The sequence below is a fragment of the Lotus japonicus genome, chromosome 4, assembly GCF_012489685.1.
Source record: "Lotus japonicus ecotype B-129 chromosome 4, LjGifu_v1.2".
NCBI lineage: Eukaryota > Viridiplantae > Streptophyta > Magnoliopsida > Fabales > Fabaceae > Lotus > Lotus japonicus.
The window spans coordinates 80,485,194-80,555,356 of NC_080044.1; the positions used below are offsets into that span (position 1 = coordinate 80,485,194).

General features: G+C 35.9%; 8 protein-coding genes across 10 annotated transcripts in view; 4 read left to right on the forward strand and 4 right to left on the reverse strand.

The window, feature by feature from the left end:
- The first annotated feature begins 11,127 nt into the window (after nucleotides 1-11,127).
- On the forward strand, nucleotides 11,128-18,723 carry LOC130716127 (respiratory burst oxidase homolog protein A-like). Its single transcript, XM_057566326.1, has 14 exons — nucleotides 11,128-12,038; nucleotides 12,178-12,337; nucleotides 12,603-12,651; nucleotides 13,220-13,333; nucleotides 14,609-15,031; nucleotides 15,272-15,658; nucleotides 15,756-15,851; nucleotides 16,006-16,121; nucleotides 16,477-16,644; nucleotides 16,759-16,918; nucleotides 17,050-17,247; nucleotides 17,388-17,516; nucleotides 17,675-17,753; nucleotides 17,957-18,723. Exons 1-14 carry the CDS (start codon nucleotides 11,381-11,383, stop codon nucleotides 18,064-18,066), a joined length of 2,847 nt encoding a protein of 948 aa, XP_057422309.1. The 5' UTR covers nucleotides 11,128-11,380; the 3' UTR covers nucleotides 18,067-18,723.
- Nucleotides 18,724-20,302: 1,579 nt separating this feature from the next.
- LOC130716128 (uncharacterized) lies at nucleotides 20,303-21,240 on the forward strand. Its single transcript, XM_057566327.1, has one exon. It carries the CDS (start codon nucleotides 20,370-20,372, stop codon nucleotides 21,057-21,059), a length of 690 nt encoding a protein of 229 aa, XP_057422310.1. The 5' UTR covers nucleotides 20,303-20,369; the 3' UTR covers nucleotides 21,060-21,240.
- Nucleotides 21,241-27,649: 6,409 nt separating this feature from the next.
- Nucleotides 27,650-29,366, reverse strand: LOC130712547 (probable membrane-associated kinase regulator 2). Its single transcript, XM_057562376.1, has 2 exons — nucleotides 28,110-29,366; nucleotides 27,650-27,974 (listed from the first exon to the last, which is right to left on the reverse strand). Exons 1-2 carry the CDS (start codon nucleotides 29,164-29,166, stop codon nucleotides 27,895-27,897), a joined length of 1,137 nt encoding a protein of 378 aa, XP_057418359.1. The 5' UTR covers nucleotides 29,167-29,366; the 3' UTR covers nucleotides 27,650-27,894.
- Nucleotides 29,367-31,220: 1,854 nt separating this feature from the next.
- Nucleotides 31,221-35,842, forward strand: LOC130714126 (uncharacterized). 2 transcript variants are annotated; one of them, XM_057564018.1, is made up of 2 exons: nucleotides 31,221-32,666; nucleotides 32,765-35,842. In XM_057564018.1, exons 1-2 carry the CDS (start codon nucleotides 32,270-32,272, stop codon nucleotides 34,066-34,068), a joined length of 1,701 nt encoding a protein of 566 aa, XP_057420001.1. In that variant the 5' UTR covers nucleotides 31,221-32,269; the 3' UTR covers nucleotides 34,069-35,842. Both variants share the same exon structure in this region, with proteins under 2 accessions (XP_057420001.1, XP_057420002.1).
- Nucleotides 35,843-41,403: 5,561 nt separating this feature from the next.
- LOC130714127 (reticulon-like protein B2) lies at nucleotides 41,404-43,508 on the forward strand. Its single transcript, XM_057564020.1, has 5 exons — nucleotides 41,404-41,750; nucleotides 42,216-42,396; nucleotides 42,491-42,632; nucleotides 42,934-43,003; nucleotides 43,105-43,508. The coding sequence occupies exons 1-5, from the start codon at nucleotides 41,531-41,533 to the stop codon at nucleotides 43,272-43,274; spliced, it is 783 nt and encodes a 260-aa protein (XP_057420003.1). The 5' UTR covers nucleotides 41,404-41,530; the 3' UTR covers nucleotides 43,275-43,508.
- Nucleotides 43,509-45,373: 1,865 nt separating this feature from the next.
- LOC130714125 (uncharacterized) lies at nucleotides 45,374-51,966 on the reverse strand. Its single transcript, XM_057564017.1, has 16 exons — nucleotides 51,469-51,966; nucleotides 50,518-50,639; nucleotides 50,313-50,401; nucleotides 50,186-50,224; nucleotides 49,964-50,057; nucleotides 49,591-49,633; nucleotides 49,390-49,490; nucleotides 49,132-49,196; nucleotides 48,523-49,019; nucleotides 48,326-48,425; nucleotides 48,091-48,228; nucleotides 47,126-47,694; nucleotides 46,617-46,755; nucleotides 46,426-46,494; nucleotides 46,161-46,337; nucleotides 45,374-45,701 (listed from the first exon to the last, which is right to left on the reverse strand). Exons 1-16 carry the CDS (start codon nucleotides 51,684-51,686, stop codon nucleotides 45,588-45,590), a joined length of 2,574 nt encoding a protein of 857 aa, XP_057420000.1. The 5' UTR covers nucleotides 51,687-51,966; the 3' UTR covers nucleotides 45,374-45,587.
- Nucleotides 51,967-54,289: 2,323 nt separating this feature from the next.
- Nucleotides 54,290-59,446, reverse strand: LOC130713613 (uncharacterized). 2 transcript variants are annotated; one of them, XM_057563391.1, is made up of 4 exons: nucleotides 59,012-59,446; nucleotides 58,573-58,722; nucleotides 55,552-55,623; nucleotides 54,290-55,345 (listed from the first exon to the last, which is right to left on the reverse strand). In XM_057563391.1, the coding sequence occupies exons 1-4, from the start codon at nucleotides 59,150-59,152 to the stop codon at nucleotides 54,677-54,679; spliced, it is 1,032 nt and encodes a 343-aa protein (XP_057419374.1). In that variant the 5' UTR covers nucleotides 59,153-59,446; the 3' UTR covers nucleotides 54,290-54,676. The 2 variants fall into 2 exon arrangements, with proteins under 2 accessions (XP_057419374.1, XP_057419373.1); XM_057563390.1 differs by having other exon boundaries at nucleotides 58,573-58,725; nucleotides 59,012-59,444.
- A 9,070-nt stretch (nucleotides 59,447-68,516) lies between these two features.
- Nucleotides 68,517-70,163, reverse strand: part of LOC130715508 (potassium transporter 3) — a 5,586-nt gene continuing 3,939 nt past the window's right edge. Inside the window, exon 9 of the mRNA XM_057565615.1 lies at nucleotides 68,517-69,976. Within this exon, the coding sequence (XP_057421598.1) occupies nucleotides 68,874-69,976 (1,103 nt within the window). The 3' untranslated portion in view covers nucleotides 68,517-68,873. The remainder of the gene's footprint in view (nucleotides 69,977-70,163) is intronic.

Consider the following 70,163-nt stretch of genomic DNA (forward strand, 5'->3'; position numbering starts at 1 on the left):
TGCTATTATCTCATGTTATACTACTCAGGAGCAACTATGAAATCATCAATTTCATGCTCAAAGTCCTAAAAACAATTATAATTAATTCTAACATATGTTGTAATACTATTCTTTAAATCAATTAGTTGTGGGTATACCCCAAAAGTCAAATAAACACTTCTCTTTCCTCATAGCACAAACCCTAAGTCCCAATGTTTATCTCAAAAGCCCTTTCACTTGAACATCACAATTTTCCTTCACGAGAGTATGGTTTTTGTAATAGGATTTGGTGTGGGTTCTACTGTGTAGAAAAAGAAAAGGGTAAAATAGAGAAGAGGATGAAGGTTGCAGTCGAAAAGGCACAGAAAGGGAATTCACGAGAGAGAGAGAAAGAAGTTATATGGATTTGACAAAATAAGGTAATGTGTGGGGTTGGTGCCGTGTGGGTTTATATTTGCTAGGTTATTTTTAGTTTTTTTTTATTGTTTTGCTTCTTAGTTACTATATATATAAAATATATCAGGATGTTTCAGCCATGGCCTCTTGAAAGTAGACAGATATCTACCTTGTTCCGTGTCTTTCAGATCAGTCGGTTTCTCCTCTCACAACGACTTCTGCAATCCTTGTTGACCTCCCTTCGCAGCGAAATATATCAGCTGTCACTATGGTTACTAACCATCGGCTCCTCCGCAAAAGTTACCCGGTCATTACCATGGTTACTAACCATCGGCCCCTCTGCGGAAGTTGTCCAGCCGTTACCATGGTCCCACGAACCATCAGCTCTGATACCACTTGTAGGGGATTCAAGCACCTCGATTGCACGAAGTAGCAGAGCGAGAAATCACAGATAAAGCACACAACATCTTTGCCAAATTGCCTACCTCTGCGGCTATAGAGTAGCTATAGCTCATTTGTATTACTTGTGGCATGAAGCATGTGGTACCAAGTACAACTTTTAAGGTTACATTGTTATCCTATTTATAGTGGATTCGATTGATCTCTATTTTACAATAAAATCCTAATAAATCCTATAACAATCCCTTAAAACCTTTTACAATCCACATTAAATCAAATCTTAGTAAACTAAAGATTTTAGCCCAAAATATAATGAGCCAAATCTCAACAGTTTCTCAACACTATATAAGTTGGCTCAAAGTGTTATATATGTTATAAGCAACTAGTTAAAATTTCGCTTTAATCTCGAGTTTTTAACTTGAGTTCTGCCTATTCAAAAAAAAAAAAAACTTGAGTTCTGCACTATTTCTGTGGTCTCGCCAACATCATATTATTTATACTTTTTATTTTCATAAAACCATAAAACAAAACTCATAAATTAATATTGCAATCTAGATGAGAAAACAAAAATTATCCTAAGAATTTATAAAGCAAAGTTGTTTAGCCAATAACTAGTTCTTAAATTTAAGAACTGAGAACTTTACATCAAGACTCTGAATAACTAAGAACTTAGTTCTTAATTGTCTACCTACTAACTCACCTTTAAAAATCAGAGATAATCGCTCTAAGACCAAACAAGTTAAAGAGTTAAATAGAGGGAAACAAAAGCGGAAGAAGAAGGAAAAGAATGACAATAGAGGTTAAATAGGAACTTTAAACAGCTAAAACTAATATGAAATTCATACGAACACCTATATATTTATTTGATTAGGATTGTCACGTGGATTGATGATAGAGTAAAAATATTTAAAAATGTTTTATAACATGACGGTTAATTATTTAAATTAAACAAAAAAATTCATAGATAAAAAGAGGAATATTTTCATGGAGATCATTTTATATTCTAATGTATAAGTCAAAGACAAAAAAACATAGGGTAAATAGCCAACTTGGTCTCTGAAAGTGTCAACCACCTTCAATTTCGTCCCTAAACTTTCAAAATGACGTTCGTGGTCCCTGAATGTGCAAAATCTCCCTCATCGGCAGTCCCTGGGTTACAAAAAGGTAACCTGTTAACGAAAGTGTGACATGGAATTTTTTTTTGTCAAAGTTGTAGCTTTTGTGGCATTTGACTGGTGGGAAAGTTTTAAAAACTTCAATTTAGTCCCTGAATATGAAAAAAATTCTTTCTATCCCCCATCTTCCTCTACCTCTCCCCACCACCATCACCCTCTCTCCATCTCCATCTTCTTCATCCTTCTTTTTCTACTTTCCACCCTCATCTCCTCCCTCTCACGCTCTCTGATGCTCTCCCTCACCTAAACCCCTTTTCCCTTCCAAAAACCAAAATTGTTCAACCCAAAATCACAAAACCAATAAACCCACAAACCAACATGGGTGGTAATAAAGATTTGCAAAATTTAATCTTAGTCTTCGGTTTAAATACTATTGAATCCCTGTGACCTTGTGAAAATTGGGGTTTGGTTTAAGATGATATAGAAGTACAGAAGCTTGGCTATTTACCCACAAACCAACATGGGTGCTGAATCAAACTTTTATCTGAGCTAGCAAGTAGTAGTCATTCAACATGACTCATGTAAAGTGCAATATTGAAACAGGGTGTGCAGGATCTGAAAAAACAGAGCTAGAGTCCTCAAATTCTAAACCTGGGTTTACGGATGATTGATGCTTTATATACGAGCAAGAGTTTTGCTTTGCTTTAAATGCATATTATTTATTGAAGCAATTGTTTGTACAATTGATAGATTAAGAGGTTGTGTTGTTCTGCCTATTTTTTTCAACTATTGAAATCTCATTTTCAAATGTGAACAACAAAGAGTTTATGTTTAATAATAATTTATTTTCATTTTAGTTTAATGAAATTTTGAATTAATAGTATGCACTTAGAGAGTTGGGGTTCGGTTTAGTTGGTTTGTGGATTTTTTTGTTTTGTGATTTTGGGTAGAACGATTTTGGTTTTTGGAAGGGAAAAAGGGTTGAGGTGAGGGAGAGCATCAGAGAGCGTGAGAGGGAGGAGATGAGGGTGGAAAGTAGAAAAAGAAGGATGAAGAAGATGGAGATGGAGAGAGGGTGATGGTGGTGGGGAGAGGTAGAGGAAGATGAGGGATAGAAAGAATTTTTTCAGATTCAGGGACTAAATTGAAGCTTTTAAAACTTTCTCACTAGTCAAATGCCACAAAAGCTTTAATTTTGACAAAAAAAAATTTAAAGTCACACTTATGTTAACGACGTCAGCTTTTTGTAACCCAGGGACTGCCGATGAAGGAGATTTGGCACATTCAGGGACCACGGGTGTCATTTTGAAATTTTAGGGACGAAGTTGAAGACGGTTGACACTTTCACTCTTTCAGGGACCAAGTTGACTATTTACCCAAAAAAACATATTTCAAACACCTGTTAATAAAATGGTTAAATGTCATATTAGTCCCTGTGTTTGTAAAAGTGTTTGATTTTGATCCCTTTGTCAAAAAATGACGATTAGTGGCGATTTTTTTTACAGTTAGTGGCGGTTTATAATACAGTTATTGGCGGTTTTTTGACTGAGTGACCAAAATCAAACGCTTTTACAAACACAGGGACTAATATGACCCTTAACCCTTAATAAAATGCTATCATGAAGGCTCATCATGCATTAATTTCTAGAAAAAAGAAGAAGAAGAAGAAGAACAAACCCACTGCTCTTGACTTTAGGCCTGCATTTTTTTTTCTGTCCACAAGCCTGGTTTGCTCTTTGTGGACTTTTTCGCCCAATAAAAATTTCAGGAAGAGTTGTACAGGCCTTGTCATTCACTTATCCGAATCCAAGCGAAAAGAAGGCACGTTACTATTTTAAAAGTATGTAACTAATTTAAAAAGGCTTTTTTGGACGAGAAAGTACATGACTAGTTATGTTGCGAACAAACTATTTCAAAAATATAATGTTGGATGTTGAAAAGAAAAAAAATTGTTACATACTTTTATCGTTTGGGTGAAAACATATGAATAATTTTATCGTTTGGGAAAACAGCTCAATTAAGTGTTTATGGTCATAAGCAGTCATAAGCGCTTATGACATAAACACTTATTCATAAGCTATTTTAAAAAATTTATTACAAAAAATTGAAAATAAGCTATATATAGAAGTATAAACTCTTTTTTCATAGGCTACCATGCTCAAAATAGCTTATGATAGGCTATAAATTGTTTGCATAAGTTCTTCCTAACACTTATACAAACGCTTATGCTATCGGATAAACTCAAATAAGATCTCCCAAACATGACCATATTATATTTTAATTCTAACATGTTTCATCAAGCAATAATATATTGCACAATCAAAGTGTAATTTGGTTTTTCGTTGGAGAACCACATAAATCAGTTTTCATTGAATGAAACCACCAATTTTGGATGACAATAAAATTGTTAGGGAGTCACCTTATAATAGAATTAATTTCAATTCCGAAATCAATTATGCTAGAAGTTAGAGATAGTAACTGAATCTTTATTGTATCCATTTTGAGATTTCATTGCAAAATCACTTTTGAATGACAAAAATCTGAATTTGACAACATTATCCCATTTTTGTCCATAAATATAAATTACATCATTTTTAACTCACTTTTATCATAGATAATTGTGAAAATGTTGTTCCAAACACACATAATTCAAGTTTCATCGACTGATCCTCAATTGACCTATGAAAAGAATTTTTCTATTTTAAAAAATCTTACTAAAGTTGAATATTGAGATGAGTCTACAAATTGATCATGAAACGTTTAGCATTTATTGGTTACTTTTCTAGAAGGAACAAAGTAGTACTAGTTTTAGTTGCAGGTGGTGCCAAAAGAATACTGTACTGCATAGACAAAAAGGAAGGCATGGGAAAATGATAGAGGGCCAATAAAAATGCGTATAGTCTAAGTTGGTGCCAAACTGCCAATGCAATGCAAAGTTGCAAACCACTTCAGCAATAGCTTTACAGCACATCAATGGATGCATATTGATTTGCAGACAAATAATATTACACGAGTAAATGTAAAGCTTGTAATGTTAGAGGGATATTAAAATAGCAACAACGAAATCTAATACAAATATACAATCAACAACATTATTAATTAGTTTCTTTATTTCTACCAACAAACCACCATTCTTCTGTAAGGATAGGAGTTGGTGAGTGTTTGACTTGGAGTTTTATGGTGGACCCCTGTATTCTCTGGGCTTCAGACGTAATGATATTCTACAAGCCTACATATTCACGGATCATTCGTGAACTAACCAATCTTTTCAAAGGTAAAAAAAAAATACAAGCATTGACCATATACACCAATTTTTTTACACCAACAATACATCTAATTTGTGGTAGTTTCTAACTGCATAATCTACGTTTATCGATTAGTGATTGACATTGTACTTGGTCCGGAACATCATTTTCATTTTCCTTGTTCCTATTAGGGGTGTATAATACCCGGCCCTATCCGCCAACCTGTCCCGGTCCAAGCCTTTAGGGCCGGGTTGAACCCGGCCCGATCATTAAAAGAGACCGGGTTCGGGTTGATCTTTGAGTTACCCAACTTCGGGTCGGGGTCGGGTTGACACTCGGGTCACCCGGCCCGTCCCACATATATATTTTATAAAATTTTAATTTGTTATAATGATTAAAATGTGATACATGGTGCTCAAATTTATCTTACCATGTAGATGAAATTAAAATGTTTAACATTTACCTTATGAATTAAATAAACGTTGGTCAAACTATTGACACTTTCATGCTCTAACAAGAGAAAATCATGTGTGTATTATGCATATGTGAGACAAGTGAAGAAATGATCAAACAAAATGTAAACCTCTCACGTGCAATAGATTATGAAAGAATTGGATTCTTTCAAGTTATTTCTTCTAAAAAATAGTTCCAACTTATAACTCTTTTAGATTATCTTTAAATTTTACAATTAGTATCAAATAATCTTAAACTTATTGTCCCTCGGGGCAACCCGGTCCCGTCCTACATAGACCCGTCCTAAATTGGACCCGCACAATGTCGGGTTGCTTCGGGTCTAGGGACGGGTTATGGTCTATAAATTGACCCGATCAATATTTAGGGCCGGATTAGGGTTAACCAAAACTCGTCCCAACCCGTCCCTTATACCCCTAGTTCCTATGTTATGTTTATAATATTATTGATTGATTATGTAGTATATATAATATTTCAAGGGAAGTTGAAACTTATAGGCTCTGCTCTGCATAATTTGAAAGCAACATTCGTAGGCAAATGATGTCATGCCATCGATCCCATTTGAGGTTCAACGCAAAAGACCAAGTCAATGTATGTGGAGCCAAACACGTAAACCCATAGTTCACAATTTCACACAGCACTACCAAACCCAATTACATTATAATGAGTGGTGTTTAAAACTTTATTTTCTTTTTCTAAGAAAAAGTAAGCGTAAAAAAGAAAAAGAAAACTGAAGAGCTAGAGAATATTATGCGAACGACGAAATATTGTGTATCATCTACGTAGCTTGCAAGTAAATTAAATATCTTGATTTAATGAAGTAGACTAATGAGATTGATTTAGTTGTGTTATTAGTACATCTTTGCTGCTTTAGAGAGAAAAATACGAATCAAAATTCAGCAGGTTGGTGAGCTTCCTGAAGTGATAGTACAATTGTGCAAGTTCCCCCAACCAAGAACTTGACATTCCAAATTCTATTTGGAAAATAACTCGTGTAACCCGTGGTGTCAAAAGGACAACGTTTCAAGTTGAATAAAATACGTTTTTTTTAAATGAATAAAATATGTTTTAAATCCTAGTAAAAGATGAGTGAATTAGATTCAATCAAGTAATCTAAAAGAATTTCATAACTTTTAATCAATAATCATAAATATTAATAAAATGGGTGAAGTTAAGCTCTATCGTTTATTTTTTAACCTTTTTGTGGAATGGTAGCAATTTTTAATTACCACAAAAATAATTTGTGGAGGTTTAATTTAAATCACCACAAAATTGTCCACAGTAACTATTTTCGCATATTTCATTTAAAGACTAAAAAATATGAATTTTGTTAAAGGACTATAAATTTAATTTACCCTTATTTTATTGAAATTGAAAATATATTTAACCGTTATAACATTTATTTGTTAAATATTTGATTGATTTGAAGGTGAAGTGGTTGGTGAATGGTATTTGTCAAATGAGAGCTTCCTTTTTCTTCTTTTCATCTCCCATTTGTCTTTTTCGCCCATATGAAACACAGGTTTGGTTTGTTTCAGTGCCCAGGATAGCTTGCGGTACAAGTTAGAAACATTAGACATAGATTTGATTGTTTCGTATTAAATTCAAAAGTCAACTTGGAATAAATCCAGTGGCCGGAACTTTGTACATTTGTCAATTCGTATTTATTTTGCAAAATATACTGACAAATATTTATTTAACCTTAACTTTAAATCTAATATTAACTACAAATGGTGGTAAATAATAAATTCAGTCGCATATTGTGTTGTGAACCAATGACCAATCTATATCAGCTCATTTATTAATGATATTAGGCTAATGTGAACGAAACTAGAATCTAAATGTGGATATCAACCTTTATGAATATTTGATACTCCCTCCGTCCCTAATTATAAGCTAAAGTTGTAAAAATCACACTTATTAAGAAAGCCTTAATTGATGCATTGGTTTTCAAAAAAAATGTAGAACTTTCTATGTTTACCCCTATTTATGATAACACTTTTTCATCATTGTACTATTAATGGTGGTGCTCCACTACCAATAAATGCAAGGGTGAATATGGAAAGAAATATTAACTTTTGCAAGGTTAGCTTATATTTAGTGACACAAAAAAAGTCTCAATGTTAGCTTATAATTAGGGACGGAGGGAGTATTATTTAAACTTTTGATGATCAAATTCAAAGTATTTTTTTACATTTGAAAGCATTTAAATTTCTCTTTCCAATGATTGTCCCAAATTTTCCCCTCCCAAACTTATATGTCTTCAGTTCTTATCACTTAAGTTATTATTCGGAGATAAATTCAAAGAATTTAACTCATGAATAAAAATATCATGAATTAACATGACAGTTAAAGACAGAAAACATGATTTGAAATTCAGATCACAATAACAAACTATGATAAAAATTAAAAGTAGGAATTGGAGTGACTCATAAAAGGCTAAAATTAAAGATAATTTATCTCATTTAATTTTAGATAATTTCAATTTAAATAATCCATCATCAATTTTGTACTATGTATTTATTGAAGCATTCCTATATTTAACATTTAGCCAAAAAGAAATCCACCGGTTCAATCCATCAGTGATAGAATTAGAAATTTTTTCATTTGCAGTATATTTTTTTTTCTAGAGATATATCTTCTTTTAGAAACATTGAATGGGTAGTAATGTAGTATAGCATGTACAATTACGCTTTGATTACCATTCATTTATGATTAGTTACGCTTTAATTACCACTCTTTTGGAAGCATTGAAAGGGTACGTAGCCTCCATTGTATCAAACAAATAACTTTTTATAACTTCTTAAATATGAATTTCAAATCACAATATTTAACCAATATTAATGGCATAATTCCCTAAATTTCTAAATAAAGAACTCAGCTCAATTTGTATTTTACCTAATTTAATCTTACAACATGCTAACATTAAATTAGTTTTATTATAATGTGTTGCTTACGGGGAAATAGTGTTATCATTGATGATCTCCCTTGGTCTGTCTTGTGGAGTATGTGTTGCAACGAATTGTGGGTATGGCGGAGGATGTGATGCTTTCTAGGACAGCGGGTTGATCTCCAAGATAGAGCTGCAAGCTTATTGTGGAGGTGTCCAAATACGCGTCATGTGAAACTTAATACGGATAGAAGTTTTAAGAGAACACTCTCCCCATGTACGTTGGGGGTTCCTTCAAAAGTCTGCGAATAGAGTTGTCGGTCTTTCAGAGGGTCCAATTCTTGCATGTTTAGTTGTTGGCGATTAAGCATGAACTTCTTTTGGCTTGGGATCTAGGGTTTCATAAAATCTTTTGTGTGATTGCACTTGCTGGACAAAATCAAATTACTATAAGCTAATGTAACGCCTCCTCCTTTGGGTTCGCTCCTAGAAGAAATCTTCTTTAATTTATTTCTTCTCGCTCTTGGAGTATCTCCTTTAATTAGGCATATGTTTGTAGGGAGGCTAATTAATTCCTGCTAAGATTGGCTAGTGGCTATGGTTTGTGAATGTAGTTTCCCTTAAGATGTTGTATGTTCCCCCTCAAGAGTCTTGTTCCGCTTCTTGTGTCATATAAGAGGTGTCGTGTCGTCTCATAGTAGTCTTTGTGTTTTAGTTTCATTGTAAAAAAAAAGTTTCATTATAAAGTGCGGTGTTTAACATTAATTTGTAGTCATAGGCGTATCCAAGATTTTTTTTGTTGGGGGCGAAATAAACTACTAGAACTTTTTTTTACCAATGAATAGTATCAAATCATAAAAAAATTATTTAAATTGAACTCTTCATTTTTTCATGGTACACAATTTATCTATAATTGTATCAACATTGATCTTTTCAGCAATTTCCCTCTCAATGTATACAACTAATAAATTTCTGAAAAGGTCATCTTCAATCTTGTTGTGAATCTGAGTCTTAACAACTTTTATTGTATAAAAAGCTCGCTCTGTAGATGCTTTTGAAACAGGATGCGTTAATACAAGACGTATCAATCTATCAACAAGTGGAAACATTGTTGCTTTTCCAGTTTCAACTAATTTATGGTAAAACTCTGATAAACTGTACAATTTTCCTAAATTAGAATTTTCGAAAACATCTAAATGATAATATCTTAGTTGAAACAGAAAATTCCTTTTTTCCAGATTGGAAAAATCGTCTGATTTTGATCGATGGACAAATCTTTTTTTGGGGGGGGGGGGGGGGGATTAAAGATAAGAAAAAGTATTGCAAAAACTATATATGGTCGACACAATTTTTGAAATTACTGGGGGCGTTCGCCCCTGCTGGACACGCTCATGTTTGTAGTTGGATACTGCAACTTGAACAAACTTTGGATCCAACTCCTCCAAAGTGTTTGACGCACTTTAGTGATGACTTACTTTACGATCTAAAACCTATTTATAATAACATTAGTCTTATGTTCAAAAAGATTGAGAAATAATCATAATTTTTGGGTCATTTGATCTTTGAAGAATTTACCGGTCTCATACATTATTACTCATCGGGACCCTAGCTGTTACGATGAAGATTAGTGTGCATGAATTCATTATTGTGCCTCATCAATCCCTCACAATAATTAGTCTGCGTGTGTTTATATTTTGGTCAGCGCATATATATTTTAAGATAATTTAAATGTGCTTTTGATAAATTCATATATCTTTTATTACTAGATTGAATGTGTTTTTAACCAACTAATTAAACATAAATACAAATACATAGAAATGCAATGTGGTTTGACAGCTTCTAAGTAAAGTTAAAACAGACACCTCTGCTGAGCCTGAGACCGCAAATTCAACTCTTATATATTCCTACAATAATATTCCCGCAGTAACCAAACCAAGTTTTTCATGCACTTTTATAATATCATTGAACAAATATCATGTTCATTTTTTGAACATTGTAACTAACGCCTATCTTTGCTTGTGGTGGTGTATCAAAGTCAAAACTCAAAAGGTTAAATTATGATGCGATCGTTTGTTAAGAGGGAACCATGTATGATTTAGTAAATACGTTAATTGGATGTAAAAAAATGTGAGGTTCAACAATTTGTTGTTCCTTGAGAAAGCTAGCAAACTATCGGTGCCGTCGACTCAAACTCAGAAATCAACGGTCCCTCCCACTGGCGTAAAACTGAGATTCCCTCTCCTTTTCTAACCCGCCATTCCCACACACCACACCACACCACACCACACAACACACTCTATGTCCCTCTCTGCCTCCACTACTCCATAAGACAAACCCAAACCACTTTAACCGCGTCACGCCACAAACCATAAACAAATTGGAATATACACACACAACAAAATTAAACAAAAAAGTAAACTCCAACATCTTCTAGCGGTCACGCCCCCTTCTTCTTTTTCTCTGTTCTAATTCAACTCCACACCAACATTTGGCCACAAAATCTCACATCCACCTTATAATTTTCTTCTATATATTACTAATTAATTAACAATTCTAGTACTATTATATTCTTTAATAACCATTCCATGAATTTTTGTTCTTCTCCCTTAATTACTACTATTATATAGCTCCCCCATTATCAATTACCCTTGGCTTCATTTCATCAACGCGTTCTACCTCTAGTACTAGTTCTACCCCTCTCTCTCTCTCACACACACACCTTTTCAAAAATCAATTGTGCTTAAATCAAATGTTCCTCTTAACGTTGCTCAACTCAACTACTTAGCCACGCATGCCAAAAGCATTGCATAACAAAACCATTTTACATTCCTTTTTGAAAAAAAATTCAGAAAATTAGAAAGAGATATTGTTATTGTGTGTGATCAATGAATGGCAATTCCAAACACCAGCGCCGATGGGCGTCTGACTCCGTTCCCGGAAAATCAACCGTCAGCGCCGGGACTTCTCCGGGGAGTGACTCCACTTTCGCCGGCGACGAGTTTGTCGAGGTCACTCTTGATCTTCGAGACGACGACACAATCGTGCTTCGGAGTGTCGAGCCGGCGTCTGTTATCAACGTCATCGACGACGGCGGCGCGTCTAGCAGCGGATGTGAAACTCCGGCGGCAGTTTCTCGGTCGCCGACGATCCGGAGAACCTCGTCCAGAGGCTTGCGGCACTTCTCCCAAGAACTGAAGGCTGAGGCGGTTGCCAAGGCCAGGCAATTCTCGCAGGAGCTCAAAGCGGAGCTGCGGCGATTCTCATGGAGCCACGGCCACGGTTCGCGCGCTTCGTCTTCCTCTGCTCCGAACGGCACCGGAGGTGCCGGCGGCGCCGTTGAAACGGCGCTGGCTGCAAGAGCTCTACGGAAGCAGCGCGCTCAGCTTGATCGCACTCGCTGCGGTGCTCACAAAGCGCTCCGTGGTCTCAGATTCATCAGCAGTAAATCCAACGGCGTTGATCCGTGGATCGAAGTGCAGAGGAACTTCGATACGCTTAGCAGTGACGGTTATCTCTATCGCGACGAGTTCGGTCAATGCATAGGTCCATTCCGTTTCCGAATCTCTCTTGCATTGTTTGATTAATTCGTTTTTTGATATTTTGTGAATTTCATTCATAATGAACTGAAAATTGTTTAGATCTTTTGCATATTGATTCAATTGGTACTGTTTGTTTTGTGCAGGGATGAAAGATTCGAAGGAATTCGCACTGGAATTGTTTGATGCGCTGGGACGTAAACGGAGAATGAAGGTTGACAAGATCAGCAGGGATGAACTGTACGATTTCTGGTCACAAGTTACCGATCAGAGTTTTGATTCGCGGCTTCAGATCTTCTTCGACATGTAATCATTCAATCATTGTGTTGTTAATTTAATTAATCATCACAAGTAATCAATCTTCATTCAGTGGTTTACTTTCCTTTCATTCATAAACTAAGCTTTCGATCGCCACTACCTAATAGCAAATTAAATAAAGTTGTATTAAATAATGCCACCGTATTTGGCTTTAGTTATTTAAATACCAGTCAAGGATTTGATGCTTTCTTTTCTTGTAATTCAATTATGATCATTGCGTGTTGATATAAATCTTAATTATATATGTTGGCAGGGTGGACAAGAACGAAGATGGAAGAATCGGTGAAGAAGAAGTAAAAGAGGTATAGAAGACTTTAATTTTATATTCATAATTCGTACATATAATCGAAGCTTTACCTCTCTTATCTTGTTTGAAACTTTGATGTATTCGTTGTATCGTGGAAATTTAACCATGGTGTTTAATTAATCAACGTTAGGCCGGGCTAGGGTGGAAATTGAATCCGATAGTAGTAGTTAGTAGTATTTAATAAACTACTACTACTTGTTCTACTTCTAGTGTTGAGTGTTTCAACTCAATGTTTTTCGTGGTTGTTCTAGAACACAATCACATTCACAATATATAGTTGGTATATATTCAATAGTTAGTGAACTGTGTCTTACTTTTTCGGCTCTGGTCATGCTGATGGCGCTTTCAATTTTCTGATTTTACCAAATTCTTGGAATTTTTCATGAAGACGTTTTCAGGGGAGTTGGTGGGGGCGTGGTCGTCAATTTAAGCTAGATATTTTGTTTGTCCTAGGAGAAATGTTTTCTTAAATACGTAGTTATACTTAGCTACTAATTAAATTTTTTTCATTCAATTTTTCATTAACCAATTGTTAATTTGTTATTGTGTATCCTGTTTACCAGATCATCATGTTAAGTGCTTCTGCAAATAAGTTATCAAGATTGAAAGAGCAGGCTGAAGAATATGCAGCTCTTATCATGGAAGAGTTAGACCCCGAAAGACTTGGCTACATCGAGGTGGGAAATCTTCCTCTGTCCGTAAAACATGCCCAGTTTATTAAAATATACATATATTATTTTTTTTTTTTTTCGTTCCATCGGAAAACTCAATATACATATATTATACCAATGAGCAACATCAAAATTACGTTAATAAAAAAACATAAAAATTAATTAAGGAGTACTAGCATTTACCTAAAATAAATAGTGTGCTATGCTCTTAAATAACTTATTATTATTATCTCCGTTCTAACTTTTTATTATTCTTTTTCTTTCCTTTCAAAACTTCTTTTTTAAAAATGTATGTGGGTTAGTTGTCAGATGTTAGACAAAAATAAATAAATATAAATGAGGGTGTTTTAATCAAGATATTATAATATTTCACATAAAGTAAAGAATTTTTAATGTGTCTGTAAACTGAAACAATTTTTTTTTGTTAAGTTGATGGAGTAATTATTAAAGGTTTTAGTTTCTGGTTGACATTGTTTCATATAATTTCCACTAGACAAAAAAAAGTATATTTTCCACTAGTGAATTTGTTTAGCCATCCTATTTAGTAGTTTTTTTTATGTCCAGTCCACCCTGTTTAGGTTTATTATATGTACCTTAATTTTGTCAGGGCCGGGTCAGAGTAGGGCCGCATTTTGCTTTAGTCTACAGTTGGGCCCAGATTGTATAATTGAGAAAATCACACAATATTTCCAATGTTGTTCAAACGTACTGAAAAAAGGGAAAGACAATTTATGCAAAGCTGAAGTTTTAATAAATAAAAAATGATCGCGTTCTAATATCATCATTATATTATTATTATTTATTAGTAAAGGTGTCTCTTCAATATACAAAAAAAATTTCTTCATCCGTTTTACTAAGTCAACAAGTTTTTTTTATGAAACTTACTAAGTCAACAAGTTTAACTTAATATAAATTATGTATTACAGTTAGACACATTATTTCTTTGGCCAATATAACATTTTCTATTAAAGATTTATGTTTTAATTTTTTTAACCATACTTTTTTTGGTGTAAAAAATCTCTATACTTCAAAGATAACAGTAAATGTGGACATTTATGGTGGTAGAATCTATAAAGGAATCATTGCAGTCATTGCATGATGAACTTGCTGGAGTGTTGTTGATCAATCAATTTCAAATTCCTCAACATGTATCCACGCGTGATGCATTCTGCTGCTTTTCTTTTGCTAGTAATGCACATAATTGACCCACTGAAATAACTTTTACACGATTCAACCTCTGATAGTTTTGCGGCATTTTGGATGGTCATTATGTCATCGCAGCTATGGCAATTGGAAACGCTTCTTTTACAAAAGGACACATATCTCAACTACAGCCAAGCTCTCAGCTACACTAGTCAAGCTTTGAGCCAGAACCTACACGGGCTAAGGAATAAAAGTCCTATACGTAGGGTAAGCCGCAGGTTGATATACTATTTGCAAGAGCATTGGAGGAGACTTTGGCTTTTAACATTGTGGGTTTGCATAATGATTGGGCTGTTCACTTGGAAGTTTCTTCAGTATAGGCAAAAAGATGCCTTTCATATCATGGGTTACTGTCTTCCCACAGCCAAAGGTGCTGCTGAGACTCTGAAGTTCAACATGGCACTTATACTCTTCCCAGTCTGCAGAAACACCATAACTTGGCTCAGGTCTACCAAGCTGTCTTACATTATACCTTTTGATGACAACATCAACTTTCACAAGGTACACATTAGTACCACCCGAAAATTCATTCTGGTCTTGTACATTTCGTCATATTATATTTGTTCTTTTCCAATTTGTAGATTTAAAACATGTGATACTAATGGGAAGATAATTTTTAAATTTATAAACTTAATTGCATGATAAAACCCTTACTCTGTCAAAAAATTTAAAGATAACAGAAACATATGATTTCTAATAGCCATGTATATGATTTCCAGTTTTACTTAATGATTGTTACAGACAATTGCTGGAGCCATCGTGATTGGTGTTATACTTCATGCTGGGGATCACCTTGCTTGTGATTTTCCAAGACTTGTAAGTACGTCTGAAGCCAAGTATCAGACTTATTTGAAAGATGTATTTGGTAAACATAAACCCAGTTACATAGACATAGTCAAAGGGATCGAGGGTGTGACTGGAATTTTGATGGTGGTTTTTATGGCAATAGCATTTACGCTTGCAACCAAATGGTTCAGGAGAAATCTCATCAAGCTACCTAAACCATTTAGTAGGCTAACTGGCTTCAATGCCTTCTGGTATTCACATCATCTGTTTGTCATTGTATATGTCCTGCTCGTCATCCACGGAGAAAAACTGTACATCGTGCACAAATGGCACTTGAAAACGGTATACAACTTCGTATTTAATTTCAATTCTGTAACATATTCATAAAATGCATTGATTGTTGGTCATAGTTACTTGAGGCATTGATTTCTGTTTTCAGACATGGATGTATCTTGCAGTTCCAGTTTTACTTTATGCGTCAGAAAGAATACTCAGATTATTTCGTTCTGGTTTATACACAGTCCGTCTTATAAAGGTGAGCAGCGAAAGTGAAACTCTCATTGGTAGGCTCTTAAAATAGTTTTCAACATCATTATGAATATGATTTCTTTAGATAATAAATCAAGTGGTCTTGTGAACTGAACTTATGATAACTCTTCTTTTTTCTTTTTACTATGCAAAATATTTAGGTGGCCATATATCCTGGAAATGTTCTCACATTACAAATGTCTAAGCCTCCTCAATTTCGGTACAAGAGCGGACAATACATGTTTGTACAATGTCCTGCTGTTTCTCCTTTTGAGTGGTGAGTTGTTTCTACTGTTTTTTACATTATTTTGCAATAGCTATGGTAACTTTGTTGTTACATATAGTGGTGTTTCAATTATGCTTCATATAAACATTTAGATTTTTAGTAGATTGGAAGAAGTAAAAAGACCAAAGCTTTTAAGGAATTAACCATCCTCTGCTTATACATAAATCAGAGATCACATACGCTGTACTTTATGCCCCTCTGCCATACTGAACAAAAAAAAGAGTGGGAATGTGAAGTAATATGTCATTTTATGAGCAATGAGGAGTCTCTATTTTGTTCAGAGCAAAAGTTTGGCATATTTGCCAAATTTAGTGGTGACATCTAATAGTAACTTGGGACATGACAGGCATCCGTTTTCAATTACCTCAGCCCCTGGAGATGATTACCTGAGTGTTCACATTCGGCAACTGGGCGACTGGACTCAGGAGCTTAAAAGAGTGTTCTCTGAAGCCTGTGAGCCTCCTGTGTCCGGTAAGAGTGGACTTCTCAGGGCTGATGAAACCACAAAGAAAAGGTGTGCACACAGACTCATAGACAGACACTTATTATTTTAATTGTTTGGTCCTCAGGGTTTCAGGACAAATAATTTATACTTAAAAGCCTTGTTTCTTCATAACCATTGACACAGTTTGCCGAAGCTAAAGATAGATGGTCCTTATGGTGCACCAGCACAAGATTACAAAAAATATGATGTTTTGTTGCTTGTTGGTCTCGGAATAGGAGCAACACCTTTCATCAGCATTCTAAAAGATCTTATCAACAACATTATCAAAATGGAGGAGCTGGCGGTGAGTACTTGCACTACAGTATTAAATACAAATCACATAATACTTCGATTACTTTCTCATTCAATGAAGAATACAGCTTCTTTCTCTTTCTTGCATTGTTCATTCTGATCAATTTCATTACATCCATTCAGGATTCAATCTCTGATATAAGCAGAGGTTCAGACCTTAGTGTTGGGAGCACCGAGTCACCTTCTCCTAATAAAGTTGCTCCAAAACGGAAGAAAACACTAAAGACCACTAACGCATATTTCTACTGGGTTACAAGAGAGCAGGGCTCTTTTGATTGGTTCAAAGGAGTCATGAATGAAGTAGCTGAGCTTGATCAAAGGGTATGAGTTATTGCCGATTTATTTATGTTTATGAATTATGATACTTCCTCTTGAAGAATTTATTATTCCTTTTCCTTGCTGCTTGATGAATAAGAATTACTTTCAATGGCTAATGTTGAACATCACATCATGAACTTCAGGGTGTCATTGAGATGCACAACTACTTGACTAGTGTATACGAGGAAGGCGATGCTAGATCTGCTCTCATTACCATGGTTCAAGCACTCAACCATGCCAAAAACGGAGTTGACATTGTTTCTGGGACTAGTGTAATCCTTCAATTTTTGTTATTTATTACTGTGATATAAGATTTTTGTTATTGTTTGTTGTTGCAATGTCCACTAACCTTGATGCTTTTTTTTAATTTGCAAATAGGGAGTGAGTAAATTTATAACCTCTGTTTGATTCTTTGAATTTCTATTTCTAGGTGCGAACTCATTTTGCCAGGCCTAACTGGAAGAAGGTTTTCTCTAAAATGTGTTCAAAGCACTACAATGGACGAATAGGTAAGTCTCAACTTCAAACCTATTTTGGTTCTTGGGTTAAGATAAGAAAACACAAGCGGTAGTTATACCTCATTATCCCCATGATTTCGGTCAAATAACAGTTAGCATTGCCGCATCAGCATCCATTGCATTTCTTACAATTTTCCTTGGTAACATATTACATTGTTATTTATTGACATTCTGGTTATCTTAATTGGAATCAGGGGTATTCTATTGTGGTGCACCAGTTTTGGCCAAAGAACTTAGCAAGCTTTGCTTCGAGTTCAATGAAAAAGGTCCAACAAAATTTGAGTTTCACAAGGAGCATTTCTAAGTAATTTGGACGATCTCTGCCGTCTGTAATTAGTATTAACACAGTCACATCACGTATTAATTCGGTCAATTTGACAAGTTGGCGTGGCCAGATTACATGATTATGTTGGCCAGATTATATGATTATGTTCAATAAGCCAAAGCATTTTTCTATAGAATGTGAAGCATTGTACATACGGGACAGCAAAATTGCTTGGCATTTCATCAAACATGTGACTGCAGAGCAAAAGAGACAAGCGCAGCTTATTTGCTACCACATAGAGTGCGATACAGCTACGTCGGAGACGATGATCAGATTGGGAGCCACAGCTGTTATTGGCAGATAGGTCCATTGTGAATAGGATATGGACAATTTTGATAAAAGTGACTGGTGAATGGGATTGGGGGGGCTTTTTGGAGAGTAACTTCTTCATTTTTCTTGTAGTGAATTATAGGATATTGAGTAACCATATCATTATACTTGTTTTTTACTCTCTACTAAACATAAGAGAGTAAACATCAAATGGTCAGTTTCAGACTCACTCCTGTCATATGCCTAATTAGGGTTAGGGAAAACCAGTGGTGATTGGTGAACGCGAATCAAACAAATGGGCTGATGAAATGTTGATATCATAATATGCTATACTGAAATTTATTACATGAACTTGCTTATTTCTCACGATTGGGGTCACAAAGTGCTTTCAACATAGAAACAAAGGAAGACTGTAAAATTCAAGATAATGTGTTAGTGACTTAGTGGCTCATGAAACATTTTACATTCTAGAGACGAGGAGTAAAGGAGGAGCATTTATATGGCAATAAAGCTAGACATGAGCAAAGCAGAGCGAGTACAAATGGCCATGAGTTGTATAACCACTATTTTGTACAAATTCAAAGTTAATGGTTCATTCAGCAACACAATCACTCCCTATAGATGGCTTAGACAAGGGGAGTCCCCTTATATGTCTAATTTGGCTGCAGAAACATTATCCCACTCTTACAGAAGCTTAAATTAAAGGGAGCTGCTTATTAGGGTTGAAGCTGTCTGAAGAAAAACCAATCATTATGGTGTTCATAGACAACATTAACTATACTGCTGTAGTCCTGAAGTATTGATTCTATCTATTTAATTTTGTAATCTAGGGTTGAGTTAGAGAATTCTTATTGTTATAGCTTTTGCCTAAAAAGAGTGATTTTGATATTTTAAAAGAAACATCAGTGCAATGCAAAGTAGGAGAAACTTTATGGTAACTGCTAAGTAACTAACATTAGAATTGCGTTAGTTGAATTTAGTCAACTGAATTTTTAAGTCCTCTTCTCTTCCCCAACATAGGGTTAACAATAACTTTTTCCAATTAAATGCCAAGCTAGGTCTTCCATGACCAAGTCAGAAAGACATTTATTTGTCTGCTTCATAACCAGCAACCAAACTTCAACAAGACTTTGATGATGGAACTTTGCCTATTCAATTTTATCATATCCTACTTTGCTGATATCTTATTTTACTATGCGAGTCTGCGTGTCTAATGAAGCCAGAGGGTATATTTTCTAGAAGGGCCATGTCTTGAACACTTCCAATTGCAATCAATTTCTTATCTCCATGCCTCATCATTCCATTCTCTTTAATTTAAGCAATGCTGCCCAATTTTGTCAATAGTCCAAGCCGTGCAATTCGCGTAAACGCGTGGAGGAAAACATCAACCATAGACTTACTCCCTGTTTCCTCCAATATTTTATCAGGTCAACTCCATTATATTCCTGAGCTGTCACATTCATCCACATAGAAGCAACCATTTGAAACCGTTCACATATGTTGTGAATGAATGGATAAATAGCTTATAACACAAATAATGTCTCATTTCCTATTACACCAATAAAATTCGGAGAATATCAATTTAATAAAATATAAGTATATATAGCGGTTACAAATTTACATGTTGTTTTTTACTTAACATGACAAAACACCATTTGCAAGATAGAAAATACAATACCATTTAATGATATAAGATTTTCATTCCATCTGAATTTTTTGTTGTTTAAACACATGTATTCCCTAGTAAGACAATTCTTTTTTATTCAGACCTCTATAGGCGTCAAAATACTCTCTAATGGGTGGTTTGGTTCCTCGTGTCATTTTCATATACCCTTCGTGTCATTTATCTACATGATTGATGGGTGGTTTGGTTCCATGTGAATAGATGCAAGTGTATTACGTAGCCATTGACTTAATAAATGATCCACTTGTATATTAGTATATTAGTATACCAAAAAGACCACAACACTAGATCACACTGATCAATTCTCTGCAACAAGCACAAAGCAAGCATGTCTCAGAATCGAAGCCCAAGCGAGTTCAAGCCTCTAGCTCCATCCATAGTAGCATATCCTTACTTTGGAAGCCCCTTTAGAAGCCCAGAAGATCCACAACACCCCATCATATCAGAAACACAAATTTCTCGATTGAAAAAGTGCGTCCTCTTCTGCGGATGCATCACCGCACTTCTTGTGATCTTCTTCGTCATCCTCATAGTCCTCGCCTTCACTGTCTACAATGTCAAAGACCTAAAGGTAAAGATTAACAGAGTTACCCTTGTCAACGGAACTCTCACAAACGGAGCCACCGAAAACCTCACCGTGCTCAACGATGTCTCTGTGAAGAACACGAATTATTTCACCTACAAATACAGTAACTCGACCACCACTTTCTTCTACGACGGCGTGGCGATCGGAGAAGGTGTTACGCCGGCGGGGAAGGCGAAAGCGAGAAGGACGATGCGGCTGAACGTGACGTCGGTGGTTGTGACGAAGAAACTAGTGGGGATTCCGAATTGGGCGATTGATATTAGAGATGATGTTTTCAATATCAGCAGCTATACGAGGATTGATGGGAAGGTGAAAGTGCTGGGAATGTTTAATAGGAAGGTTGTGGTTGAGATGAATTGCACGAGTCAGTACAACAGAAACACTGGTTTGATCACGCGTGGTAACAATTGCTTGGGAAATATTGATATTTAGCTTGTTTTTATCATGTAATTATAGGGATTCTTCACTTCTTGCAATTTTTTCTCTTTTTCTTTTTTGGGGAAAACTAGTAGTGTAACCAAAATTTGTAACATATAGCAAAACATCAAGGTGTATGTAGGTTGTTTCCTTGAAGAGTTTTTTTTCTTTCTAAATCATACTTAAACTTGGTTTCGATGAGTTATCTCAACAATAATAGTGATGTGGTAAAATTACCAAAGTTATTTGATGAATATCATGGAAGATGGAAGAGTAGTAGAGTTAGTATCTTTATGTTTCGTTAGGTGAAACATGATCAATCACTCATAAAAGTGTAATTTTGGAAAAACTAATGGTGATGATTGATTCACGGTGGTTTTGGACTTCACTTTGTTCAAGGCAACCTCTATGTCAAAGTGTTTGGCTCTTGCCACTAGTACTTGTAAGGGCATTTCAACGATCGAGGTATTAAGGAAAAAAGAAGAATAGAGAATTCAAACTTAGATGAAAACACACATGGTAGGGTTTAGTTTAATCCTTTAAGTAGGTCAAGGTTGAAGAGTCTCTATGTTTAGTCGACATGGTTTGTTGTCTCGACCGCAGTGTGTTTTACAGCAGGCCCTCGGATTGCCATGGTGGCAGAGCCATGAATATTAGGATTCATTAAGCTTCAATGTTAGGGCCGAGGGGTTTAAGGTGGAGTCGATGTCGCGGTCACTGCGTGGTGCATTCTACCTTTTGATGTCCTGTGTTTGTCCATGTGTTATGGAAGATGGGAGGTGTAGATTACCCATATCTTGTGCCAACTAATCCTCAAGCGCAACGAATGGGCTAAAGCATCATATTGTTTTACTTTATTTGGACGAAAATTGTTTTGAAGAGATTGTAGTTTCTGTCTTTTACTCGTGCTTTGGTTTGAGGTTTTTGTTAAGTGATTCAATTTGCAAAGTATAACTATATAGCGATGTGGTGCTTTATCACGTGTGGCTCCATCTGTTGTCCTTTTTAGCAAGGAAATGTCGACTTTGGAAAGGATATCTTAGCCAAGCTCACTACTGAGTTGGTTGGAATGAGTGACTTGACTGAGGTAATTGTTGAGTCGATTTGGAAAGGATGTCTCGACTAAACTTGTTGTTGAGTTAGCTTGGAAATGATGTCTCGACCAAGCTCATTGTTGAGTCGGTTGAAATAAGCTTCTTGGGCAAGGTAATTGTTGAATGGCAATTTGGAAAGAATGTCTCGGCTAGACTCATTGTTGAGTCGGCTTAGAAAGGATGCCTCGACCAAGTTAATTGTTGAGTCATTTGGAATGTGTATCTCGCCTAAGCTCATGGTTGAGTCGACTTCGAAAGGATGCCTCGACCAAGTTAATTGTTGAGTTGTTTGGAATGTGTATCTCGCCTAAGCTCATGGTTGAGTCGGCTTCGAAAGGATATCTCAACTAGACTCATTATTGGTCGGTGCGCCTTATATGGAGCTTTGCATGTATCAGAGACCTTTGAAATGTTATGTAACATCCCGATCTCACGATTGGCCTCATGCTAACAACACGAGTCTTTTCAGTGCGCTTTGTCATCACTTACGCGCTTCCCGGAAAAACTTCTCAGGAGGTCACACATCTCAATATTGCTCCAAGGCAAGCACACTTAACCATGAAGTTTTTATGAGTTGGGCTCCCAAAAAGAAGATGCATTTTGTTGTTATGAGTAGTACCAATCAAATCATTTATGCCCTCCTCAACAGTATAGTCACATACCTATACAGTCTCGGAAATACCTCTTGTTCGGGTGCGAGATCGGTTCATTCATGTGTCCCTCCGCCTAGAAGCCTGCCAGGAGCCGCTCCTTGAAAATGTTACAAATTACCGCCCTCGTCGGCCCCGGGTGTCACATGTTAGTCCCCTAGTTGTGACCAACGTGACGACGTTGGTCGAAGCTATGTAAGGTTGTCGAGGTAAAAGTGTCTGATATATCCGAAACTAACTGTAATTTGTAACATTTTCAAGTCACCCATGAGAAAATATCATTGTTCCTACAAAATTTAGAGTCAATACCATGAGAAAGTTGCAAAAAGAGTTATGATTTATTTACATTTTTATTTCATTTACACTTTATTTTGTATTTATTTTTTTATTTTTTTTTCAATTATATCACTTATCACATTTTTTATTTTATTTTATTTTATCTCTTTTATCTCCCCTCCATTTACGCTTTTAATGGAAGTGTAACAAAACTTTATCCTTGAAAAAAAAAATGGGCTGAGTCACTTCTAGAGAAACCAGAGGTCCACTTATTTTTGTCCATGATAAGAAATTAAATCTAAATGCGCACCCGAACAAGTCTCATTCCAGACCAGTGTAATAGTGTGAATTCCTTTTTCCTGATCATTACATATTTGGCATGTTGCAGCTGGTGCATTCTGGAGTAGTAGCGTACAAAGACTGGCAATTATGTAAGGCTGTGTGGATGATAAGCCATCTAAGCAACTTGATTTTTTCTGTGCATCTAAGTTTCCAAATCCAAAGTCAGTGGAAGTCAATGGAGTATTACTACTACTATTTGCACCAGATAAAAATTCCGAAATTAATTTCTCAAGAGATTTTTTGCTTCCATAAAAGTTAACTTCCCCTATGAACTAGATATTACTACCCGTGCAACGCACGGGTTTATTTACAATATTTTTACATTACATAAAATTATTATAGTTTAAAAAATAAATATACACTAAAAAGCATTTTAATTATAAGATATAAAAATAAAAAAATAATTGTGTTAAGACATTTCAATATATAGTATTAGTGTTCTCTTTATGAAATAAGTAGTATTAACCAAATTTAACAATTAACATTGAAGTAATTTTAAAATTTAACAATATGATAAATTTTTAAGTTAATTTGAAATATTTTAGATTAAGTCATAAATATTTAATATCATTAAATTAGTTGTAATTAATAACATTTTTTTATTGTTTACCGAGAAAATTATTTGTTTGGAGAGACAATAATAATATCCTAAATAGGTGCACCCCTGTCAAGACCAACAACATAATTTAGAACAAATAAGAAACAAAACCTAAACCATTCGTAATGAAAACCAACTAAATAACAATCAAATACATTAAGTAAATAGTTATACATCAAGGAAAGAAGAGAATTTGAAGTTCTACATAAGCTAAGAGATAAGATGCATAAACATACGAAATTCCTAATGTATGCTTAATTTATGTAAATTAAAATTACATAGCAAAATTTAGATCTATGAATATATACCTTGAAATCCCACAGAGAGACCCCAAAATGACGCCGAACCTCATAAGTCATCTTAGATCAAATTGTTAGAGCATAGAGAGCTATTTAAGATCAACATATGGAAAAATGAAAAGATAGACGAATTAGAGAACTACCCAGTGCTCTAATTTTCTCAAGGTTCCATTTGATGGAACATGAATTGTTTTTTCATCTTCAATAGCTTGTTAGCATATAGAAACGTAATTCTATTTATAGTCCAACCCTAGCAAACCTCTTATGCAAATAAAAAGTAAATCTCAATTAGGAGAAAATGGAGTAGGAAAGAAAAAAAAAAGGAATTATCATTTTTTTCCAAACCAAACAATTTAGCATGTCATTGTTTCTGAATCTGGTACTAATCGGATCGGATAACATCGTATGCCAAGATCCAACTTATCACTCAAAAGCTCCAATCACATGAATAATAGTCCAAGATGTTTAATCAAATCGTTAATTTCAAAATATGAATGAAATTTAAAATTGAAAAGAAAAAATTGAGCAATGCAAGAGATCAAATGATTTTAACATCGTATGATAAACCAATCAAGTTTTGATACATTCAGCTCATATCGGTTGTTAACATGTTCAGAGTACTTTGGATAGACAATGTCCGTAAAAAGCTAGAATTTTGAAGAATTTAGAGGGGAACAAAAAGAACTTAAAGAATAGGTATGAACTATGAAATCGTGCGTTTAAATAATGATTGAATAGGAATTATAAAAGGAGAGAGGACTCACCCAATAATTCATCCATAACGCAGATAGGCCCAATGCTATTCAACCGTTTTTATGAGTAATATAGAGGTAGTGGAGTTAGAATGAAGCTGCACACCCCTTGAAATTAGTAAACTTACGTTTAAAAAATTGCAAATTGCAAATTTTAGCAAGTGAAGTGACAATTGTTAAGGCCCCAAAACTAAAACTGACGGAATTATAGAGTGGAATATTAACGGTGGAAATGACAAATAAAGGACCATTTATATTAAAGTAACCGAATGAAATTACTTGTGCCATTATATCAACCTGCGTTGGAGATGAAAGGTTGATTTGTTTTTTTTTTTTTTAATTTCATCTTAAAGCAGGTGATGAAGATAAAGGTGGGGAATTTGATAATCTCATTAATGCTATTTTTCCAAGTCTTTTGTATTTAATACTTAGTTTAAGTGAGCTTTCTTTTCAAAAAAAAAAATACTTAGCTCAAGTGAGCTTTACTAATATATATAGATAGATGCGGGTAACGGTCTGAACACGGAAAAGGGGACTCACTTGTGTCCTATCAACTCTTTGGACCAACAGCCCAGCTAAGCTAAGAAGGAAGGATACGTTCTTGACAAATGGGCCTCCAAAACCCAACAATGACTTAGCTGGGTCGTAGCCCGTATGGGTATCTTGATTTGCTAAAAACAATACTTTTTTTTTGGGGAATATACAAGTCATGCTACGATCAATTTTTCATGTGCATGCATTTAATAAATTGAAAACCAAGAGGTCAGTGCTTAATATGTGCACATGCAAAGTCGACTTTCTCACAATGATTCCTGCTGAACAATTCCTACTAGTGAAGGTGTTATATGATCACATCTACAATTTTTTTTATGTTGGGTTTGAAACAACCCTACGTATATGTATGTGATGAGGAGACGTATTTTAAGACCATCTCCAATGGTTTCAACATTCAACACGCTCAACACTCCACTTTTTCTCTTCCCAACACTCCACATCACATTCTCTCTCCAGTTCAACACTTCATTCAACTTTTACCCACTCCAATGGTTTTTCATTCAACACCCTACCCCACCACTTTTTTTATTTCATATATTGATTTAATTTTATATTTTTCTTTTTATGATTTTATAAAATTAAAATTTTTGATAAAAATTAAATTAAATAAACTATTATCGATTTAATTTAATTTAATGTTTTTTTTATTTTTTTAAATTAAATTAAATTAACGTAATATTTTTTTAACACAAAAGGGATAATAGAAAGATAATAAGATGAATCAGATGATGGAAAACTTGTTTTTTTTTTTTCTGTGTCCAAATCAAACGAACCAAGTCTCTATTTGTAGAGAAAAAAAATCATGAATTTTGGTAAAAAAATTATATTTTAAAAATTTTTTTTTGAATGAAATAATTGAGTTGGAAAAATTAGGATAAACGAAAATCGCCCGGACCAATCAAACGGAGCCACGTGTTGATCTGCAGCTCCTCTCTCTCCACTGGGTCCCACACGCAAGTTTCAACTATGTTTAATTTTTTCAACTCCTCTCTCCCCCTTTCAACTTTCAATACTTCATTTAAACACCATTACACACCCCTTTCAACATTAAACACCCTCAATTCAACACCATTGGAGATGGTCTAAGGGAAGTTTAGGCCAGTCACAAAGGAGAGCCAAGACTTAAGAGTGTAGATAGCAAGAAGTTAAAATCACCCGCTCGCTCTAGGCATCCACTCAATTGCCTCAAAAGGGCGTTATGCCTCATACACCCCACTAACGGCTAACCTGTCTAGGTTTTAGGATTTTTTCATAAGGTTATGCATGCTAAGTTTGCAAACATCTTCATGCCAACAAAGCCTTGAGTAGTTAGCTACATGATACAAGATTATATAAGGGATGTTGCATAAATCTTCGAGATGCGATTAAGAACCTTTATCTAAATGGCGCAATCGAGTCAATACAACCTTGGCGACCATAATGCGCGGGCAGGAGAAATCGAAATTTCCAATTAGGCAATTACATTAAAAGCGTGTTAGAAATATGTTTAAAAAAGTTTATTGCTACCCTTATTGTTACATAAACGTGCACTAGTTCTTTTCTCTTTTCTCTATTTCTTTTATCTCACACTCTCTTTCCTTTTTAAGCTTTACCAAACACATTGTAAATGCTCCCAAAACAGACAAAGCTTTGCCAATTCCTATACCTGATAGCCATTAGACACACTAGAGCCAAACCGCACACATGGAACGGAAAAAGAGATGGCTCTTCCACCTTTCCCTGTTCCAACCCTTCTCTTGTTGCCTTGGTCAAGACACTTTTCCTCCCTTTACTCCATAAAAAATCTCACTTTCACTGCTCATGTCCCTTTCTTTCCCCCTTCTCTGACCACATTTCCCGTAGTCTCGAGTTACTATATGATACTCCAATTAATCAAAAGCTTCAAACTTCCAAATCTACACCCGTCATTATTAATTCAAGCACCACATACTTTTGATTATTTTCTCTTTTTGATCACCAAAGCACAACAGAACAAGGCACACATCACAACACAAGCAAGAAAAGTAGAAAACATTGAGAAAACCAATTATTTAGACAAGAATAAACCCATTTAATTTCACTAATAATGCAGTTACTAATTAATAATTATTTACATAAGGATCACAGAAGTTGTTGGTTCAAAGATGGTGCTACCCAGATACATAGACAGAAAGATCTGAATTTTCTTTCACTTTCTCAGAAAGGAGAGCTTTTTACAGTATACACAGTTACACACCCTTTCAAAATGTAGCATGCTCCTACACTGAGTCGAAATAGTAAAATTTCCCTTTGCACATAAAACAACTCATTTGCCTTCATTGGTAGATTTTCTTGATAAAGCAGGAGATACCTCATGCAATGGATCGCTCAGAGAAGATTCACATTCTGTATCAACAATTGAATTGAAGTTAATCTTCTTCAACAACCATCATTTACTCAATTACTAAAAAATCTTCTACAGAAATAATAACAAAAAAACAAAAGCAAAATGGTCCCCATTTATGGAAAGCGACAATTTACCTCTGGAAGCATTGAAGGACCTCTTACAATGCAAAATGGCACTCTGAATCCCGTCGTGCTGCTGCAGCAGTGAATCATCTCGCCGCTGTGAAGAGGCTGCATCAGCCGCCGGAGCAGGTGCTGTTGCCGAAGCAGAACGGCTCTTTCCCAGATGCTTGTAGACAACTCGCAGCCCTGCATGCAGAGGCAGAGTCCCCTGTTTCTGACTCTTCACGCAGTTCCCTCCCTTTTCAGAGGCCTCTGCTTCCGTCTTCTTCTCCGGCGGAGGCGGCGGCACGTTGAGCTGCCCGGAAAATCTTAGCTTCTCCGCGTACTTCCGAGAAACCCTTATGTAGAGAGGCTTAACCATTTTCAAATACTTCTGCATCGCTTCCTTTGAAAAACGTTTCTCATCGGAAACAGAGGAAGGTGATGATTCTTCCGCGTTCTGCTTCTTCTGCTTCTGGGAAGCCTTGTTAACTTTGGAACTGTTATCTCTGGTGAAGAGAGACACAATGGGAGCTTCATCAACCTTGAACTTCACCGTGAAGAGCTTCCTCTGTTTATGCTCTGTTTCCGGGTGCTTCGAAATTCGAGGAACAGGGTCGGAAGCAGCAAGATTTGGCTTGGATTTCTTGAAAACCCGGAACTTAGTGGCGGATTTCAACAATGAGGCGGTGAAGTGAGGTTTGGAGCTTGGTTCGGAAGCGTTGTTGAGAGGCTCCAGCTGAACAAGCTTTCCTTTGAAGAAGAGATCGTCGGAAGGTGAGAGGAGAAGGTTGGGGTTTTCAGTGCAGTCATTGCTTGAAGGAGAAAGTGTGAGGTTGAAGTCGCTCTCGCTCTCTGATTCATCATCGTTGGGATTCTCATTCTCAGGAGCATCTTCTTCAGAATCTTGTTCTTCTTCAAACTCTAAGTCAAAGAAGGGTCCATCATCGCCGTCGTCGTCGGTTGTTTCGTAATCATTTTGAGCTGCGGCGGCGAGGATGGCGGTGGTGGTGTCTGCAGTGACGGAAGAAGGTGTGGGAGCCAGAGCACTAGCTCCTTTCCAGTACTTGAGCAAGCTGAAAGCTTCCATGGTTGGGAGAGCCAGTAGTCAATTGAAGGTGGGAGAGTGATAGAGAAGAAGTAACAGAGAGTGAGAGTGAAGGGATGAGTAAGGAGTTGTATTTTACTATAATTCTGTCAGTTTGCCACTGTGCTGTGCTTTGTTTGCAGCAGGTTTGTCATGTGTGAGACACGACATATTAAAACAAGCTGAGCCAAACAGAGTAATTTAACTTTTAATACAAATTTGTCTACCACTTTTTTTACGCTCAAACCTATGAAAAAAATGAGATATAAATATGGATTACATCTCAACCATATTTAGCTAATTCTTAACTCTTAAATTGCAGAATTAATTATGGAGTACATATGCCATACACAAAATACAAACAGAGGCACAACTCCTTTTAGTTGTTGCCTAATGAGTACAGGTGTAGAAAATTGGCACCTTAAAATCAAGTTGTACTAAGAACATAGTTATTTATGTTGTTTTCACTGTTTCACAAGTCAGTTTTGCAAGTAATAAGTGGTATGATTATAAATAAGTTAAATAGTTATCAGAGAAAAATAGTGAGAAGTGTGTGGTGTATTCTATGTGTTATGCTGTTAATTGGTTCATTATGGGGTTAAATTTAGTTTACTTGAAATTGTTTTCATAGATTTCCATGGCTAGGTAAGGATGAGTGGTTTAATGGATTAAGGTCCAACTATAGTAAAATTTTGATTTTCATCATCATTTACAATGACAAGATAAAATATAGTGTGTTTCTGATATGCATCATATTTACTTCCCTCAACTATATCATTACATTTTTTATTTTAAATCAAATATATAGATTAAGTTTTAGTCAAAACTCCTGTTTTCAAAATCAATAGTGTCTCTATTCTTGAATTTTGATTATAAATATATGGCAGCAGATATTACTTTCCTCCACAAAATATGGTTTTTTCATATCTCCACATTGAATGCTTTGTACCATACCTATCTAACTACAGCTACATGAACACTAAAATATAATAATACTGACAGCTCTAGGCTACCTCTATCCCTATTCGTTTGCTCATACACTTCAATATATATAGAGTTGTTATTCTTCCTCCTTTGCACCCTCATCCATCAAACTGAGTAGCAGGTTGTTTGTTCACCACTGCTGCTTCGACTTCTCTCTTTTCAGCAGCCAGTTTTCTCATCATTACAAGAACCCATGCTATGTCTTCAATATTGAGTGGTATGTTGCGCTGACTTAGTTCAGATTATACTCATCAATTCGTTCTATAGATGTAGAATTCGTATACTTTGTTGTGCCTTAGTCTACCAGACATCAAATTTATTATGTTCTTTTGTATACAGATGTTACTAATCAATTAGATCACTCTTCAAGGCATTTATCGAGCAAGAAGCCAGGTGAGATTACGCTGTGTGATAAATAGAAAATTTGCATATCTTTTTATATCCACTTTGTTATTATTTTCAGCAGGAAGAGAAACAAAGAGACCTCGAGTAAGACATCAATCATCCAACTCTGGTTCAGCTCGGTCACGTAGAAGAGTTGATTATAGTACGTTACCTTCTTATCCTCACACAAATAGACTTGTATGTTTTTCCAATAACTACATTTGTCTATTTAAATTGCAGTGGTACCATGGAATCTAACTGTGGAAAGCTCAACACTAACCGCACCTGAATCCATTCCAAATACATCGTCAGGTATTTTTCTAACACAGGTTTCCATGATTAATCATATACTTAGGTGGCCCTTATTTACAGTTATTGTCTTTGATCAATATGTAGTGCTTGCTCTGTTCATCATTTTTATAATTTCGATGGATGTCTTAAGTGAAGTTCATTTGCAACCATACAATGAACATATTTTAATTTTTTGTCTACATAGTTTGCTGGATTCTGTTTCAGGAATTCAAATAGTATTATAATTTCAACTAATTATTTACTATTTATTGGTTGTATACTTAATATATTTTAGTGCATGTTTAGGTGGTTCTAATTTACATTTAGTTGCTTAATTCAATGACACAACTCATTTGCCTACTTATGGGAAAACAGATTATACTGATTTTGGTGAGATGAATCATGTTTGCCAATATTGTGGTGCTTATTTTTGGTATGCTGAAAGAGCTGGCAAATCTAGGAATGCGGCTGAACCAAAGTTCTCAGTTTGCTGCCTTAAGGGCAAGATATCCCTGCCTCATTTCCAAACACCCCCGGAATTACTGCAAGATCTATTTTCAGGTGTTGACGAACGGAGTTGTCATTTCCTTGATCATTTACGTACATACAATAGCATGTTTTCATTTACGTCACTTGGGGGGAAAATTGATGCGAATCTAAATGACGGTGGAGGTCCTCCGCAGTTTGTTATTAGTGGTCAAAATTATCACCGCATAGGTAGTTTGATTCCTAATGAAGGTGACAAACCTAAATTTGCCCAGCTATACATATATGATACGAAGAATGAAGTCGTTAATAGAATGGCTCCTTTCGGGTAACTTTTCACTTAACTAGATGAATTCTGAAATAAATTATATATTGTCCCAAATATTTCCACAATTAGGTCTAATCTTTTTTAATCTTTGTGTCCTCTTAGTGATAAAGCTGGTTCATGTAGCATTGATCCAACCTTAGTTATTGATCTGATAAAGATGGTTGATGAGTCGAATAAATTGGCTAAATCTTTTAGAAGAGTCCGAGATCACATTGAAGAAGGCGGTGGTGAAAATGTTTCTCTACGGCTATTTAGAAACCGTAAGCAAAATCCAAACACATATAATCTCCCAAGTGTGGATGAGGTTGCAGCTTTGATCGTTGGAGATTTTGATAGTTCAGATTGCGGTCGTGACATTATCATACGCACACAAAGTGGCTTCTTGCAGCGAATCCCTGAATATCATGCAGCGTTTCTACCGCTCCAATACCCTATTCTTTTTCCATATGGCACAAATGGGTTGCTGATGGAATTAAATTTTCCCGAAATCCTGATAATGTTCGTGGATGGAAACGCAAACGTATATCTCTAAGGGAATGGGTTGCTTATAGGCTGCAAGAGAGGGAAAGCGAGTTTAATGGATTATTGTTGAGTAGAAGACTATTCCAACAATTTGTAGTTGATTGTTATTCTATGATTGAATCAGCCAGGTTGCTATATGTTCGTAGAAATCAGCACATTATCCGTAAAGAAATCCTATCTGGTATTCAAGAGGCTGTTGATCGTGGAGACACAAATTCGTCTACCGTTGGTTCGAGGATTGTTCTACCTTCTTCATTCACAGGTGGTAGGCGTTACATGTTCAATAACTGTCAGGATGCAATGGCTATTTGTAGAAGTTTTGGTTACCCAGATTTGTTTGTGACAATGACGTGTAATCCGAAGTGGCCTGAGATTGTTCGCCAAACAGCCAAACATGGGTTGTTAGCCTACGATCGACCAGATGTTGCTTGCAGAGTTTTTCGAGCGAAGCTTAATCAGCTTATGTCTGATTTCAAAAAGGGAGAATTTTTCGGAAAAGTAATTGCAGGTACTATCACTGACTATTGATGATTTTTTTTTGGGTCTAATTGGATTTAATCTTAATGTTATAATTACTCAACAGTGTCACATTTCCATTAATTGTAGCGATGTACACAATTGAGTTTCAAAAGAGGGGTCTTCCACATGCACATATTCTTCTTTGGCTCCATGCAAGTTGTAAACTCAGAACTCCTGATATGATTGATGCTGTAATATGTGCTGAACTTCCAAATCCTGAGAGCCATCCTATACTTTTCCAGGCAGTTTCTAACTACATGGTTCATGGTCCATGTGGATTAAGTAACAAGCAATCGCCTTGCATGAAGGATGGACATTGTTCCAAATACTTTCCCAAAGAATTCACAGATCATACATCATTTGATAGTGATGGATTTCCGATTTATAGAAGGAGAAATTCTGGGATCACAACAACTAGAAGAGATGTGCCTTTGCATAATGGGTATGTTGTTCCATATAATCCGAAGTTGTTGTTGAAATATCAAGCACACATTAACATTGAATATTGCAACAAGTCAAACTCGATCAAGTATTTGTTTAAATACATTAATAAGGGTGTCGATCGGGTTACAATGTCAATGTCTGTGGGTGAAAATGTCAATGAGGTTGATGAGATCAAACAATATTATGATTGTAGATATATTTCACCGTGTGAAGCTGTGTGGAGAATTTTTAAGTTTGAGATACACCATAAATGGCCACCTGTTAAGAGATTGCGATTTCACTTGCCCAACAAACATGTTGTTATCTTTAAAAATGATGTTGCAGTGAATGGTGTACTAAAGCGGTCAAGAGAAAAACTTACAATGTTCACGGCATGGATGGTAGCAAATGCAAAATATGACATTGGTAAGGATTTAACCTATGCTGACTTCCCTTCTATGTTTGTTTATGACCGTTCTAAGTGCGAGTGGAGACCTCGGAAGCAAGGTTTCTCAATTGGACGAATGAACTTCATGCCTCCGGGAACTGGTGAGTTATTCTATATGAGGCTATTGCTTAATGTGCAACGTGGATGTAGCAGCTTTGAAGAGTTGAGGACTGTGAAAAATCACACACATGATACATTTCAAGAAGCTTGTGATGCATTGGGTTTGTTGACCGATGATCGACAATTTATTGATGCCATCCATGAGGCTTCTGAGCTAGGATCCGGTTTTTACCTTAGATCATTGTTTGTTAGATTGTTGTTATCCAATACAATGGCAAATCCTCGGAACGTGTGGGAAAAATCATTTATTCATCTAGCTGATGGAATAGTTCATGAACGACGGAGGTTACTCAACAAACCAGGTGACATTCTACAAATTATTACTAAATCAAGTTGTATCATCAAATTATTTACTAAACATTGTCTTAATCATTGTTGTGTGTATTGCATATTTTGGTAACTAAAATGCAGGGCTTACAATGGATGAGGAAAGTTTACAGAAACTTTGTTTGTTAGAGATTGAGAAAATTTTGTTGGTTAATGGAAGATCATTGAAAGACTTCAATGGCATGCCCTGTGTTGATCCGAACTTACTTGCGGAGTATGGAAACTTGCTAATGTTTAATGAAATGAATTATGATACTAATGAGATGAGTCGTTTGCACACAGAATGCATGCAGAAGTTGAACTCAGGTCAAATGAATTTGTTTCTTGAGATAATGTCAGCAGTTTGTAGTGATAAGGGAGGATTCTTCTTTGTTTATGGTTATGGTGGTACTGGGAAGACATTTCTCTGGAAAACATTAACGTACAAACTTCGAGCTGAGAAAAAAATAGTCCTGAACGTTGCATCTAGCGGTATAGCATCTTTGTTACTACCTGGAGGCAGGACTGCTCACTCGCTTTTTTCCATCCCTTTAAATTTGGATGAGGATTCATGTTGTTGTATATCACAACGTAGCCCAAAAGCAGAATTACTTCAAGCTGCAAGTCTAATCATTTGGGATGAGGCCCCAATGGTTAGTAAATATGCATTTGAGGCACTTGATAGAACATTAAGAGATATTATGAAGGTGAAGGACAAGGATAGCATGGACAAACCATTTGGTGGCAAAACTGTTGTATTGGGCGGAGACTTTAGACAAATATTGCCTGTTATTCCGAAGGGTAGTAGGGCAGATATTGTTATGGCCACTATTAATTCATCCCGTTTGTGGAGACATTGCAAGGTTCTTACATTATCGGAAAATATGCGGCTGTTGACTAACTCGTCCTTGGAAGAGATTGATGAAGTTCGATCATTTGCCAAATGGGTACTTGACCTTGGGGATGGTAAATTAGGTGTTTCAAATGATGGTGAAAGTGAAATCTGTATTCCAGATGATTTGTTGATTCAAGCTTCTTCTGATCCCATTTCTGATATTGTTAAATTCACCTACAACAACATTAGGGAAGACATGGTAAATGTGGATTATTACAAAGACAAAGCAATTCTTGCTCCAACATTGGATGCAGTCGAGTCTATTAATCAGTATGTGTTGTCCCTTATTCATGGTGAAGAAGTGACATATTCAAGTTCTGACACGATGTGGAGGGTGGATGAACAAGTTGGTATCATGGCTGATTGGATTACAACAGAATTTCTAAATGATATCAAGTGCTCAGGTATACCTGATCACAAATTGGTGTTGAAGAATGGTGCTCCAATCATGTTGATGCGTAACCTTGATATATCATCAGGTTTGTGTAATGGCACTAGATTAATTGTGGAGCATTTATGTCCAAATGTCATCGGTGCTATTATTATTACTGGTACACACATAGGCAAAAAGACTTTTATTTCTAGAATGGATTTGATACCTTCAGATCCTAATCTTCCAATCAAGTTTATGCGGCGCCAGTTTCCTGTGTGCTTATCATTTGCCATGACCATAAACAAGAGTCAAGGCCAGAGTTTATCTCATGTAGGTGTATATCTACCTAAGCCGGTTTTCTCTCATGGTCAACTCTATGTTGCTGTCTCAAGGGTGAAGTCAAGATCTGGGTTAAAAATCCTCATTTCTGATGATGATATAGGGAGACGTCGGGTCACGAAGAATATTGTATACAAAGAGGTTTTCCAAAAAATATATAATTAATTTGTACAAGTTTATCTAAAAAATTAATAATTTTAGCATTTACCACTTCAATTTGTGTAAGAATATTTGAATATTATATAAATATGTCACATATAAATATGCTCCAACATTTTGTAGTAATACATAGTATAGTGATGGTATTTTTTTTAATATGCTATCTATATACATTAATTGTTTATGTAAGAACAAACCATTTAAATGTATAAAATTAACAGGGCCGATTTTTTTATACACTTCATCTAAAAAAAATGCGAACAAAGAAATAAAATCAATAAAATCAGGCGTCGTGCATCGCACGGGTATAATCCTAGTATTAAAACAAGCTGAGCCTAAGAGAGTAATTTAACTTTTAATACAAATTTGTCTACCACTTTTTTTACGCTCAAACCTATGAAAAAAATGAGATATAAATAAACAATTCTGAGAAAAAAAATAAAAGGGTATGGTACGTAATAGTAATTTTTCAAAGGGAGCCGTACGTGCACAGAGTCACAGAAGTAGAGAAGGCTGAAAGTCGTGATTATGCAAAGTGATTCTGGATCGTGTAATCAAACTTGCAACAAATTATACGAAAATTCATACATGTGATCAGCGATGTAGGCTGCACAGTGCAGACCTGCCTTTCCTGCTACATAATGGGCCCTGTCTTCCATTATTCCACGCGGTGTACCATGCAAAATATACAGTACTGTACTGTATATGGTAAAAGTTGTTTTCTCTGTATACACTTTCACTAGCTATATATTATATGTTTTGATGTGAATTAATCATATATTCCGTGAGTTGACATGTTAAGAAAGGTGGTGCTACCGTGCTAGAAGAAAATGGGGACCCTCTGCATTTCATGGGTGTTGAGAATTGAATTGAGATCTGGGCGTTGAGTTGAAGCCCCCACACAAACATAGCCATTTTTACGAAGAGACTTAATTGCTAGTGCCAAGTTCTCATTCTCATATCAAGAAACAAAACAAACCCTGCGTTATCTATCATGCAAGACGACATTTCCTTTTAGATTTCACAATCGAGACTCTTTTATTGATTGGAAAGCGACCATATTTCCGTATCAGCTATCATACGATACAATTAGCTTCCGTTTCTTTGTCTGGTAGGAGAGGAGGATGCGTTATTTCAACCACAGACCACCCAAAAGTATGTTATTATAGCTGGGGATGTATGCTCATTGTTGGTCAAAAAACAAACATGATAAAAGAGCTCGTTTCTCTTAAACAAGAAACTAGTAATTGAATGTGTATTTATATTTATGTTTAGATAGATAAAAAAACACATTCGCTCAAGTGGTAGGGTTTAGAGACATAAGGGTTTGAGAGGGTGAAAGGTCAACGATTCGAACCATAAGGAGAACTAATTTAATAATATTACTAAACTGATTGTTCAATCCTTCTCATACGTTTTTTTTTCTAAACTAAGAAAAAGAGTCCAATACAAACGAATCATAAGTTGAGAGTGGTTGGGCATGGAGGAATGAGATAATAGTGGATTGATTTTAGGGGGAGAATGAAGGTGATCTATGTTTTTATTTAGGCTTTTTGATTTGGGTGAGATTTATGGTAGAAGATGTAAGAAAGGGATGAACGTGAAAGAGAAAGGATTGGATTTGATTAAAAAGAATTAAAGGGACTAAAATTGATATGTAAAAAAGTTTACGTGGTCAATTTAGCTGACTATGTTTGGTTGATTGGTCAAAATTGATGACACCCATATATAAGAGCTTAATTTGATTTTTTTTTTCTGTCAAGAATAACATGGAATGATTTTTTTTAAGGATTCAATTTGATTCCTCTTACAAATTCAGAAACCTTAAACATATTTAAGCCTATCACAAGAAAAATTATGGTGTGTTTTGTTCCACGTTTGAGAGTCTTAAAATCAATTTTCATTACCCGAAATAACTCTTAAGTGTCTATATAAAAGTTTGATAATCGACATAAATAATTAATTTTAGTCCCTAAATCAATTATGTAATAGGCTAGTGAAAGTGACTTTTACGTTGGATATAATGATTGTGATAACCGGATTTCACAATAACATAATGGTAGAAATAATGTTTTTCCAAAACGTATTCAAACATAAATAATTTAACTTTTAACTTCTTCTAAAAGTCAAAGAAAATAGGTGTAATGGTTGGCCACATTTCCCAATATTTTGAAAAATATCGCAAGGTAATGGAAATAGCCATTTGCGAAGGGTATAACGAACGCATATTCGTTAAATGTTCGGTCTTAAATTGATGGAGGAATCTCACACCTAACACATTCAACATCTTCCTCACTCTAAATGACAAAATCATATACGAATCAAATGCAAAATCCTCATGCTCATGGCATTTGCGTCAACCTACCCTACACAAATACAAAAACAAATGTATCATCACCCACCAATGGACTATGATCCATGTTACTCAATTTAAGAAAATGGTTCATCTTCTGCAATTCGACCTTTGCTGCATTCTCTGCCTTTTGCGTCTATCTGTATGAAGATTAAATAAGGTAATCCACTTCTACCCCACTCTGTCTCTACCTTTACAGCTCACACTTGAAATCCCTTCAATTTTACCTTAGTTTCCATTAATTTTACAAGAGCTAATACAATTTGTTCTAATTTCTGGGTATCAATTAGAACAATTTATCGATTATACATCAAATTTTAATTATCTAGAACCATAGTAGGCAATGTTTACTGTTCGTTTTTTTATCTTTGCAAAGTTTCTATTTCCTCTGTTTTCCCCTGATACCTCTATGTTTTATATTACTCATTCATGAACTTGTGATAAAAATGCAAAGATAAGAAGCAATATGCATGTTCAATTAATTGTAGCTATTTTTGTCCTAATGTTCTTTAACTATTTTGTTGATAAAAACTTGCAATATAAGATAATTATATAATCGATAAGTTCCCCTCTGGCCAAATATTGTGTCATTTCACCTGCAGTTCTTTGTTTTACTCACAAAGCTTTGTTATGTTGCAATTTGCAAATATTTGACATGCCAACAACCACAAAAACCAGACAACTACTCGCCAAATCCACCTGGGTTCGGGCCTTGGGGTTTTACTCTTCTTGTTGGTGAATTGGATTGAAAGTTAAGCATAAATCAAGTGACAGGCTAACTAATTAACTCAAATCCGTTTCTCTCATGACGGAGACTTTGAAATTAATTTTATCCTGCACTCTTTTTTGGTCTCTTGCCATCATTATCCATTAGCTACTGTATGTCTGTTCTAGTTGGCGCATATGTTAGTATGTTATGTGTTGGGGGGCTAGATGCTTAAAACTTTGGGACATCTCCACATTGGCCTACTCGAGGGGAAGGTTGTTAGGAATTCAAATGTGTGTAAGAAGGCGCACACCAAAAAGTGTTGAGGTCTCCCAAAGGTTTTATGCAAAACGCGGCCCACTTGTCTTGTGTGAGTACGTTGCAATTCATAATCATAAGAGTGTTATGCTTGGTCCAGGAAAGGCCCCAAAACAAAAGAGTGGATCATAAGATTTGTTTTCCTTCCATGTTTTGTTACTTTTTTTGTCCAAGTTTTCCTTCCATCTGAGTGATTTATATATGATCAAGGTCAGTTGCTTGGCTCAGTTGAATTGTTCTCAGCAATTCATATCATAATGTGTAATGGATGCATGTTAGAAGCACTTTAACAATGTTTTGCGGCATTCTGATAAATAAGTTGAAGATAAGGAATTGTTGAAATATATGTGCTTTTTATGCTTTTTAAAAAGCACATCTATCCAATCATTTTTTTTATTACCTTCAGCTTTTTTTTCATAAGAATACCGCAAAACGCTGTCAATTAGTGCATGTTTGTGTGATCCCAAATTCTAAATGGACCACCAAAAGAACAGAACATACAAACCCTTAGTCATTGTATATCACGCTATTAATCTTATTTGGACTCCTTTTTTTTTTACTCACAATGATTTCCCCTGGTTGGATCATCGTTGTATTATACTTACCTCTATATTCTTTTCCTCGGGTCTTAAGTTTGTAACTTTCATTGGGGGAGTTTTGAAAATTGAAATGATTGTTTTCTGCTTTTGGTGCTTTACTTTGCCATGCTTTTCTGTTCACAATGCTTACTTCTTTCTTGAAGTACTTGTGGACGTTTTAATTTTTGTTGTTGTGGTGCTTGGTGTTGAACATGGGGTCATCAATTTCTTTATGTTTGGTTTAGTGTCTGGAAAGGTTTAGTCCAGATAGATGAGGAGATAGAAGAATTAATCAGGGTCCAACCCTTTCCACCACTAAGTTTCGATTAAAAAAAAAGTTTTCCAGCTTTCATTGTGGGGCTAACCCTTTCCAATGATTATGAGTATTCCTGGAGTAGCTAGATTAGCTTGATCATGAGAGAAAAAGTTAATTCAGCTAATTTAGTTTTACTTCTTTTATGAAATTATTTAATCACTTTGTTCCAAATCATTAAATTTTAGATTAAACTGGCTTTTGTTAGTTTTTTATTAATATTTTCAATATTGAAAGTTATCAAAAAGGAATTTTGTTAGTACATCAAATACAATATTTCTCTAGTTTAAATATATTTATACTAATCTTTGTATTACTTTGTTTACTACTCAATACATAGATTAATTGTTACAAAGTTATTTTAACTCAACAAGTGTCTCGCTTTTGAGTTTATGTAAATACAATTGCATAGACGTATTCAGACAGATTTACCTTTATCTTTCATAGATGTCCAACTGAAATAAAATTGTCTTGAGGTTTTTAAAAAGAGTTAATTGAATTGAATCCCTTCTGTCTTTTTTCTTGTACAAAATTACTTGTGTAATGTGCCTAACAATTGTCTTATCAAAGGTTAGAGAAAAATTGGTCTTAAGATAAGTATAAGAAAGGGATATAAAAGGAGAAACAAAGTTACACAACAATTTCAGTCCTATCTCCTATGTGTGTGAAATAAAATGCCAAAGTTAAAGCCATGCAATATTGTTACACAGCAATTTCAGTCCTTTCTCCTATGTTTGTAAGTTTTTGTTGTTGTTACTTTCTGCAATGCTATAAATTTTGCGATGATCCCAAATACTAATGGGCTAATTGAATCGACAATGAGGGGCCCAATTCACAGATCCATAGACACATCCACATCAAAGTGGGACAGTATCCCACATGCCGGCCCCACTTCCTCTCCTGCGAAGATTCCTATTTTGCAAACAACCAAAGTAAATGCATGAAGCCTAGAATCTTCTCTTTCATCATGGGCCGGGCGGAAAATTTTCAACTGCCTAAGCTGACTTTAATTTTCTTAAGAGCTAAGTTTTATTTTATAATATTCAATAGCTATAGAAATTTCATATTCAAGGGAATTTAATTTAAAAACCCTGGACCCCACACATACACACAACGTGTTGGAGATTACCGAATACGTGATTTTTTGTTTGTTGAAATGAACCGCGTGTGTGACTCTGAAGCACAGATGACGCTGTTCACATTTATTTATTTTTTGTCGACCAAAAATTCAATTCAATGACAATTTAAATTAAACGGTTGGGCCCCTTGGCGTTTTCGAAACGAGAGATTAGAGTTTTCATCCGGGTCATTTCAACCCGTTTCGGGTCATGGTTCGTTTGAACGGTGGAGATGGCATCGATCATGATGACACTCGCTATTTAGAGATGAAAAATGGAAGAAAGAGGTTACACTCTTTTCTATCTGTGGTTTCTTCGAGACGCTTCTTCTATTCAAATCGGGGATTTAGGGTTTCTTTCCTTCTTCGTCGATCGGTGATTTGGGAACGCGAGATTTCGTCGACATGGCTGACCACAGCGAGCACGATGAACCCAAGGCTGAGTCTCTGATGGAGAAGATTGCAGAGAAGATCCATGGCCATGACTCGTCTTCTTCGTCTGATTCTGACAACGAGAAAGAGAAAGAGAAAAGCAGCTCCTCTCCTTCTTCCGATTTCAAGTCCAAGGTTTCCAGGCTCTTCGGCAGGGAGAAGCCCATTCACCATGTTCTCGGTGGCGGAAAACGTATGCGATTGCCTTTTCCCCTTAATTTTCTGTTCCATTTCTTGCTCTATCGTTTTTTATTCTTCATTTCTAGCAATCTTATGCTTCAATCTATGCGATGATTGTATTTGCTTTGTTTTCAAATTCTGAATCGGGACTTTGTTCTTCGCTCTTCAGTGATTAGAGTTGGTTTATCTAGGGCTTATGAGGTTTAACTTAGATCTTGTTTGTTCTGAATCATCTGATCGTTGTTCTTATTGTTTCTCTGTTTATTGTTTATGGCACAAATTTTTATTGAATATTGAAGTGATGAACTTAGGATTTAGGGTTTAGATCTGCAGCCCTTGTTACCTAGCTTGTGCTGGATATTTTGTGTTGGATTAATTTTGGATTTGCAAATCAAATTGAGGGCGTGTTGCATCTTAATTTCTCATAGATCAGCTTTTTGTGTGTTTATTCTTTCTTACATTGAATCATATGCAACAGAGGCTGATGTTTTCCTGTGGAGAAATAAGAAGATATCAGGGACGGTGCTCGGAGTTGCAACAGTTGTATGGATTCTGTTTGAATTGCTTGAATACCACCTCCTCACTTTGATCTGCCACCTGGCGATACTTGCACTGACTCTATTGTTCTTATGGTCTAATGGATCCTCTTTGATCAACAAGTAAAGTGCTGTTACTACTATAATTGAATTCAGCTTTTTGATTGTCTTCTTATTCTGTTAGCTGATTAAATGTGTTGTGTTGTTTTGTGATCAGGAGTCCGCCAAAGATCCCACAAGTGCACATTCCTGAGGAGCCTGTTTTACAGTTGGCCTCTGCTCTTAGAGCTGATATCAATCGGGCTTTTGCTGTACTAAGGGATATTGCATCCGGCAAGGATCTCAAGAAGTTCCTCTCAGTATGTTGTTTTCTTTTGTCATTACTGCATTTCTCCATTTGCTTAGAAATTGGTAGTTGATTAAATGGGGGCAGGTGGATTACTGGTAGGTCTCATGTTGTCAGCTAGGCAACTAACACCACCTTTGTTTGTTGTTGCACATGTATCTTGGCCAATTGGCTTTATGGCCAATAAATAACCTGGCAGTTTTCTACTACTAGTGAATAGGTGGAGGACATGAGGTTTCCTGCAATGTTGACTGTGCTCATTTCTAACTTTGTAGCTGGTACTAAATATAGTATTTGTTTTTGGTCTTAATTAGGTCATTGCCGGATTATGGGTTTTCTCTGTTGTTGGGAGTTGGACCAACTTCTTGACATTGTTCTACATAGGTAATAAAGCTGTCTTTTTATTCGTTTACTACCTTGAAAGTTCAGACATTAATTTGAATTGTGTGTATTGTGATGTAAATGATTCCTTAATTTTTGAACAGCTTTTGTTCTGCTCCACACTGTACCTGTGCTCTATGAGAAATATGAAGATCAGGTGGACTCTATCGGTGAGAAGGCACTTCACGAGTTTAAGAAGCAGTATGCAGTGTTTGATGCCAAAGTTTTGAGCAAGATTCCCAAAGGTCCTTTGAAAGATAAAAAGAATGCTTGAAGTGCTGACATATATGTTGTAGTTGGGTTTCATCAACGTTCTGTTAAACTCATATCCATGATCCCTATCTTGTTATATTTTAGGCTACCTTAGCAAACATTGTTGAAGTGTTTTACATGTTTTTTTGGTTTTCTGCTGCTTACATGTACGCCTCAGAATATCCTATATGCTTATGGATGACTTGTTGTGATGTATTTACATCATTAATATACTCCGCTGCATTTGAATGCTTCATGGGAGTGGGTCATAACTCTCCCCAACTCATGCGCGGTTGAAACTGGTGGAAGTTCCTCCATCCAGGACCGTGCCATGTTTCATCTTTGCCGTTGACTATTTTCAACAAAATTATCAGAGTAGTGATTACCGAATTTGATCATTTGCTTAATTGGCTCATGAGAACCAAGTCAACTACTAATACCTTAGCTGCTGATGAAATCCAAAATTCTGGTTTCTTTTTGCAATTTAAATGAGTTGTCCGTTTTCTGGATTTGACAAATAACTTAAGTTGAATGAGGGTATCTTGAATGTGCGCGAATGTTGATTGTTGATTGAGCGCTTTCTTCTTCTAAAATGGATATTTTTTGTTGAAGTTAACTCGATTGCTGGAATTCAAATAATTATATACTTTTTCTTTTCACTTTTTACCTTTTGTGCTTGCCACATAAATCTGAATTGGGTAATTATAATTTTAAAAACATGATATAAGTAAATAAATACGGAGATATGAAATAACTAGAGTAAATATTTGCGGGAAAATAGCAATATTTAGTATATATTTACTGCATAATATAAATATAATGGTATTTTGTATGCATTAATTAAATTAATAAAAAAATAACGTAAGATATTTATGTAGTAGGTAGGAGGTTTAGATATGTTTGGTCAATTGTTAAAATAGTGAGTTTTCTAGTATTTTTCAAGTATGATCTTGATTGTGTAGGTGACATGTGACGAGAAGAGGGACATCATTGAGTGGCTAAGGTGAAAAGGAATTGAGGAAATCTTTTTAGACTCCAAGTGCATCCACAATCAAGTGGAGTAGGTTCCGAAGAAACAACATATGATTGTTGAAAGTCGAAGCAATGAATGGTACTTTTTCAAGAGAAGGAATGAAGGATAGTATTAGTTAATAAACTCATTTCTGCTTCATACACTTCAAATTGCAGATAAGAATTAAGCAGCAGCAAGGGCAAAAAAAAAATTGAGATTGAACTCGGCCAGCTACAGGAATATAACTATAGAACCGTGGACACAAGCCACATGACTTCTGGCCTCAGAGCAAGCATGAAAGAAAATCGATAGTGCTTTTAAACTCATCTCTCGCAGAGATTATTCAGTGATCTCGTCTATGGAGACATCACAGCGGAGATAAACCAAACAAGAAAACCATTCATTTTGGTTTGCAGGATAAGCGTCAGTCATATCCTCTGTTAATTTCTTATTTATGTATATGATATATATTATCTGATAATAATTTTTTTTAATCAAATGATTAATCAAATCAACTTTATTGTGTTGAATATCTAGCCAAATATGCTCATAAATGGATTTACACGTACATTACATGGGTGAGCAAAAGGATAGGTCATTTCCATGATCCAGATTTAAGTGTTGTTGACATTGAATCAATATCTCTTATTTGAGTGATTTCGGAGCTCAATACAATCCAGTGTTCACACTTAATACATAAAGGAAAAAAATTCAAGAGGCTTTGTTGGGGAGTTTTTGAGAAAGGTGAGAAGACTTTGAAGGGAAATGAAAGGGGAGGGGAAGAGAGGGTAAACCTTCCCCTCAAAACTTTCGATTTTAGAGGAACTCCACGAAATAACTAAAGGAATGTATTGGAGGGGTTTTGAAAGGTCTCCAAAAATTTGTTAAAGCCTTATCCCTTTTTAAGAAATTTTCAAACAAGGGGAAAGCTTGCTTCTCATAAGCCTACCATTATCCCCTCCCAAAATACAACTTGCAAACGAAGGCTATATACTGTATTTAAAGTTTAAAAACATAAACTAGTCTAGTTTATTTTTCAAAATAATTATTAAAAATTCTTCAACCAATATATTAATTGACAATATCCTTTCTCTATTTTACATTACAGGTGCAACAAACACTACATACAATGCTAATAAATAACTCCACATTCTGCTTATAGGGGTTGACAGAAAAAGTAACACACTATAGATAACACCACAAATTAACCTTGCAACTGGCCTATGGGTAAAATAATATCACTAGCAAATTCTCAGTTGCTTGATGAGTGTCTATCCTGTGGAAAATGTTAACCTGTGAATTTTCTCTGTTCCTCAGTAATTTTCAAAGGAAGTAGGACAATTGTTGTTGCTTCCTCGAACCGCCTTCTCCATACAATTCATTCCACTGCTTCAGCTCACCCATTCCAGCCCCCTCTGCTGCAAAGCTTGCAGCAACCTGCAGTCCAAGAGGATATTGAGATGAAGCATTACTCAATTCAGAGTCACAACATAACTAGACATTCTACTACAATAGAAAAAGCCCAATGTGATCATATCACTTGATTAGTGATATAGAGTTCGATCTCTATTGTCACATTCTTCTACTGCAACTAAGTTAAATTTCAGCACAAAATTGATGAGCCTGTGCATTGTCCACTACTGTCCACAAGCTCTTGCGTGAGATAGTGTGTAAGAAATATAATTAAAATCATTTATGTATCTTCAGCTAATAGCTAACGCTTTTGGAATAGTTGGTTCATGACACATCATTTATGCCCACATAAGCAAACAAATCAAACATAGCTGAAAGAGTTCAAGCTTCAAAGATACATCATGTAAATCCAAAAATATCCATGAAAAAACATGAATCCTACAAAATAAAAATCCTTTATTTTAATAAAACAGAAATAGTTACCTGATTCTTGGCCTCTTTGAAATCCTGCATATTCAATGGCCTGAGGGTAATAACTCTTTCTTGTTGAACTTCCTTTTCTGTATCTTGAGCATCTTGGGTACTTCCTACCATTGATTTTTCTCCTTGTCTGTCTTGGACATCTTTATTCTGTTCCATGGCAGTTTTCTGCTTTTTATCCTGGGAAAAACAGCATCCAGATGAACACATGATCAGGTCAGGATATGTAATACATACAAGATATTAAATACAAATATAGCACAGTTACCAGGATCTTTAGTCTCTCTTGCTGAATCAACTCCCTAACAGGCCGATAAGCAGCAGTTGTGCATAAATTCTAAATTGAAGAGTTAATGACAGTGAATAAATGAGATAATCACAGCACAATATAACAAAATTACAATAGCACTACATAGTACAGTCACATGCATAGGAACAATATCAGAAAACAACAAAAACCTTCAGATCACTTCCAGTATATCCTTCCGTCATAATTGCGAGTTCCTTGAAATCAAGTTCCTGGTCCACCTTTTCCTTTGCCACTAGTGTCCTCAAAATCTTTTCCCTGTTCTCCACAGATGGTAGTCCTACCATAATTCTGCATCAGAATAAACCCAAATGAAGAACTACTCTTCAACTTCAGGCCTTCAGGGTACTCTAGTCATATATTATAGATAGCAGCTATATATGCCATCAACTTCATTTAACAAAAAGTTTATCACAACAATGAGGAAGTAAACTATACACATATATGAAGAATATAGAAATGTAATGGAAACTGGCAGCATATAAGTATGTGTTTGGATATCGATTCAGTGCAACGTAGACGAGCTTTCATCCTAACCAATAAGAAGAAATCTGTTCACTTTTAATCTTAAAGTGCACGTTAGTTGCACTGGTCACGACAGATATCTAAACATAGTTTAAAATGATTCAAGTGCAATTTAAGAACTAGTAGAGGTAACTACCTCCTTTCAAAACGCCTAATAATAGCTTCATCCAAGTCGAAGGGCCTATTGGTTGCAGCAAGGACAAGGATACGCTCCCCAGGTTTCGTCATAAGCCCGTCCCAGTGAGCCATGAATTCATTCTTGATTTTTCGCATGGCTTCATGCTCCCCTACTCTGGTCCTCTGCCCAAGCATGCTATCAACCTCATCCACAAATATAATAGTTGGTGAGACCTTGCCTGCAAGTGTAAACAAAGCGCGGACATTCTTCTCATCTTCACCAAACCACTTAGAAGTGATGGTAGACATTGATACATTGATGAAACTAGCTCCAGCCTCCTTTGCAATGGCCTTCGCCAACATTGTCTTCCCCGTGCCGGGAGGCCCAAATAGCAATATTCCTCTGCAAGGCTTTAGAAGCCCGCCAGTGAAAAGGTCTGGCCTTCGAAGAGGAAGCATAACTAGTTCTTGAAGGGATTCTTTGGTCTCTTCTAAGGCACCAATATCAGAGAACGTGACATCAATATCGTTTGCTGGTATAACCTCACTCCTTATTCGCTTCTCAAATTCATTATCAGGAGGAACTTCCTGCAAGTCAATAATGGACAGTAAATGTTTGATAAGAAAGGAGTGTCCTAAATCCCAAAGATATGAAGTGAACTCCGACTTGGGAGTCTTAGAATCAACTCTCATTTACCAGAATCACTTTTAGATGGTTATAATTGCCTGTCAATTGCCTTAAAGAATTGGTTTTAGTCTCGATCCAAAACCAATTCTATGGAGAAGCTAGAGGGAATAGCTTTTGCAATGTACATAATCAACTTTGGGATTTCATAACTGGATTTCACAATATTACTCCAAAGAATCATTTTTCTCATAAAAGTACCCTAACATAAAATCACTTCACTTTTACGACAAACACTTTTACCAAAATCAGTTTAATTCAAAATCAATCGAAATTATGAAGAGAAACAAAAGGCTTACAACAGCTTTGGAAGCTGGAACTGAAATTTCACCATCCCCCTTTCCCACTGAAGTTGACTTTTCTGCTTCAGCATTTTTTGCAGGAGCAGCACCTTCAGACTTCTCTGCTGGTTTTGTAACATTTCCTTCCTCCTTTTGCTTTTTTATGTCCATGAGAGAGACAGAGAGAAATAAAAGCATATTAATACCAACTAGGTGTTGTTCTCAATTTACAAACATGAAAAGTAAAGCAAACCTCAGGTTTCACAGCTTGATCTTCCAATTTTGACGTATCACTTGATTCTTTTTTACCACCAAATTTCCCCTTGTGGAATATACCCAATGCATGGGACAAACTGTTCCACAAGAAATAGTAAGTACATTAATTATAGATCTTCCATCCAATTTAGGTTGCAAGTCTGAACTTCATTAAAAAAAAGTTTGCAGTCTCACCTATTGGAAGAAATAATGAGTTTTCCATTTCTGTATTCAAGGTCTTTGTTTTTCATCAAATGATAAGAAATTGCTGACACAATAATCTCTTCAATATAGTTACTGAGAACCATTGTGTCTGCTACACAGATGGAATCCAGGTCATCACAATCAAGATCATTGGCTGCAAGCACTTCCATGATATGGTTCTTGTTATCCTGAACTTGTATCATCTTCATATCCTCTTCCAATTGAGACTTCCAGCTAACAAGATGCGACTCATCTTCTGGGGGTCTGATTTCTATGTTGTATGGGAAGAGCATAGAAAGCTTCTCATCCACCTCTTCATAGTCATTACCAGAATCAAGAACTCGTGAGCCAAGAATCAGAATGTGTCCAGAAAGTTTCTTTAACATTTTCTGGAACATGTTATATATCCTTTGTGATCTGTATAATAACATATCAGCATCCCGCAGATATAGCACAATGGGATAGGTTTTTGACACAAAAGCCAGAACCTGCAGGTACAATTTCCTCTTATTAATAAGTTTGTGGAGGAATATATCAAACACCTTGTTTAGCTCTGAACAACATGGTTATGAAATCTTTATAAATTGAAAGTAACATTACCTTGTAAAGAGACTGTATAAGGAGCTTTTCATCAAAAGACCAGCTGCTTGTGCGCTTCAGTGGAGCTGAAGGGGAATTAAAGGATATAAGAAATCATGAGAGAGAACAAAAGGTTGAATTATAAAATCGACAGTTTCTCAACAAATATGAAAATGATCTCTCCCAAAAAGATATTCAAGAACAAAACCAATGATGCAGATTGAAATTCCAAATCCAAAACCATCACCATCAATCTCTTTACAAGATCTCTTAAATCACCTGGATTTGTAGGATTGTTTTGCGAAGCAAGGCCGCTAATATTCGATGAAGAAGCAGCATTCCTTCGGAGCTTTGGAGGATTACAAGATGATTCAGCCCCCCTGCAAATCAAAAGGTAGATATTATAAATGATATGAATAAACTATTATGCAAGTTATATAATTCTTTTCAGTCAGAACATAATTCATCTACCCTGCTTACATTGATTGTAGGTCCATTCCACTGCTTGGCCTGTGCATTTTACCTGCAACAAAAAGCTCCTGGTCAATGGTGTGATTATTATGCGCCTTCCCGTTTAACAAATTGTCAGTTAAAGACTAACATTTTGGCTGTTAATGTCCTGATAAAGAGACAAGTTCGAGAGATACTAGCTATTGTGCTTGGGAAAAATTGCAGCATCTTCTCATGAATTAAAGCTATCATTACTATAACTTCCCTCCACATAAGAAGTTAAACTTGTTCTTCAATGCAAGCAAAACATTGTATAAAAGATCGAGAAAGTGATTAACAAAGCTTTTGGTTGGTTATGGATGTAGCTCTTCATCATGGCTCTGATGATGTTGATAATTAGTACCTTTAGGTTCCTCCTTTTGTGGAAAGAATGAAAATGACCCAAATAGGTCCGATAGCCGCTCCAAAGTAGTCTCTGAAGTGGATCTTTTGAAAGACTACAATAGAAAGAATGGGAAAAAATGAATAAAGGGAGCAAAAAATTAGGTCAAAAAGAACATCATGTTTATCTATGATGACAGAATACCCAAGTAAAAGCCATAAAAATAAACCAGGATTATCTTACAGATTCTTTGTTGGAAGAAGAACCATATTTACTCTGAATCTGCACAAACGAAAGATCAAACATTAAGTACATAAGTAACAGGAGAAAGTAGAATTGAGTCAAATGACTCCAAACTTCTAGTACACACCTTCAATGAAAAGTCAGTTAAATCTAGGAGAAGCAACTTGGCCTCAAAGTAATGAGCTAAAGCCTTGGCAAGCATCTGTTGGTAAAGTTCTATCAAGACATAAAAAAGTAGTAGAGGAAAATATAGTTAGTTTAACAATGACAATTGAAAGTGGAAACATCAAACTATATCTCAATCCCTTGTCAGAAAACAAAAGATAACTAACCTGCAGGCCCTGAGAGTAGAATTGTTCGGCTTGCAGGAGCAAGATTACGTGTATATTTGGAAACCTCAGCATGCTTTAAATGGACATAAGCAGCACTTGTCAGCAAAACCCTTGTCCGCTCACTGTTATCAAACACAAAGGATAGAAAGTGTTATACTCATATCTGAACATATATGAATTGATTAAGTACATATATACTATAGCTTCAGAGCATGTTTGAAAATTGTTCTACGATTTGATTGATTCTGCAGCCAAAATCAATTCTAAGGAGAAGCTTACGTGAGTAGCTTCAGGGTGTCATAATTGATTATGAAGAAAACAAAGTTGGTCCAAACATACTATTAGATTGGCCAAATCAAGCCTCCATCGAGCACATCAATGAAGGCATAGATTAGTATCAAGTAAATAGTTTTTTTTTTTCAATTATTGTTGTTATGAGTAACACATATCCATCAGATGAATGTTCCAATTTCTTAACAAAATATATTTGACATATATCATCACCATTAAAAGATCATGTGAGGTTAATATGAAAAACCATCTTAGCCAGTTTGTCATACATGTAACTGAGGGATAAAAAAAAGGTGGAATACAAAAGCCTTCAATAGAGTTGAATCCCACAAATTTTAAGAGAACTTATTTGATGGGAAATAACACACAAAATGCTTATGTGCATCAATAAATAATGGAGGGGAATATTATAAACATCTACTAGAACATGATTTTATGAATAGAAAAAATGATTCTAACATTCATACTAGCATCAGAAGTAGAATTTCAAAGGGAAACAACACATGACAATTATTCAAGCCAGCAAACTTGTTAGTTCTTACCAATGAAAACATTAATGGATGATATTTTCCATAATCACAGGAAATTATGATGCAAGTTTGAACCATGAAAAGAAAGAACAAACAAAATAAAGGGAAAATTTTGTTGAAAAATGCCTGCCTGAGATAGTAAGGGAATTTATCAAAAGTGACGTTGCTTTCTCTGCCATCAATAACTTGCCGGAGCATTTCCTGCTCTATGTTGTCAGCAGTAATAGCGTTTGAAGAAAAGTTGCAACCACCCCATTTGCCAACGGTTTGTCCAGAAGCCAATCCAATCCCCACTCCCACTCCCACCCCAACACTCAGCGCTGATATCAGAAAGCTTTTCTGTTCCATCACTCGCACACTGAAATTGAAACTTTCAAAGAAACAATCACTTTCCTCTGTTTCCCCTGTTTCAGAACAGAGTATCTCACTCTGTTTTCTTCTTCTTCTTCTTTCTCTAACACTCAATCAAACACACTGGACTTTCTGTTACTATGTAGTACAATTTGATATCAATGTAAATATGTAATGTGATGTTGTTGTTTTGGTGAGTGCAATGCAAGTGTTGGTGGTTACCGGAGAAGGGTAGAGGTGGAAAGCATGATATTTGTTTTGTGTTGTGTTGTGATCCCTTTGGAGTTTGTGTTGTAGTTTTTAAAGTGGAAGATTGGTGACTCATATCTGCACTGTGTTACGTGTCTTTGTTTTGAACGGTTTATTTGGCGGCTCGACAGTTTTTTTAATTGAATGATCCTTCTTCTCTTTCCTTTCTTCATTCTCAAGGCAATTATTCAAGCTTTCCTACATAAAATCTATAACAGAATAATGTTATTGTATAGATAGATATCTTGTCAATTTTTGTTTATTGTCCAGCAAATGTAGAAGATGAAACCGACTTGATAATCAGTCATTGAATGGTCATACAAAGCAACATGTGACATAGACATGTCCATCTACTCTAATTTTAGTTTGTGTTTGTTTTAAGGTAGGGAAATATTTTCTTAAAAGTTTGAACTTAGTAGAAGGTATTTTAAAATTTGGCACTAGTTTGAAAAACAATTTTTTAAGAATTATAATTATTTAAGAAAAACTGAATCGCTTTGGATTAGGCAACCTCAGAAGTATTTATGAAGTGGTATTTACATAATTTAACCTACCTAAACAATACGGTTGGTTAGAATCGAAATCCTAATAATACATACTTACTACCCGTTAAAAGTGGTTGTTTCTATTCATAAAGAGAAAGTTTAATTCTTAAAAGACAAACTCTTGATAAACATTTGATATTTACCACACTCAGGTCAAATAGAATTGTTTGATACATATAGCCATATAGGAAAACATAAATATGATGTATTTTCTTAATTTGACTTGCTGAAGTTTAGAAATTGCATAATAATAACCAGGTATTGATTATTCACACATTTTCTCATTCATTTTATTTTTATTTATTTTTTCCTTATATTGTTCTATGCATTTTTCCTATTATATCATATATTATTTATTTTTTTTTGTTTTTTGTTTTTGTTTTTATGTGTCTTCTCTGAGTGCGGGTGAAATTGCAGTGGATGAAATGTTATTGATGATAAACTGGTGGTTCATATAAATTAGATCCAATTGGGAAATTTCAAACTTTTTTAATACTGCTTGTTTTGATATAAATACACAGAAGCTGGAATAATAACTTGGATGGGGAATAGGAGGCTGGAACTTATGGGCAGTGGAAATCAAGCTGTTCTTTGGCCCAATTGGCAAGTGGGAGAAGGGAATGCATCAAATTGCATGCTAGTGTAGTGTAGTAGTGTCCAACAGGGGCACATTTTCCAATGTCGTATCAGAGAATAGTTTAAGGAGCAGTGGCACAAACATAAATGCAACTCTAAAGTCAGACACATGGTCTAGTACTTTGGTTGGTGGAGCAGATACACCATCTCTGCATTGCACGTGACATAGTATGGCTGCCTGCAACTGCTAGAGATGGATTCGTTGGCCTGCCAATTACTACCATGATCCAATATATGCAGCTGAAAGATCTCAATTTCTTGCCTTTGAAGATTACCTGACATGATTCATTTACATCCTTTTCTGTTATTGTCTGTATTAACTATAAAGCTTTCAATGACATAAAACAATTGGAAAGTCGCAAAAAATTCCTTGTTCACAATGCTATTCTGTCAATTGGTTTCAATTTGAAAAATGTTATAACAAGTTGAATAATTCCTCCAATATTAAAAATAAGTATAATTAGTTATATGTTTGTAGTGAGAGTTTATTCAATGTTGTGGTGGCTAACAGTCATCTTACTCAGTAGTGTCAAGTTTGTTACCTGATGTGGTTGGTGACATATTAGATTCTGACAAGGGTTTAGTTGCATGAGTAAAATAGTGCTATTTGGTCGTAGTCAATTGTTGTGGTAACCACCACAAGAGAAAAAAATCAAAGAAAGAAGGAAAAAGACATCCATTGGGAAGAGGAATAGAGCTCCCCCATAAGGAAGGACAACTTGTAGCAACTAGGGTTTGTTTTGAAGTATTATGAAAGGAAAAAATCAGCGATAGAAATTTTTACCTCCTAAAAGCGTATTTGATTATTCTTTACACGTAATAAAATACCCATTTCCACATACTTTTATATAAAAAGTGAAAAACTCTTTTATGGATTGAGTTTAGGAAATCTATTTATGCTGTACTTGATTGGTATCAAAATACAATAGGTTTCCTCATTGGAAGGAAAATTAATCCTGAAAGAAGAAACTCCTAACAGTTTTTGCAGTAGCAGAATTGATTTTAGAAAATCAATCGTGTGACTACTCAACTAGTAACTTGGATTAGTTAAGGTCGATTGTTGTTTCCACAGGTTTACCAAAGTATCAAATAACTATAAAATACGGTAAAGAGCAACCCAAAGCACGGTAACTCCAGAAGCTACACTTTGTTGATTCCACTTATAAGAGATTATGAGGTTTCCCACAACAGAATCAAACACCTATAAATCTTTTGAAAAACCCTCTTTAGTACAACCGTCATATAGCATCATGTTCGCCAAAAAGAATCTTAAAAAAAAAAGTTACTCAAAATGGATTATTTGAATTATACTGTCTAATAATACCATGTATCATCAAATATGAACAAATTAGGGCACTGATTTTTATAATATACAATTACAAAAGGCCATGAGCTCATGCTACTTCTTGCAAATGCACCTGGTCAGTCTACCATAACAATGAGGTACTGAGTAAGCATTTACTTTTGAAGATGCTGACCCACTTGCTAGTGCCTGCATTGCTGCTATCTACATGATAGGTTCCCTGCTTACTAAAAAGAATCATGACTTCCAAGAAGCTATTTCATCAAATCTAAGAAGACAAAGGCATTCCAAAGGCTATGCAATAGCATTGATGGTAATAAATTCCTTGACCGCGTAAATATGATACCCATCACCATTCCAAGAAATATAAGTGGCAGCATCCTTTGAATATTAAAATGTGCAAGCGCAAAGGCAATTGAACTTACCAGTATTGCACACCACACAGGCATGTATTTGGAAAGGGATGGGAGTAGAAAACCACGGAAAACTATCTCCTCCCACACAGGAGCACACACTGATACTACTAACGCATATAATAACATTGCCACGGGATCCCTTGCCCTTATTGAGTGTTCAACACTAGAAAGGGTGACAGGTGTAGATGGCAAGAGAGGTAACAGGTCGAGGTTGAACTGCGAGAGCCGGTTGACGAGCGGAAACATGAGACACCCTATGATGACATCTGGTTGCCAAGTCCCTTTCAGGCTAAACTTGAACCAGTCAGGTGGAAGGGGGCGGAATCGAGAAAGACAATGATGAAGAATTGCAATTCCGGCGAGTCCTTCAGTAACATCAGTAATAAGGCTAAACAGTGCCTGGCCTCTAAATGTCAAAGAATCTTTGCTAAAGCCAGTTATGTGGGCCGCAAAAGGAATCATCCAAGATCCTATGAACCAAAATGCCGATGTCCACAGAAGCATAACCTGCATCATAGGTTACAATCTCATGATGACATTTATTGTTTAGAACTTTAGCTCTACTCAATTGGGTCAATTAAAATTCTTCTCCATTCCTCAAATTTCAATTCCACTCATACAACATGTACCATAAATTTCAACTGTGAGCAATTCGTAAAAAAAAGAAATTTTTTATTTGATTACATCTTGCTTGAAATTTGGGAAAGACTTACTTGTAATATGGTTACTGCAGTCCATGGTACAACCCATCGATTTCCAAATACCTTGAATACTTCACTCGCAACCTGAAATAAGTCATGCCTTTGGGTGAACATACAGATACAAATTAACATTTAGTATAAAAAAATTATTCCATTAATGATATGGTGTAATAACACACTCAATGTGGCATTTAATGATGGAAAGAAAACCAAGATCTTCATAAATCTTAACTCAGAAACAAGATGATTCAGATGTACTAAAATCAAGAAAGCTGAAGATCAGATCATCACAATAATCTAGTTAGTTTTAAGTGCAAATTGAATTATTCTATTCTATAACATAACAAGAGTATAATATTTTTTAGGGATCTTTATTTCACAGTTTCAATCCTAAAGGCAGTCTAGGAATTGTCACATTTCCATCTCTTGGGTTGTAAGTGTATTTAGGGCTTTAGGCTCAGGTTTATCTAGCTTTAATCCATTTTGTTTTAGCTTATGTTTGGCTTGATAGATGTCACGAACCAAGTTCCACAACCTCTGCTGTGAGAGATGGCAACTCCTCAGGGGAGACTTTTTTTCTGCCCATCGTCACGGCCACTCTCCCAGAGGGTTGCGACAATAGAAAAACACAGAATGAAACCCATTTCCGTTGTTTGAATAGTCTAAAATAGGATGTAATGGAGTGGAACCTTCTTCTAGGGCTCCTATTTTTCATTCCCTTCACTCTATGGGGCATGTAATAGAACCAGTCCTTAAAATATCCAAACAATTGAAAGTATATTTTATTTCATTCCACTGCATTTTCTTCCATCCCATTTCATTTCAATCAACTCACCATTAGATATTCAAACATTATCTTAGTGGCTATGTTTTCTTTAATAGAATGATTATTTGATTAACATTACCATTAGATAGGAGGTCCATAAATCAGCGGCATTAATGCTTTCTTTAATAGAGTGATCATTTGTATTATGGATAAAAAATCGAATCCTTGGTTGTTGATGTAACCGAATATTGTGTAATGCCTAGGTTTCTTTTCTGCTTATCTTCTGCCCTATAATATTAGTATTCACACATCAAAATCCTAATTTAATTTTTCATAAATTCACAAGCCTGATAATGCAAGTACAATTCAAAGCACTCAAACGGTCACTAATCTGACCCTAAAATGCCTTCTTATTTTTTACAAATCACTCTTGACCTTGTTCACATCCATTGAACCTCCATTCTGTCTATAATCCACCATTAACCAACCTGATAAAACAAAATCCTCCCCTATTAAGTTTCAAATCCCACTTCTATCCTACATCAACAGAACACTAAAAACAAATAGACAAAAAAAGAACAAATTGAGCTGTACAATCAAATGTTAGGTATGCAAATGAATCCACCTTGTATTTCTTTCCATTGATTCTCCGATCGCCAAATAAAAGCAGATGTTCACTTAAACGTAAGACATGACAAAGGAAACCATAGTCTCATTTCTTTTCATCAATTCATCAGTTCAGAAATACACAAAGATATTCACTTAATATTGTCCACCAGAAACTTCATATCCAACCACTTCATAAGATTGACTAATGACTACAACTGCACTTGATTGACAAAGTCTGCTCACAGACTTCCTAATTCCTATGATGCAAATAGCTAATTATGGAAAATGTTTCTTTTAATATACAGGAGGAACTAAATCATGGGCCAAACTTTTTTCAGCCTTCAGAAGCCTAAGGTTGGATTGAGGATCAACAGATGACTGGCACTAGAATGAAATGTAATGGATATCATAAAATTACTAAAAGGGTGTATCTTATTGGTTATCAGCTTACCATCACCTCCATTTGGGGTGGGGGGGAGGGAAAACCACTTAAATATATATTTGGAGCACATCCGATTTGTAGTTTACAGTGAAGGACAGCCTTGGCACAATAGTTAGCGTTGTATTGAGTCATGATATAAACCTCTTGCAAATGCAAGGCAAGGCTCTCTATAATGGGCCCACAATTAGTCCAACCCTTCCTTGGACACCATTGTAAAGTTATGGGAGCTTTATACCCATGATAGTCAAAATCGGAATTTAAATCACACGATTTTGTGATTCAAGACGCCTCCGCGATCGCTGCCTAAATCTCTGTAAAATCGCAAACTCCTTAAAATCATGATTTTGCTGGGTCCATTATTTTCCGGACTTAACCCGACATCAAAATCGAGACCCTGTTTTCTTTCTATAAAACTAAGTTCCATTTCAGCCAAACAAAGCAACTGAGTTCATTGAAGCCTCACAAACTTCAACCCTGTAGAGACTAGCAATGGTGACGGCTCCCTGGATGATGACCACCTGCCATGAAGACTCTGTTCTTTTCCCTGGTTGTTTCTGTGCTTGCTGTGTTCTATTCTCTGGTTATTTTTGTCTGTTCCACAGTCCCTGCTTTTCTTCTTTTTAAAGTGTTTTCTTTTGTGTAACGAGTACAACTTCATTTAATGCTACGACTAAATCCCAAGTTTGACTACTATGTTACTATGTTTATAGCATCAGGTTCCAAGTGTTTGTAGCTCACAAACAATAACAGTCAACATTTTGGCAAGTAAATGCAAACTAAAACACTGAATAGAATAGTATCTTCACTTTAGAACATGAATTGGTGTTTCTTCCATCAAACCGTCCTAAATTTACTTATTAACCGTGAAGAAGCAAAATCCATTGCAAGCTATTGTAAGTAAATTATTATGTAAATGAATTTCACTTGGAATTTCATCACTCTGAAACCAGATGGCAGGTATCATAATATACATATTTCAATTTCATTCAATAGCGCATATATTCATTGATCCGAATACTAATCATGTAATGTTATATCCTCCTAGTATTAAATGACAAGTTAATGCATTTGGTATCTTGTAAGTGTCAAAACCATTTAATACTTTAACCATTTAGTATGTAGTAGGATGAAATAGAAGAATATAACATTACTCATAACATCAGCATAGAAAACGGAAAGCCCTTTATGTTATGAAAGAAAATAATAGCTGTGTGACCTTTTGAAGGATCAAATTCTGGTCCCGCTTGGTGACACTAGAGTCATTGGATTCAGATTGCACCGATTCCTCGCAAAGATACTGGTCAATAACTTCAGGCTTGGGTGTTTCTGGAGAATGATGCTCGTGCCTAAAGCACAAAATACTTAACTTCTGCAAGTAAACACAACAATTAAAAACTGAAAACAGCAAGGCATATCAAAGCAAAACAGTTGCAATCAATTGCTTCTTCAGGAGCATACATGAACGTAAAATTAAAAAAAAAAAAAAACTCTTATTTGCCACTACTTAATAACGAACTGAAATCTGAAAAACCCCACTTGGAGAATTCAATCATTTAGGATAAAGTTCACAACTTTTTGAAACCCCAATTATTAATTTCTCACCAATTGAAAGAAAAAAAAACAAAAAAAAAAAAGAAGAAATTAAGAATGCTTACGTTTTTGGGAGAGTTGAGATTCGATTCGAAGATCCGAGAAGTTGTGGGGAAAGGACGGAGTGTAGGGGGTCCTGGGAAACCCTTAATTGGAAGAAAGGAGCGCGCAAAGAGAGAGCGAGAAGAAGAAGAGGTGCTCAACATTTATATAACGAAAAAGGGGTTTGTTAACCTAATCCTAATTAGTTCAGACCCTTCTTCTCACATCAACAAAGTTGTAATCTTTGGAGGCAAAAACTAACTGGGTTTGGATATGGTGGTTGAATTGGGTTAGGAATGTGATTTGAAGAAGAAGAAGAAGTAGGTGTTGGTTGTTCTTGGAGTTCTAGTTTGTTGTTTCCATTCAATCCAGACAGAGGAAAGAGGAGGAAGAGAAGACTATAGTTGAATTCGTGGTTTCAAAATCCAAGTTGCAATTTGCATTTTGCAATGGAACTACAAATACAAATACAAATACAAATACAAATACTCACTATTATTTTTATATTTTATTTTGTGCGTGTGTAATTATGAGTGTATATATTTATTATCCCCTATTTGGAAGCATTGTCGGAGGAAAATGCTTGGACAACTTCCCACTCTATTTGACAACATGAACCAACGAGATAGCCAATAGGATTGCTAATTCCGGTGGTTAAGGGAGTGATAAAAGAAATAAGACATTTTATTAAAGGAAGAAACCCTTAATTTTAGGAGTTTGATCATAATTATAAGATTTGTTACATAATTCAATTGATTTAGAATTTTTTAAAAATAAGGGTAGTGATTGAGTTTTAAAAAGAAATAGTATCTCCTTCAATAATCTCTAGTTTCAAAAAAAAAAACTAAGATTTAAATGAAAAAAAAATGTTGTGATTGATTTTTAGTGTAAAATTATTTTACATTAATCATGCATATCTACTAAACTCATATATAAAATATACACAAATATCAAGCAAATATAAAAAATTTAAGATAAATCACAATTATATTTAAATAGTTGTTTGACTATTAATTTTATTTTATTTGTTAAGATACCACATATAAAAAAAAAGATGCTACATATTCAACGAAAAAGTCTTCTATTTTATTTATTTTATTTAATTAATGTGTTCAATATAACATATATATTCTATGTCAAAAAAAAAACATATATATTCAATGAAAAGATGAACATATTTAAAGAAAATATCAAATGAAAAGTCTGATAAGATTTTTTACAATTTAAGATCTTAATTATTTATATGAAATATCTTATCACATTGCACCGGTCATTACGAATATAAATCATTGAAGCCACAGTGTAGTTTCACACATTCCAGGCTCACCTCGTGTTTGTTGCTGTAAACATTCATGGTAGAAAAAATAAGCATTCATAGCCGCACCATGCAACCCAAGGAGAAACGACTCGATATTGAGGGGCTATTGATTCCTGACGATTTCATCACGGATATCCTCTCACGTCTCCCTGTGAAATCCCTGATTCGGTTTAAGTTGGTATCCAAATCACTCAACTCTCTCATCTCGGACCCTTACTTTGTGAAGCTACACCTTCGTCGCAGCTCTGCTCCAAACGCCAACCCAAACATAATATTGCAAGTTCCATTAGGCAGCATTAAGAAGAGCATTGAATTTTTCCATGTCAAATCCTTCCTTAAAACCCATAACGAATTACAGCCGTAATGCGACACTTGTGGCCCGCACTTGCTATTAGGTTCTTGTAATGGGTTGATCTGCGTGACTAGAATTGATATTGATTATTTTAACTCCCGTGAACAACCTTTTTGGTTTATTCTATGGAATCCCGCCACACAATCGGTATCTCGTCAGTGTCACACATTTAGAATTGGGCGTGAAGTTATTGACTCCTTTCTCTCTAACGATTGTGGGTTTGGCTATGATCATGTAAGTAGCTCATGCATGATTCTTTCCTTTGATTTGAGTAAAGAGGAGTATGTGTGGTTGTTGCTGCCTGCTATTCCTTACAAGTTCAGTGACCCACATCTTGGAGTTTTGGATGAATGCCTTTGTGTTTCTGTCCAAGACAAGCAATCCAATTTTGTGATTTGGCAGTTGAAGGAGTTTGGAGTGGATGAGTCTTGGACTAAGTTGCTCAACATTAATTATGACAAAGAACTTAAACCTCGCCGCCTGCCGCCTCCCAGGAGCTTTCCTCTTTACATGTTTGATAATGGTGTTGTTGTACTCATGCTGCCAAAAATGTTTCTCTATAACAACAGAGATAAAACAGTGGATCCTCTTCACTTGGGTGGTGTCCCAATATCTGCATCTTGTGCCGTAATTTGCTGTGAAAGCTTGATTTCACCTCCTCGTCCGTTGGTGGCAGTTGAAACACGGACACGAGGAGGTGATACAAAGAAAGCCCAAGTTTGTGGGGCATTGAGCAAGGCTTATAAAAAATTGGTTAAAGCCAAATTGGTTAAAGCCAATGCTGAGATCAAGAAAGTCAATGCTGAGATCTGTTGGAATTAGTGGTAATTCAGATTAGGTCCTTGTGTTTTCAGAGAGTTCATTAGTTGGTCCTTATGAGTCTGTATGTTGTTAATTGTGATCCCCATGTAATGAATAAAAGGAACTCACTGTGTGTGAATGCAGAGTATCAATAGTATTCATCTTCTCATTCAATATGAGCTTCTTTTCTTTTCTACGTTTTACTTCAAGATTCATTCATTCTTTCTTGTGTTGATTGTTCCTAACTCTAGCATTGATTGTGATAATCAATTGCGTTCAAGGGATTTCTGAGATTGAAATCCAACAGTGGTATCAAGAGCTTCACGATCAGGCGACCGGCGATGAGAGCCACCACCAGTGCACGACGATCTACGGCGGAGTATGAATCAGTCACAACGGAGGTGCTTGCTCCGTTAGAAGCTCCGGTGGAAGTGGACGCTTCTTTTAAGGTGATGGCTAGAACGAATGGCAATTTCCCAGCTTCGTTGCCGGTTCTTGACGGCAAGAGTGATTGGGAACGGTGGAATACCCAGATGCTTGTAATCTTCGGGTTTCAAGATGTTCTGGAGATGGTGACTTCTGGGTATGATGCTCTACCGGCGGAACCGACGGCGGAGCAAAGCGCTGCTCATAAGGAGCTGAAGAAGAAAGATATGCGGGCTCTGTTCATTATCCATCAGTGTGTCAACCCTGCAAATTTTGAGAAAATTGCAGCGGCGAAAACGTCGAAGGAGGTGTGGGATATTCTGAACAAGAGCTACGAAGGTGTGGCAAAATTGAAGAAGGTCAAGTTGCAGACTCTCAGAAGACAGTATGAAGCTCTGAAGATGGAGAAATCAGAGACGATTTCTAAGTTTTTCACTCGACTTCAGACCTTGACAAACCAAATGAAGACGAATGGAGAGACCATGAATGATCAAATGCTTGTAGAAAAGGTTCTCCGATCTTTGACTACAAGATTTGATCATATAGTCACTACGATAGAGGAGTCTAAGGATCTTGAGACTATGAAAGTGGAGGAGCTTCAAGGTTCATTGGAGGCTCATGAAATGAGATTGAATCTGAGAGAGTCTGACAGAGAAACTGAACAAGCATTGTATGCTCATGGTGGTACCAGCAAGAAGAAGTGGAGTAGCAACTCTAAGACCTTCAAGGAGAAGAATTGGAAGAACAAGGATTCTGGAAAGTCTTCACATGAGGATGAGGGTGAATCCAAGAAGAAGTGGGATTCCAAGGAAAAGAATCAGGACAAAGACAAGTTCAAGAAAGGGAAAAGCAAGAAGAGTGTTCAGTATTTTGCATGTAAAAAGTATGGACACTATGCTTATGAATGAAAAAATAAGAAGAAGGGTAACAAGACAAATGGTGATGATTGATCTTATTCTGCTCATGAAGGTGATGAATCAGATGGTGAGCAGGTATTGTTTGTTGTCCCTGATGATGAATCTAGTAGTAGTTTTATTCAAGTTCCTAGCCTTATTGGTAGTGAAGTTGTAAATTATGTTGTTAGCTCTCACGTGCTTGATGAGAACACCTGGTACTTAGACTCAGGTTGTTCATCTCATATGACTGGCCACAAAGAGTGGTTTGTTGACTTGGATGAGAGGAAATTTAGTAGTGTTAGGTTTGCTGACAATAGCACTATTAGATCAGCTGGTATTGGAAGGATTCTTATCAAAAAGAAGAATGGAAAACAAGCGTTTATCACAGATGTGTTGTATGTTCCCAGTGTGAAACATAATTTGATTAGCCTAGGGCAGTTGGTTGAGAAAGGCTATTCATCGAAGACTAAAGGGAAGAATCTGTTAGTGTTTGATCCAAAGTATAGGTTGATTTTGAGATCAGCATTGGCAACAAACAAGACTTTTCAGGTTGATCTTAACACTAGTGATGCACAGTGTATGAAAGCAAGTAATTCAAATGTGGATTGGCTATGGCATCTCAGATATGGTCACCTGAACTTCAAAGGCTTGAATCAGCTCCATAATGAAGATATGGTGAAGGGTCTTCCACTGGTAAAGGTCTCTGGTCAGTTGTGTGAAGGTTGCTTATTGAGCAAGCAGCCTAGAAATGTCTTTCATGAGAATATGCCAGTGAATTCTAAGGATGCATTAGATGTGGTATATTCTGATGTGTGTGGACCTTTTGAGGTTGTTTCATCAGGTGGTAATAGATATTTTGTGTCTTTTATTGATGATCGCACTAGGAAAATGTGGACCTATCTACTAACCAGAAAGTCAGAATTGTTTGAGGTTTTTAAGAAGTTCAAGGTGTTAGTTGAGAAGCAAAGCAGTAGAAGCATAAAAACCCTGAGAACAGATGGTGGAGGTGAGTATGTTTCAAAGGAGATGAAAGCATTCTGTGAAGAAGTTGGAATCTATCATGAAATAATAGCTCCATACACTCCTCAGCATAATGGAGTGGCTGAGAGGAGGAATAGAACTATTGCTAACATGGTGAGAAGTATGTTGAATAGCAAGAAGTTGCCAGTGAAACTGTGGGGTGAAGTTGTATCTATCTACTGCCACTTACATTCTCAACAGGTGTCCTACAAAAATATTGAAGTCTTTGACACCTGAGGAAGCTTGGACAGGTCTGAAGCCAATTGTGAAACATTTTAAGGTGTTTGGATCTGTGTGTTATAGACACTTGCCATATCAAAGGAGGAAGAAACTGGTCAACAAGAGTGAGAAGCTACTTATAGTGGGGTATCACTCTACAGGTGCTTATAGGCTGCTTAATCCTGTGACTAATGGTATAATCATTAGTAGAGATGTTGTTGATGAAGAAGCAACATGGGATTGGCCTGATGATGAAGCAGTGGGATCCAGTGCAAAAGTTCAGTTTAATTTTCCTGAGTTGCTACCTGATGCTGAAACAGATATGAATGGAGGATCAGGTGAATCAGCTGGACAAGGAACTGTGACTCTTCCTACTGGTAATGTGGTTCAGAGGACTCAAAGATCAAGATACTTGCCTGCTAGGTTAGATGACTATGTGCTATTTCCTGACAATGAGGTTACACATGAAGGTGATCTGGTTCATCTAGCTTTGAATGCTGAGATTGAGCCAGTGAGTGTTGAAGAGGCTTTTCATCATGATAATTAGATCTTAGCTATGAAGGAAGAGCTTGGTTCTATTGAGAAGAATAAGACTTGGAGTCTTGTTGATTTACCAAAAGGGAAGAAGGCTATCTCTGTGAAATGGGTCTATAAGACCAAGTTAAAGTCAGATGGCTCTATAGCTAGGTATAAGGCCAGGCTTGTAGCAAGGGGTTTTCAACAGAAGGAAGGACTTGACTACACTGATGTTTTTGCTCCTGTGGCCAGAATGGAAACTGTAAGGATGGTTGTTGCTACTGCTAGTCTTAAGAATTGGAGGTTGCATCAGCTCGATGTTAAATCTGCATTTCTCAATGGACCTCTTGATGAAGAGGTATATGTCCAACAACCTCCTGGCTTTGAGGTTAATGGTGATGAGCACAAGGTTTATAGGTTGTATAAAGCCTTGTATGGACTCAAGCAGGCTCCTAGGGCATGGAACAAGAGGATTGATGGTTTTCTGAATCAGTTGGGATTTGTAAAATGCATTTCTGAGCATGGTGTATATGTCAAGAGATCAAAGAACACTGGAATGATCATAGTGTGTCTGTATGTTGATGATCTCTTGGTTACTGGGAGCAGTGAAGATGAGATAGTTGAATTTAAGGAGAAGATGGAATCTGAATTTGAAATAAGTGACATGGGAGAGCTTTCATACATTTTGGGAATTGAATTTCTCAGAACTAAGCAAGGAATTTTCATGAGCCAAAGGAAGTATGCGGCTGAGGTATTTAGGAGGTTTAATCTAGCTGAATGTAATGCTGTGACTTCTCCAGTGGAGTGTGGTACTGTTCTGACCAAGGCAGATACTGGGAAGTCAGTTGATTCTACATTGTTCAAGCAACTAGTGGGTTCTTTAAGGTATTTGTGTTGTAGTAGACCTGAAATTAGCTATGGTGTGGGACTTGTGAGCAAGTTTATGGAGAATCCTAAAGAGTCTCATTATCTAGCTGCCAAGAGGATACTTAGATACATTAAAGGAACCCTTAGTCATGGTGTGTTGTTTCCAGGAAAGGCTTACAATGTGAAGAAGGAAGTCACAGGTTATGTCGACAGTGACTGGAGTGGAGACAAAGATGATAGGAAAAGTACTACAGGCTATGTGTTTTTGTGTGGTGATGCCCCAATCTCATGGTGTTCCAAGAAGCAGCCAATAGTAGCACTTTCATCTTGTGAAGCTGAGTATGTTGCAGCTTCATTTGGTGCTTGTCAAGCTCTATGGATTAACACACTGATGGAGGAGATTGGACTGAAAACTTATGGAATTATGAAGTTGTTGGTTGACAATAAATCAGCCATTGATCTTGCCAAGCATCCTGTGGCTCATGGAAGAAGTAAGCATATAGAGACTCGTTTTCATTTCTTGAGGGGCCAAGTCACAAGAGGGAAACTAGAGTTGGTTCATTGTCCAACTGAGGACCAGCTTGCAGATCTGTTTACAAAGCCATTAAGGCCTGAGAGGTTTGCAGCTTTGTGTAAGAAGCTGAAGATTGTATCTGCTGAGAGTATTCTGAATTAAGGGGGAGTGTTGGAATTAGTGGTAATTCAGATTAGGTCCTTGTGTTTTCATAGAGTTCATTAGTTGGTCCTTATGAGTCTGTATGTTGTTAATTGTGATCCCCATGTAATGAATAAAAGGCACTCACTGTGTGTGAATGCAGAGTATCAATAATATTCATCTTCTCATTCAATCTGAGCTTCTTTTCTTTTCTACGTTATACTTCAAGATTTATTCATTCTTTCTTGTGTTGATTGTTCCTAACTCTAGCATTGATTGTGATAATCAATTGCGTTCAAGGGATTTCTGAGATTGAAATCCAACAAGATCAAGAAACTTGAACAAGCACTTAACCTCTTAGTGGAAGGGGGCATAGGAAGTTGCAGCTGGTGATAAAGATGCAGTTGAAAATGAAAGGGAAGGGTGGTGATGATATAACTGAAGCATGGAAGAGTGCTGATGATAATGGTCCCCAGTAGTTGAGGCTCCCATAACTATGGCTTATAAAGGCTTCTGTAATTTACCTATTCTATCTGATACTTACTAGATAAACTTTTTCTATTATTTTGGTGATGATAATGGTTTCTGTTTTTTGCAATTTTGCATTAGCCTGACATACTCCAATGTTATCTTTCTAATAGAGCTAAATTGCTATATGAATGATGAAATGACGGCTGTAACTTTTTCTATTCTTAATGCATTATTGGGTTTCTATTTTATTGATAGATTGATTAGTTTACTTTACTAGGTCTTCTTAAAGTTTGATACATCCATGATCTTTCAACTTTCAGGATAGTGTATAAGAGGCAATTAAATGCCTCAAGGAAGAGCTGGACTTAAATTGAAATATTCAAGGCCATTGAAATGTTCTAAGAATTTGCTTATTTGTATTGAGGTTTTGTGCATTCTTTGATAAATTGAAATATTAAATTTTAATCACCATCCATTAAAAATGAGTTGGTTTTTTTTTTTTGATAAGCAAAGAATTGTATTACGAAAGAAGTACAAGGGGTACTTCAACCCAATACAAAAGAAAAAAAAAAAAAAAGACAATACAGGAAAATAAAATGAAATCAAACAAAGATATAACCCCTCCCAATTAAAAAGGAGTTGGTAATTGACGATTCCAGAGAGGGACTGTTTTTGCATGCAAAATTGATTAGTTGGTTGCTCATGTTGTTGTGGTCCACAACCATGATCAGCAAACCTAGTGTAATCTTTAGTATATTCTAAGTTTGTTACGAATAATGAAAACTAAGAACATTAAATTTAATTTTCCACTGTTCTATTAGTAAATGATTAGTGTGATTTTCGATTGTGGATTTTTGTCCTTTGATTCATTCTTAGAATCTAATCTGACATGGTAGTGTGTTTTTTCTTTTCTATGTGATTTGATATGTTACTCCCTTTTCTTTTCTATGTGATTTTCTTTTCATTATTTCATTTTGATTTTTGTTAGTTTACTCACTGTAACCTTATAAGGTTACTACTTATTAGGTTTGATGCACATTAGTTTCAGCTTTGTTTTGCTGGGAAACAATGTCATAAAAGATGTTTTTTTAATGTGGAAGTGTTTCTTGTGTTTATTTTTTTTCCAAATTCTAATTAGATTTAGTATTTTTTTCCCTCTTACTGAATTCTTTTTCAGTTGGTGTAGTTACAGACTGAACCAGATATAAGATAGGATTGGTGTCTTTGTGAGCATTGTGAGCACCAAAATCCCATTCAAAGGAATTGGAAAAAATATATTGGAGATGACATTCAATACTGCTTCTGCTGTCAAGGTCCAAAGATTTAAATTCAATAACATTTAATTTTATCAATGTTAAGTAAGCTAACCTCCTTATTTTTCTGTACAGGTATATCTGAGTTTCGTTGGGATCAGTAGTTTATTGAACATAAGTTTATTGAGCAAGCATATCTCTCAAATAAACTCACAGAATTGGTTAAAAAATAAATGATTAGTTGAATGTTTTAGAAATTGAGAGAAGGACTGCGGAAATTTTGTGCAAACTATAATAACAGGACCTATTTTAATATATTTTCTCCTTTTGTGGGCTCATTAGAGCTGCAAACTATGATTGGATATCCATGATTTGTTGCATGTGAATATCTGCAGGAAGGAGGAGATGAATTCTGAATTCTTCCTGTATATACATTCTTGCACTTCATGTTTTTCGTCCTTGTATATGTTTCATTTTCCTCTTATTCTTGCTTCTCTTTCCTGATTTAATCTTTGGGTGCCTATGTATATAGGTAGCGTTAGATAAATTCTGCAATAGTCGAAATTAATAACTAAAATAGAACCAAAATTTAAATCCATCATCTGGATGCTGCTGGAACACGGGACAAATTTTTATGTCATACATGCTCGGTATACAGATCATTCCGTTGTTTCGCTGAGAAAAATTACAAAAACGATCAAAAGAAATTTCAGTATAGAAGTATCAAGTACTCATGCAGCTGACTTGTGTATGCTTCCTACATGCAAAGGTATTTAACAAAAATAGAACAGAGGTGACTCTAGTATAATTTGGGAAGCCCAGACACAATAAACAGGTACAGAACCCCCAACAAAACTCCTTATCCAACAATTTAGTCATTTACATACCTTGTCAGCGCCATGACAAAATCAAAACATCATGGATATTAAGTACAGCTCTGTTTTTGAACATGCCAAGAGGATACTCTTGAGTGACATCCACTTATGTTGAATCTACCCAAGTAGCATAATATTGCCAGTGGTGCCCCAGGGGCATACTATTCTGGCTTGCATATATTTCATTCCAAGTCAAGATATTGTCATCCACTTATGCTAGACATGATAATTCATCCCTACCTTAATCAGACAAATCTGAGGAATGTTTAGTCCTACAGCAGGGGACCGACAATTTTTTCGGAGAAAAGAGTACATGTTGATAGCAAACTTCTTAACAAATGAAGAGTTCCACTTAGCCTTTACGTGAGAATGACCTATTACATACGCTGCTCCAGCACGCTTGGCTTCCACAAGTTCCATGAGCTCTTCCTTGACACGTGGATCTTTATAGATTGTATTTAGCACCTCAAATCGAATCCTTCGTCTATTGTTGAGTTCAGGTGATTCCTGCTCATACATCGCCTGCAGCTTCATCAACGTTGGAGATTTACTGTTAGTAACAGTCAAAGTCCCAGGAAGGCTATTACTGCAGCCTTCTTCAAAGCTAGAAGATTCTGTCTTTAGCAATCTTGTACCAAACTTCCCAGACGTCCTAACCACTGCCATCCGGCCATCTACAGCGCCATCTAGGCTTCCATAACTACCTTCAGCTTCCAGTTGAATGAATTCTGCTATGCTCATCACCAGGTCATTTTCAAAATCATTTTCATGGCTATAAACATCTTTGTAGCCATTTCGGACAATGCACCGATATAATCGGAAAGATTTGGGACCAATTCGGCCAATGATGTAACGTTCCTCATGGGGTACAGAAGGCACGGGGACAGTCTTAACACAAACAAAAACAACCACTTGATAGAAAGCTGGCAGATTTGTCAAGAAATGAGTAAAACTGGCAGGGACTCCAGAAGCTAATTCAGTATAGATAAGGCCCATTCCAGGAACCCTAACAATCCCAAGACTAGGACCCAATGTAAGGATTGATTTCATTGAAACTTTGTTATGCATATCGAATAAATACTTTTTTCTAGAACCATATTGCCACCCATACATAACAAAAATGAAGACCGCAGAGAGCACAAGCGGAACCCAGCCACCTTTCGGGATTTTCATGCAATAGGATGAAAGGAAGATAACCTCGATCGAACCAAAAATTAAAACAAATGCCAGAGAAACTAATAGACTTTGATTCCATACAAGACTGAGGACCAGTGACGTCAACCATGTGGTCACAAATACCACAAACAGACTCGCAATTCCTGCAAATAAGATTAAGAGTTTAGCAACCATCAGCTGAAAGTGGTCGTGAACAATAAAGTGACACAGAAAATCAGCAAATTTCCTGCCACAAACCTTTGAACCATCTATAGACACATAATCAACCATTTTAAAACTTTTTTATTTTGATTAGTGTACCCTTTTTTACACTAGCATCCAATAATGTGT

Excerpts from the sequence above, each read along its gene's own strand:
- LOC130712547 (XM_057562376.1), bottom strand. The coding sequence starts at position 29,166 with ATGGAAGCTTTCAGCTTGCTCAAGTACTGGAAAGGAGCTAGTGCTCTG. Across the intron at positions 27,975-28,109 it reads GTCCTTCAATGCTTCCAGAG|AATGTGAATCTTCTCTGAGC; the intron begins GTAAATTGTCGC and ends TTGTTGATACAG.
- LOC130716128 (XM_057566327.1), top strand. The coding sequence starts at position 20,370 with ATGTCTCAGAATCGAAGCCCAAGCGAGTTCAAGCCTCTAGCTCCATCC.
- LOC130714125 (XM_057564017.1), bottom strand. The coding sequence starts at position 51,686 with ATGGAACAGAAAAGCTTTCTGATATCAGCGCTGAGTGTTGGGGTGGGA. Across the intron at positions 49,020-49,131 it reads TTATACAGTCTCTTTACAAG|GTTCTGGCTTTTGTGTCAAA; the intron begins GTAATGTTACTT and ends TTGTACCTGCAG. Across the intron at positions 48,229-48,325 it reads ATCAAGCTGTGAAACCTGAG|CAAAAGGAGGAAGGAAATGT; the intron begins GTTTGCTTTACT and ends GACATAAAAAAG.
- LOC130714126 (XM_057564018.1), top strand. The coding sequence starts at position 32,270 with ATGATTGAATCAGCCAGGTTGCTATATGTTCGTAGAAATCAGCACATT. Across the intron at positions 32,667-32,764 it reads TTTCGGAAAAGTAATTGCAG|CGATGTACACAATTGAGTTT; the intron begins GTACTATCACTG and ends CATTAATTGTAG.
- LOC130714127 (XM_057564020.1), top strand. The coding sequence starts at position 41,531 with ATGGCTGACCACAGCGAGCACGATGAACCCAAGGCTGAGTCTCTGATG. Across the intron at positions 42,397-42,490 it reads GGATCCTCTTTGATCAACAA|GAGTCCGCCAAAGATCCCAC; the intron begins GTAAAGTGCTGT and ends TTTTGTGATCAG. Across the intron at positions 42,633-42,933 it reads ATCTCAAGAAGTTCCTCTCA|GTCATTGCCGGATTATGGGT; the intron begins GTATGTTGTTTT and ends GGTCTTAATTAG.
- LOC130713613 (XM_057563390.1), bottom strand. The coding sequence starts at position 59,152 with ATGTTGAGCACCTCTTCTTCTTCTCGCTCTCTCTTTGCGCGCTCCTTT. Across the intron at positions 55,624-58,572 it reads AGAATTTGATCCTTCAAAAG|GTTGCGAGTGAAGTATTCAA; the intron begins GTCACACAGCTA and ends GACTTATTTCAG. Across the intron at positions 55,346-55,551 it reads CTGCAGTAACCATATTACAA|GTTATGCTTCTGTGGACATC; the intron begins GTAAGTCTTTCC and ends CCTATGATGCAG.
- LOC130716127 (XM_057566326.1), top strand. The coding sequence starts at position 11,381 with ATGAATGGCAATTCCAAACACCAGCGCCGATGGGCGTCTGACTCCGTT. Across the intron at positions 12,039-12,177 it reads CGAGTTCGGTCAATGCATAG|GGATGAAAGATTCGAAGGAA; the intron begins GTCCATTCCGTT and ends TGTTTTGTGCAG. Across the intron at positions 16,645-16,758 it reads GATGAAACCACAAAGAAAAG|TTTGCCGAAGCTAAAGATAG; the intron begins GTGTGCACACAG and ends CCATTGACACAG.